Source organism: Leptonychotes weddellii, chromosome 5, assembly GCF_054177405.1.
Source record: "Leptonychotes weddellii isolate Sample4059 chromosome 5, ASM5417740v2, whole genome shotgun sequence".
In the NCBI taxonomy this organism is placed as follows: Eukaryota; Metazoa; Chordata; class Mammalia; order Carnivora; family Phocidae; genus Leptonychotes; species Leptonychotes weddellii.
In genome coordinates, this window is record NC_138373.1 from 3,104,652 (window position 1) to 3,176,740 (window position 72,089).

Below are 72,089 nucleotides of genomic sequence, written 5' to 3' on the forward strand. Positions count from 1 at the left end.
ACGTAAGGAGAAGAACAGCTCGAAAGATCAGACTTCGGTTTCCCGAAAACGACGGAAGAAGTTTCTCCCCATGAGTTACTGGAATGTTGGTTCTTCTCATTGCCTGAATTGTCTGTTCGCGTGATGATTGTTTTTGGTTATTTTTAAAACCACTTTTGCTGAGCTATAACTCCAGTATAGTAAACCACACAAATCCCAAGTGCACGTCGTGGGCACATCGTTACCCATGTTCCCACCTGCGTAACCGTCACCCACGTCAAGATACAGATGACTTCCAGCTTCCAGAAGGTTTCCTCGCGGTCCTCCCCCCTTGTCCTCCAACCCAACCCCCTCCAGGTTACTACTTCTCCAGCACTTAATTACGGACGTGTCTGAACCCCATGCCGGCGTGATCACGCCCTGGTCCTGCTCTGTTGCTGGTACCCATCCGGTCTCCTCGGCTCCGCATCACGTGTGGCCTCAGGTCACTCTGCGAATGTACCCCAGGAACGTGTCCATTCTACTGTCCATGGAGGGTTGGGAGTGTCCCGTTTGGGACTCTCGTAGTTAACGCTGCTACAGACAGTCTCGGACGTGTCTTCTCGGGCACGTAAGCGCCCATCCCCCTTGGGTACCTACTCAGGCAGGGGTTTCTTGGATCATGAGCGGGTGTACGTGTTTAGCTTCAGGAGACACTGCAGAACTGTTTTCCACAGTGTCCGGGACCGCTCCACACTCCCAGCAATGATGTCTGTGTGTCCCAGCTGTTTCTCGTCCCTGCCAACCCTCACTAGCGCCGGGTGTGGGTCGATCGTGCCTTACTTTGCATTTCCCTAAGAGATGACGATGTTCACCACACTCCCGCTCTGTTCCCCTTACAGAAAGTCTCCCCCACTATTCAGGCCCAACTTGTAGCTCACCTTTTCCGCGAAGTCTTTTCTGACGCTGACCCTCACAGTGCATTCCTTCTTCGCCCCTGTATGGAGAAGCAGCTGGCCAGCACCCCACGGACGGGAACTTGGGTGTCCCCCGGCTCTCCCACGCTCACGTCACAGCATCACTCACTGCACCGGGCAGAGTTTTTACACCACGGGTACTCGTGACGGGAGGAGGGTTTCCTTTATGCTCCTCATCTGCCCACTGAGTCAACACAGCTGATACCACCGAACTCTGAGCAAGGGCTCGGGTACCAGCAAGTCGGCTCACTGGTGGGTTACGAGGTTGCCAATACTTTTTTTCCAAGACTTTACTTATTTATTTGACAGCGCAAGCCGGGGGAGGAGCAGAGGGAGAGGGAGAAGCAGACTCCTTGCTGAGCAGGAAGCCCGACGCGGGGCTCGATCCCAGGACCCTGGGATCACGACCCGAGCCGAAGGCAGATGCTTAACCGACTGAGCCACCCAGGTGTCCCCAGATTCTCTTGACACTTTGCTGCCTCTGGTTTAGTTCCTTAAAGTGTGAGTCCTGTTTTCCAGGCCAGGATTTGGGGGGCCTCCAGTCTGGGTGTCATTACCAGCACCTCTTGTGGTGTGGACACAGATCCCATCAGTAATCCGCGTGACACTCGCCACCGTCACCACGGCCACCGTGGAGATCACGTGCTGCTTCTTGAGCCGCCTGCTCCTCCTCAAGGTACAAAGCACTCGTCCCATCCAAATATAGCATGGGAGCCTCTGGTGGTGGCCCCTGGCCTGCTCCCAGGGTGCCTTGGCCTGCTCCCAGGGTGCCTTGCCCTCCTCCCAGCTGCCCTGAGAACACCCGAGACCTGGCCGGCCGCCCCTCCGGGCTGCTGGGAGCATTTAATAAGATCAAGTGTGGGAAAACAATTGGCAAGCCTGAGGGTCACAATCAAGGACTAAAGAAGATGCTCCACATCACTAGAAAAAGTTCTCCACATGTTGCCATGTGGTTTTTCAGGAGCAGCTTAAAGTAGAGCAAAGTCCTAGTATGCACGCCCAGAACGTTTCCGGGGCTCCAAGCGCTCTGCTCGCACACCCACGTGAGCACGCACCACAAGTGTGTGTGTATTTATTTATTTATGAAGCATACCATATACTACTGTGGGAATATATTATGTACGTAATAAAGCATACTCCAAAGTAGGTATTTTTTGAAGGATAAAAGAAAAATAATGCAAAGAGCAGCTTTCAAGGTATTTTCTTTACGGCAAGGATTGTTTTGCATGCCCCCAGATGCAGCATGCCCCGTGTCTCTTTAATGACGAGGCTTATGGGACAGAAAGCGCTTTCCGTCAGCAGCATGTCCCTCTGGAGACCCGGTTACTTAGGAGGCCTTCTCCTCTCGCTGTGCATTCTCGCCCCACCAGCAGCCTCTCTGAGCACAGCTGTGCTGTCCTTCTGGCCAGACCGCCAAACAGAAATGATGCTGGAAGGCGCCACAGGCGGAGGAGGCCGCGGCGCTCAGAGCAGGGACCGGGCCCATACAGGCCCGCGCCTGCATTCAGTCCAGCCCCGGGCAGGCCGACCCTGCGAGCTCTTCGCTTTGTCATCTCCACTCCCCTCGTCCACGAAATGAAGAGAATGAAGCAGATGCTCTGTGCGCGTCCTCAGGGCTGTAAGAGGTGGCGCCTGCAGAGCGCATGGGCGCACCTGACTCTCAGCCACAGTCCTTCACCCTGTGCTCCGTTAGCCTCAGACACGTGTGTCCCTGACGCTGTCCCATCCGGGTTCGCGCAGGTCCCACACGCTCTGGCCCGCTCTGGACTCCGCCCCACACGTAGAGACTCCTGACAGCGCCCTCCCCATCCCTCTAGCGGACACCTGCACCCGGGACGAGCCGGGCATGGACTCTGTGGACATCACTCAGCATCTTAAGGAGAAACGATACCCACCAGGTCCCACCAGATGCCGAGCAGAGGTCATCAGAGGCATCCCAGCCCAGTGGGTCCTGCACACTCAATGTGCACAAGCTCTCAGTGTCCCCCAGAGCTGCCTCAATCTCCAGAACTGAACCCGAATGTTGGTGACCCTGGGAGATTTCGGGTGGCCCAAGCAGCCTGGTCCCGAGGTGACTTCAACCCATCTCTTTGGAGGACACAGTTCAACGCACAACGTTGCCCATTGTTAAATTCCTGTGATGGAATTATACATTAACCCCATTTCAGTCATTTGTGCCTCATTATAAAAGAAGAGACATAGCTTCTACTGATCTCTTATGAGGGCTTATTTTGCCTTCCAACTGACCTTGTTCTGCACATTTCTCTGATGCTGAGATAAATTATGCAGCCTGCCCACACGGTGAGCAGCTCCCTGAACTCGGAACTGGAGATCCCAGACCCTGAGGTTCCACCTACCGCCCCAGGCCGCCCCCACACGGTTCCCTTATGGTACCCATCCACAGCGAGCCTTGCAGAAAGCAGGAGGAGAGCACAGGGAAGCAGGAAGGAGGAGGAGAGAGACAGCCCAAGAACACCATTGATCCACTTCATTAAACTTGCAAACAGAAAAGTGGGCAAAATGTCTGCAAAAATACAAATGAAGTGTTCCTAATTTATAAAGAGCTTGTGTGAATCAATAAGAACAGCAGGCTCCACATGTAGACATTCAAAGGACGTTCACAAAACAAGAAATACAAATGTAAATAAAAGTATAGGAGGACGTTCAACCTCACTAGTAACCAGAAACATAATTTTTTACATGCTGTCTTTTATTACCAAATTGGAACTTTAAAATTATTATTATATATTATAATGTGTATATATGATATAATAACTATTATATAATATGCATATGTTATATAACAATTATGTAATATTTATTATATACATTAAGTACATACATGAAACATGGGAAGAGTCGGAAGCATGAACACCCTCAGTGAAACTGTAAATTGGTACAAACTCCCTAGAAAACAAGAAAAATAATGAAAGAGGTAAAAAGTGTTCAGATTCACTGAAGGAAATTGAGCCCTGCTACTACCAAGAACATAAATCAGGCTGGTGTGCAAGTTTACAGTAGTAAGTAAATATATGGAAAGCAAGCCTAGTCATTAGCAGAACAGAGAGGCAGAGTGAGGGAGAAGTTTTCAAATGATTTCCACCTCTGACCTGATGAGTCCACTTCAAAAGAAAATCTGGAAGTCTCTTCCAATACGGTCATTGGCCATGTGTACCAAAAGAAGGGTTCTCAAGAAAATTTGCTTATTGGCACATTATCTGCAAAACAGAAACAATCAGAAACAAAGCAGGAGTGATCTAATGGCTTTGGTCACGCAGCAAAGTCTCAGCCAGGTGCGCCAACTACACGCCAAAGAATTTGCACGGCATGGAAAAATCCCAAAATGCTAATGCCAGGATGAAAACATCAAAACACAAGATTGTGCAGACAGCATTAGCTTATGTAAACAACGCTCGGAAAAAAAGCCTAGGCAGAAACGCAGAAAAACATGACAGTGTGTATTTTAGGTATTGTCTTATGATTGATTTTTATAACCTTTGTGAATGTTCAAATATACATATATATAAATCTAAACAATAATTCACATAAAAATAAACTCGTACGGGGCGCCTGGGTGGCTCAGTTGGTTAAGCGACTGCCTTCGGCTCGGGTCATGATCCCGGAGTCCTGGGATCGAGTCCCGCATCGGGCTCCCTGCTCAGCAGGGAGTCTGCTTCTCCCTCTGACCTTCCTCCCTCTCATGCTCTCTGTCTCTCATTCTCTCTCTCGCAAATAAATGAAATCTTAAAAAAAAAAAATTTTTTTTTTAAATAAATAAAATAAACTCGTACTTAGTATTTTTGCTGAAGCTGGGCTCTGGAAGGGAGCGGGGGGTGGGGGGTGGGGCGCACGGCTGTAGACAGGTAGCAGACAAGGGCAGGGGTGGCTGGCTTCTGGCTGTGCAGGGTCGGTGCGGGATGTGACTCCCATTCGAGCAGCAAGCTCTCGGCTTTGCCCTCCCCACTTCTCCCCTCTCCGACTCGGACTGATGCCTAGGCCGGCCAGGAACCCAGCACGGCCAACCGACCCCCAGAGGTAGCGTCCCAGAGGCGCCCAGGGGCCCGTCTTCCGGATTGAGAGTTGGCTCGTTCTTTAAATTGGGGTGAAATACACATAACAAAATTTACTGTTTTCACCTTTTCAAGTGTCCCAGTCGGGGGCATTGAGCGCGTTCCCTGCTGTGCAACCACCATCACTGTCCACCGCTACAGCTTTCCATCTGGTAAAACTGAAACTCGGACCCGTTAAACACTCACCAGCCATTCCCCTCCCCAGCCCGGGGGCCTCACCATCCTGCCCTCCGTCTGTGAATTTGATTCCTCTGGGACCTCACAGACGTGGCCTCGCCAGGATTATCTTCCGTGGCTGCCTTATTCTACTCAGCATCATGTCCTCCAGGTTCATCCATGCGGTAGCAGGTGTCAGAATTCCTTCCTCTTTAAGGCTGGGCGATATTCCCGTGTCTATCTGTGTCACGTATTTATGTGTTCATCCACCAGTGGACACTTGGGGTGCTTCCAGCCTTTTTCACGATTGTGAATGATGCTGCCGTGGACACGGGTGAGCAAATAAGACCCTGCTTTCAGTTCTTTGTGGGACTGCTGGGTTCCGTGACCGTGTTTTAAATGTTTTTCATAGCGGCCATATCATTTTATATTCCTGCCAATGGTGCACAAGCGTTCAAATTTCTCCACATCTTTGCCAACGCTTGTTATTGCCTGGGTTGCCTGTGTGTTTGGTTTGGGTTTTTTTTAAAAAAGATTTTATTTATTTGAGAGAGAGAGAGAGCACCAGCAGGGGGAGGCAGAGGGAGAAGCAGACTCCCCGCTGAGCAGAGAGCCCAACACAGGGCTCGATCCCAGGACCTCAGGATCATGGCCTGAGCCAAAGGCAGATGCTTAACCAACTGTGCCACGCAGCTGCTCCTGGTTTTTTTTATAACAGCCATCCTAATGGGTATGAAGTGGTATGTCATTATGGTTTTGATTTGTATTTTGAGGGGCTTGGCTTTTAGGAGCGCTTGTCTCCAGCTCATAAAATCCCATGAGCCTTCGCCAGGGATGGGATAGATGCGGGGGGGCAAAAACGGAGGCAGGGAGGCCAGTGAGGAGACCGAGGTCCAGGTGGGAAAGAACACAGCATTGGAGGTCAAGAAACCGATCGGATTCGAGAGAGATTTGGGAGGTGGGACTGATGAGATTGCCAGTGGGTTGGATAGGGTGTGTTTCTTTTTTTTTTTTTTTAAGATTTTATTTATTTATTTGAGAGAGAGAGAATGAGAGAGAGCACATGAGAGGGGGGAGGGTCAGAGGGAGAAACAGACTCCCTGCCGAGCAGGGAGCCCGATGCGGGACTCGATCCAGGGACTCCAGGATCATGACCTGAGCCGAAGGCAGTCGCTTAACCAACTGAGCCACCCAGGCACCCAAGGATAGGGTGTGTTTCAAAAGGAAGAATCAAGGAAACTGGCTAGGTTTTGTGCCTGAGGCAGTGGGTTGGTGGTTGGACTACTGACAGAAATGGGGGTGGGGAGAACAGTTTGACGGGGACCGAGAATTTTGAGTTAGCCATCCCACGGAGATGGGGAGTGATATCCATACATACAGGGACACAGGCTATTCTGATAAAGGAAAGGTTACACCAACCCTAAAAGCAATCAGTACGCCTCCATCTCGGGCCCAAACCACCCCTAACTCAGTGGGAGAGACTCACACAAACAGGTGAAGACATCGATGAGGTGCGGGGCGGTTCCACCCAATCACCCGCAGCTCACAGCACCTGCTCCATGAGTAGTTACTTAGCCGGTTCTGAGCAGGCAGACAGGCCCTCGTAGAGCTCGGAAAGATAGAATTCCTTGTTAGCGTCAGACTCCGGGCTCTCTCAGTACCCGCTTCACAAATGGCTTTTTCTCTCCGGCAGGCGGGCCCCACCCACGAGGTCCTCCTCCAGATGCAGTATCTGGACATGGCGGGAATGAATCCCTCAGGCTCCACCCCCAGGGGCACGTCTGGAAGGGTCTGGAAGAAAACCCCCGAGGGAATGCTGGTCGTCCCCATCTACCGTCTACACCGTCATCCCACGCCCTGGCTGGAGCCCCCGAGGAGTTCCGTCCTGACAGGTAAGTGACCTGAGTGCTCCGCTTTCCGGTAACCCTCAGGGTTATATCGTCATGGAGCTTTTTTTTATTATGAGGTGACATTTACATGCGGTGAGATGCCCAGGTCGTAAGTGCACGCGTGATAAACCTTGCACTTTGATAAACACATACACCAATGCGATCACCACACCAGCAAGATATGGAATATTTCCATCACCCCAGAAATTTTCCTCATGCCCCTCCCAAGGCGGTCTGCACCCACCATAAGGCCCCAGCGTCCTGGTTTCTGTGACTATGGATTAGTCTTGCTGGCTGCCGAGTTTCATCCAGTGTGTACTTTTTCTGTTGTTTGTTCCTTTTTATTACTGAGCAATAGTCCATGGCCCGGAGGTACCACAGTCTGCTTATCCACTCCCTTGTCTCCAGTTTGGGGCTAAAACCAATAATAGCGCTATCATTCTTGGGAAGGCCTCTCACGGACTGTGTCTTCATCTCCCTTGGGTAAATCTCTAAAGGTGGGAGCATCATGGAATTTCTGAAAGGACCTTAGCGTTGTTGCTTCTCATCCAATCCCAGATGCCCTCCACCCATTCTGGTTGACACCATTGTAAAAAGATAATCCAAATATCCGCCTGGACGAGTCCAACGCACTCTCTCCAGCCAAGGAGTTTTACAACCTCCATGTGCACACTAGGCTCGGAATTTAATTAACTGTGTTGAGGAAAGTGACACCAGGACCAGCTTTTAGTGGCTGTAACACTAAGGGGTTTATGGCCACATATTAAAACCAAAGCCATAGGGAGACTGGCTTGGAGCCAGACAAATCAGCAGCAAGAAGGGTAAAGATGTGTTGAAAATAAAATTTCATTTTCCAGCTGTGGTTATGAGCAAGCCCCATTCCGGCTTCACTGTGGGGTCACAGCCTAACAAATGAGGCAGGCGTGGAGGCATCCAAAGCCCAGGCGGTGGCGGACCGAGGAAGATTTAGCAGCCTCCCGTGTGGGCTGGATGCGGAACGAGCACAGCCTCAAAGAAGGATATTAAGTCGGTGTCCTTTTTTGCATAAATCCTCATGGTCACTATCAGGGGAATCACCTGGAACCTATTTTACTAAATCGCTTTGCACAACAAGTCAGGCACAGCGGGAATTAATTCTGTACTCAGCCTGGAGTGAGAATGTCACAATCCAGGCGGGCCCCTCGCTTGCGGCAGAGCCCGTCCCCAGTCAGAGCGGCCATGTGGCCACACAGGGGGCCGCTGCAAGCCCAGCTGCTGGACTCATCACCCACGCCCCCCCCCCAGGCTCTCTGGCCGGGACATGTCCTTCTTCTGCAGATGTGCCCGCACCCCCCACCGTGGCTTCTCAGCCCCGCTGGCCTTTCCCTCCTCCCTGCCTGCCATGCACCACCATCCTTCCAGGTCTGCCTGATGCCAGTTGCTGGCGGCCCTGTATTAGTGCACACCTCGCCCGCCGTGCCCCCCATCCATCTCCATTCTGCATGAGTTTGCTGGGGCTGCCGTAACCAGGTGCCACCCGCCCAGTGGCCTAACCATCAGAGATACTGTCTCACAGTCTGGAGGCCAGACGTCTGAGACCGAGGTGTTGGCAGGGTCACGCTCCCCTGCAGGCGCTGCGGGCCGATCCCGGTGGCTCCTTGGCTCATGGTGGCATCACTCCAGCCTTCCCGTGACGTTCTCCAGAGTCTGTCTCTTCGCGTGGCGGTCTACATATAAGGACCCCAATTACACTGGATGGGGGATCCACCTGATTCCAGTATGGCCTCATCTTAACTACTGAACTATATCTGAACAACCCTATTTCCAAACACGAACACGTTGTGAGGCACTGGAGATTAAGACTTCACCAGACGAGTCTCGGGTGGGGTGGGACACAACTCAACCCATGAAACCTGAAGCAATTCCTTACACACTGCAGGTGCCCTATAAAGATGTGAGTTAATCGTATGCTGATGGGGCACCCAGGAGGTGCCAGGTATGGGGAGAGCAGGGGACAGTGCGCTCAATGACCTCCTTCAGTCATCTGAATTTGTATGACTGTCCAAGAACAGAGACGTTCCATTCTCTCATGGTCCTCACTGTCTCCTTGCCTGGACCTCGGCTCAGCACAGATGATGGGGAACGTCTGCAGACCTACCCGCCCCTCCCCGCAGCGCTGTGCTGAGTGAGGTGTGCATGCCTCTCGCTGAAGTCATCCCGGGTCATTCCCCTGGAGCCTTGCTGAGAGACCACGGAGGCACAGCGCTCTCTACTTTGAGTCAGGTTTGATTCCGAAGTCCCCGTGGGCTTGGGGTTGTGTCATCGAGAAGTGGGGCTGGTTTGAGAATGTATTCTCAGGGAACAGTCCATCGGGCCGCCCTCACTTTTGATACTAATTGTAAGTTCGGGGGCCCCCAAAACCACCCTTAGGTTCAGCAATCTGCCGAAAGACTCAGAGAACTCATAGAAGGCTGTTCTGCTGATGGTAATGGTTTCGTGCAGTGAAAGGATACCTGTGGAAATCAGCCCAGGCCAGGGTCTGGGAAGGTTCCAAGCGCAGAGCTTCTGGTGCAGAGCATGGCCAGCCAGGGAAGCTCCTCTGAGCCAGGGATTTCACGGGGAGCCACCATATAAGCTTGATGGACTCCCAGCCCCCTGGAGGTCGAGCTGATGTTGAAAGACCCACAGCCCCCACCCTAATTCATATCTACTATTTGGTGTGACCCGAGGCTTCTGGGGAAACAAACACACTTCCATCAGGCATGACATTCCAAGGGCTTTGAGATCACCTCCCAGAGCCAGGGGCAAGGGCCAGACCTCTTATTGGGCAGTTACATTTTTTTAACGACACACCAAGGGGTCCATAGATCCATTCGATAGGGGATTTTAGTGAATTATATCATTTCATTTCTATGGGTGGGGTGGGGGGGGACAGAGGAGCCCGTGAGAATGGGTGGTGGCGGTACCGAGTGAAGCAGCAGTCTGGGAGCACTGGCCATGATCACCACCGAGACATAGGGGTCCTGCCTGCATGGGGAAATATGTCCCAGAGCACTTCTCTCTCAGTCCGCAGGGCATGTACGGGAGGATGCTGCAGGGTTATTGGTGATGCCCGGGAGGTGGAAGCCACCTGAGCCACCACCAGGGTCAGGTGGACGGGAAAACAGTGGAGCACATAGCTTGGCGCAACATGGTCATGAGGAGTTGGCAGGTTAGATGCATAAACAGAAACACAGGTGGATCCGCATTACGTTCATGGTGCCCAGTGGAAAACGTAAAAAAAGAAAATGTGGTAATAGGGCACAGAACAATCACATAAATTAAAAACCCAGGGGCGCCTGGGTGGCTCAGTCGGTTAAGTGTCTGCCTTTGGCTCAGGTCATGATCTCGAGGTCCTGGGATCGAGCCCCGCATGGGGCTCCCTGCTCCACGGGAAGCCTGCCTCTCCCTCTCCCACTCCCCCTGCTTGTGTTCCCTCTCTCGCTGTGTCTTTCTCTGTCAAATAAATAAATAAAATTAAAAAAAAAAAAAAAGAGGGCGCCTGGGTGGCTCAGTCGTTAAGCATCTGCGTTCGGCTCAGGTCATGATCCCAGGATCCTGGGATCGAGTCCCACATTGGACTCCCTGCTTGGCAGGAAGGCTGCTTCTCCCTCTCCCACTCTCCCTGCTTGTGTTCCCTCTCTCGCTGTGTTTCTCTCTATCAAATAAATAAATAAAATCTTTAAAAAAATAAAATAAAAATTTAAAAAAATGGAACCATTATTTTTTAGCAAGAATAAAATAATGTCTGTTGGCTCTTGTACATAAGGTGAGGGGATGGGTGTGCTCTTTCTCCACATTCTGTCACCTACTCCCTGAGATCTGTTGGAATAACTGTGGATTTATTATTAATAATTATTCATTACCCAACTAATACATTTGAACATTTTGATGAAACAAATGACTTCTTAGGTATCGATGAACAACCAAAGTTAACTCAAGAACATTTAGAATACCCCATGCCAAAAAAAGTCGTGCGGACCATTCTGTTGTGTCATGTAAGAGTCTCATTTCATTTCACCATATTATTTTATTTCATTATTTGAAGCACTTACATTACACTATGGGCCAGACACTTGCCGAGTAAAATATTAACTAATTTAGCAGCAGGTTTGCAAGATACAAGACCAACCAAAAAATTCAGTTAAAATTCTATACATGAGCAATGAACAACCCAAAAATAAAGAAAACAATCCCATTTACAATAGCACCAAAAAAGAATTAAAAACATCAGAATAAACGTAATAAAAATGAAAACCATTTACACTTTATACTACGAACCGTTGCTGAAAGAAATTAAAGATCTAAATAAATGGAAAGATACCCCATATTAATGGAACAAAAGACTTAATATTTTTAAGGTAGCAATGCTCCTCAGAGTGATTTACAGACTCAGCCTAATCCTGTCAAAATTCCTCCTGAATCCCTTTCTTTGAAGAAATTGACAAGATGATCTTGAAACGCATGTGGGAATTCAAGGCACACAGAATTGCAAAAACAGTCCTGAAAAAGAGCAAAACTGGAGAACTCACTAGTCCTGATTGAAAAACCTACGACAAAGCCGGGATAATCAGGAAAGCTTGTTGCCAGCATAGCATAGACATCAGGATCAGTGCAGTAGGACTGAGAGTCCAGAAATAAACTCCTACATCTATGGGCAGTTGATTTTCGACAAGGGTGCCAAGACCATTCGATGGGGAAAAAATAGTCTCTTCAACAAATGGTGCTGAGAATATTGGACCCTTACATCACACCAATCACAAAAATCAACCCCAAACGGGGCGCCTGGGTGGCTCAGATGGTTAAGCGTCTGCCTTCGGCTCAGGTCATGATCCCGGGGTCCTGGGATCGAGTCCTGTATCGGGCTCCCTGCTCAGTGCAGAGCCTGCTTCTCCTTCTCCCTCTGCCATTCCCTCTGCCTGTGCTCTTCTATCTCTCTGTCAAATAAATAAATAAAATAAAATAAAATAAAATAAAAATCAACCCTAAACGGATCAGACACCTAAATGCAAGAGCTCAAAGTATAACACTCTTAGAATAAAACATAGTTGTACATTTTCGTGACTTTGTATTAGGATGGATTCTTAGCTATGACACCAAAACAGTAAACAAAAGAACAAATAGATACACTAAGGCATTTTCAAAATTAAAAACTTTTGTGATTCAAAGGACATCATGAAGAAATTGAAAAGAAAATCCACAGAATGGGAGGGGAAAAAATTGCTAATCCTATATTGGGCTGGGTCTGCGCTTGGATATAAATCTAGATCTGATAAGGGACAATATCTAGAACATACAAAGAACTATTACAACTCAATAATAAGCAAATAACCCAATTTAAAATGGGCAAAGGATATGGCTATATATTCTGTATTTTTTTTCCAAAGGAGATCTACAAATGGCCAATAAGCACATGAAAAAATGCTTCATTAGTTATCGGGGAAATGCAAATCAAAACCACAAGGAGGTAACACTTCACATCAGGTAGGGTGGCTGTCATCAAGAAGTCAGACAAAGAGGTGGACGGGATAAGAACCTAAAGTGGTACAGCCACTTTGGGAAGCGGGCTGGCTGTTCCTCGAACAGATATGGAGTTACTGTAGGACCCAGCAATTCCACTCCTAGGTATATGCCCATGAGACCTGAAAGTATATGATGATGCAAAAAGTCATCAGGAATACTCAAGCAGCATGATTCTTAACAGCCAAAAAGTAGAAATGGCTCAAATGTCCATCTGCTTGAGAATGGATAAATAAGATACGGCATACCCATGGAGTTGAGCAGAATTCAGGCACGAACAAGAATCAAGTACGGGCACGTGCAGGGGCCTTGAAAACATGCTAAGTGGCAGAAACTTACCACAAAGGACCACCTGTTGCGTGACTCCATCCATATGAAATAATCCAGAATAGACTTTTTTGGGTAATAAAAACGTTCTAAAATCGATTATGGTATTGGATGCGCAACAATGTGAGTGTATTTAAAAACCACCGAATGATACAGGAGCACCTGGTTGGCTCAGTCACTTCAGCATCCAAATCTTGATTTCAGCTCAGCTCATGATCTCGGGGTCATGAGATAGAGCCCCATGTCAGGCTCTGCACTCAGTGGGATGTCTGCTTGAGATTCTCTCTCCCTCTATCCCTCCCGCTCATGCTCGCTCTCTCTCAAATAAATAAATCGTTTTTTAAAAATACATTAAAAAAAATAAAAACCATTGAATTATACACTTTGAATCAGTGAATTCATAGGTATGTGAATTACATCTCAAAGTAGAACTATTTAAAGATAGTAATTTAATGCTTCAAACAAGCCCACCATTCTCTGCATTTTAAGGATCACACAGAGAGGTTGAGGGGCATGAAGCCCAGCAGCATGGCCCCAGATCCTACGTCATTATTCCCGTATCTGCCAGCACATCTTACACTGCCCACCACTCACGAAATGCAGCAAGATAGGTAATGGATGAATGAAAGTGGTCTGTTTCCTTCCTTGTATCATTTACCAAATAAATGATGGATGGTCTAAAGAGTTCAATATAAAAACCAAGCCAACATCTAGAAAGAAATACAGGGAGTCTCAAGGTAGAAAGGACTTTTCAGGCATAACAACACAAAAGAAATGGCACCAGAGATGAATGGAATTATACCAACATACTGAAATTGGGGGGGGGGAACCCATGAACAAAATTAAAAGTGGAAAGACAAAGTGGGAAGAAGCATTTGCAGTGTGCATGAAAAACCATGGCTTTAAAGCCAGTTCCAAAACTAGAAAAATAACTACCAAACATGTAAAATACTTGATGTACTCATCAAAAATATAAAACAATGCAAAATGAAGTATTAAAAATTGAAATTTCAGGGCACCTGGGTGGCTCAGTCGGTTGGGCATCCAACTCTTGATTTCAGCTCGGGTCATGATCTCAGGGTTGTGAGATCGAGCCCTACGTCGGGCTCTGCGCTCAGCATGGAGTCTACTTGAGATTCTCTCCCTCTACCCTTCCCCCTGCTCATGCTCACACTCTCTCAAATAAATAAATAAATCGTTTTTAAAAATTGAAATTTCGAGGCTCTAAAAAAGGTAGCACCCCATGTGAGTATAAGTGCAATGATGTGGACATTTTCATTCAACTCCTCACAGAATAGAAAGCCCCACAGGATTTCTGGAGCCACACTGAGGCAGAAGCATTCACAACAACTACAGTGTTTACACCTTGGACTAGGAATCTCACTTAGCAATTTATACCCAAGTAGCAAATCAATAACCACACAAAGCTTTAGATACAGACATGAGTTACTCACAACCAGAAATGAGAAATCTCCTAAATATGTAAAAATAAGTAAAGTTAAATAAAAAGTTAAATAAAAAAATTAAAGTTAAATAAACCATGATAAGCTTGCCTGACAATTCTACGTACCAGTTAAAACGCTACCGAATGGCCTTGGGAAACGCAAGCAATAAAACATCACGGGGAAGAAAGCAAGATCCGAATCTGAAATAAGTAAATACAGAGACAAATACGCACAGAGGGGAAAAAAAAAAAATAGCACACGGAGCAGCACTTCATGCACGGCAGGCCCTCGATAATTGCCCGCGATGGTGGAAAATGAGAGCCCAGCAAACACACCAAGATGGGAACGCTGGCTTTTGGGAGGGGTGATTTGGAGCAGTCTTTGTTTTGTCCACAAGTTTGTGCATTTCCTCGAATTTCTGCCATCAACATGAACTGACCTTCTAATCAGAACATCACGTAATTAGATTTTAAAGGTCTGTAGAGATGTCAGGTGAAAAAAAGAGCTGCCCATATTTTCACCAGTCGGTGAGGACGGTCAAATACAAATCCAGACTAAGCAGAAGCAGAACAGTCAGGTGTCGGGACTGGAAACAGGCTGTTGGTCTCTAACGAAGGAGGTCAGGGTTCACGTTCAGTCCTGGGCAGCCGTGCGGACCAAAAACTGAACCAACACCAACAACAAAACATTTCAGTGGGTTTTCTTTCTCGTTTGATCCCCCGTCAATAATCACCATCCCTCCTGTCAGGAAAGGTTGTGGCTCCTGGCTCATGGTAGGTGTTTTGTCAGAAACCAGAGAAGCACCTCAGAGACCACCAGGGCCCCGGGGACACCAGGAGCAGGTGCCGGACCTTCAAGGCCACAGACCTTCAACGGAACACACTCCCGCTCCACGTTTGAATTTGCACGCAGTCCTGGATTATTTTCGTGCATGGTGAAAAGTCCTTAACGATGCACAGAATGACCCAAATGCCTAGTGAGGGAAAATATATAAAATGTCACCCTGAAATCTGAAAACCCTCTCAGCCCGGAGAGCCAAGCTGTGTCATAATCTGTTGACGAGAGTAACTACAACGTTTCTGGAGAGCAATGGGGGCACGGAAAATAAAGAAGATTTAGGATCATGTTTTAGCCAAACAAAATAATATAATTTCATATTAACCAGCTGCATGAGGAGCCCAGTCACTCTGTCCGGTTTATCCCACCACCTACTCCAGATTCTCTTCTTTTTGCTCAGATGTACAGTCATGGTCCTAAAACTATGGTTTCAAAGTCCAGATATTTGGGGAAGCATCAAACAGTGCGCCACTGTAGGGCTCGCCCGAACGGCAACAAGTCGGGGTCATTTGCTAGACCCACCCTGAAGGAGGGGGGGTGAGTAAAAGTGAACCTATGAAGAGATGGTTGATAAGATACATCTCTTCCCTCCCCCAGGGCACCCCCAGTAATCCCCCGCGTGGCTTCCTGCAGGGTGGCATTTTCCTAGGACTCCAGATATTTGTTCCTGGCCCCCAAAGATCAGGACCTCAGACAGAGCTGACATAAATATTGGTGCTGAAGTGGGGGTTCCCTGCTCTGCTTTGCACATGTCCCCCCCCCCCGAGAGTAGCCCCGTGTGACATGTGACACTTTGCAGACTGGCCACCTGAAGGGCAGCAGGCACTGGAGATGAGCCTCAACCACCGTCTCCCCCACACCCCGTCTTCTATCTGATGTGTCCATCGTCTGTCCAGCCCCAAAGACCTTAGCAAGAGACGCCTCAAAGGGACCGGAGCTCCCGCAACAGGAAACGTATTCAGTACGTCTCCTGCTCTCTGTTCTTCTTCCTGAAGGGATGACAAGGACTGCAGGGTGGCAGCAACCTGAGGCTGCAGGAGTCATAAACTTGGGGAGGTTTCCCAAGCATCAATATAGTAGCCGGTCTTGTTTGCTTCACTGTCAAACGGCCACAGGAATATCGAGGGAGAAATAAACATCCCCCCATGGCAATTGTTGGCTTCGAGAATTCACGGAGAGGATGTAAGAACACAGCTTGTGAGCTTCTATTCCCTGCGGTGGTCCAGGTGCAACTGTTCATGCAAGAGGTCACCCCCTCCGCAGATGACAAAGTCACCAGCGCCCCCTGGAGTTGTGCACCAGGACAGCCCTAAGATATGACCTCTGCCTTGCTGCAGGCCTATCCCATGGTCCTCCCAAGAGGTGGGGCTCGGGGTTGCTTGGGGCTTGACAACACGCATCGTAGACCTGCTGGCTCTTGCCCAGGTTAGTGGAGGCTTCCATCGTGATGAATAGGGCCAAAGCCCAGTGCCACTGCACCTGCCAAAATAGGAGCCAACCAGTAAGACCTTAGCTCAGAATATTGTGATATTTTAACACTCACAAACTCTGATGTCAATGGTAAAATGGCCCTAAGAATCAGCCAGAATCGTGTGCTGGTTCTTTAAATATATATGTACGCCAGTGGAGAGAGAGAGAATTCATATGCCATACAGTTTACCAGTTAAAGGGTATAATTCAATGGGTTTTAGTATATTCGGTTTTGCAACCATCCCAAATCGAATTTTAGAACAGTTTCATCACCCCCAATGGAGACCCTGTACCTTGGGATTCACCCCCCACGTCACCTCCATCCTCCTGCCCCAGTAAACACTAATTTACTTTCTCTCTACAGATCCACCTTCTGGGCACTCGAGACAGAGGGCATCATACAATAGGTGGTATTTTGTGACTGTTTCTTTCATTTCACATACTTTCGAAGCTCATGGTAGCATGTTTCAGTAATTTGTTGTACATTATCATTGAAAAGGATTCCACTGCATGGATAGAGCACAGACTACAATTTCATCAGTAGATGGACACTTGGCTTGCTTCCACTTTGGAGGGATGACCAGTAATGCTGCTGTGCACATTTATGTACAGAGTTTCTGTGTTTTCATTTCTGTTGGGTAGAAACCCAGGAGCAAAACTTCTGGGCTAGATGATAACTCTGTGTCTAGCGTTTTGAGGAACTGCCAAAGTGCTTGCCAAAGTGGCTGATCCATCCCACGTTTCTACCAGCAGTGCACGAGGGTTCCAGTTCCTCCCAGTCTTTGCCAATGCTCTGTGTTCTCTGTCTTGGTGACCGCAGCCGTCTTGGAGGGTGGGACATGGTTGCTCATTGAAGTTTTGATTCCCATTTCCCTAATGGTTATGATGTTAGACATCTTTTCGTGTGCTTTTGGCCATTTATATATCTTCTACAGAGAACTATCTGCTCAGATCCTTTGCCCACATTTTTCAAATTGGGTTATTTTTTAAAAATCAATTATTACTGAGTTGTAAGAGGTTTTATGTTCCTTATCAGATATAAATCTGCAAACATTTTGTCCCAGTCTGTGGGTTGTCTTGTCCCTTTCTTGATGTTTTCATTTAAAGCTCCAAAGTTTTTAATTTTGATAAAGTCAGGTTTATCTCTTTTTTTCTGGCTTGTGTTTTGGTGTCATATCTAAGGAACACTTGGCTAATCCAAAGTCATGAAGATTTGCACCTGTATTTTCTTCTAGTTGTGGTTTTAGCTCTCACACTTAGGTTTATAATCCCTTTGAATTAATACCTGTGGATCAAGTGAGGAAGGGGTCCACTTTGTTCCTTTGCCTGTGGGTATTTACTTGTTTCAGCATCATTTACTGAAAAGACTATTGTTTCCCACTGAATTGTCTTGCAGCCTTTTCTAAATCAATCGGCCATAAATATAAGGCTTTATTTCTGGACTCTCAGTTCCATTCCCTTGATCCAAATGTCAATCCTTATGCCAGTACAACATTATCTTGATTACTATAGTTTGTCATAAGTTTTCAAATGAGAAAATGTTAGTACTCACTTTTATTCTTTTTCAAGAGTGTTTTGCTCTTCTGGGTCCCTTGCATGTCCATGTGCATTTTAGGATGAGAATGTCAATTTCTGGGAGGGGGAAAAAGAGTAGCTGGGATTTTGATAGGGATTGCATTGAATATGTAGGCAATATGAGTCTTCTAATCCATGAATATGGGATGTCTTTCCATTTCTTTAGATCTTTTGAACTTTTTTTCAACAATGTTTCATAGTTTAATGTGTATGAGTTTTGAACTTCCTTTATTAAATATACTCCTAATTATTTTACTCTTCTGATGCTATTATAAAGGGAATTGTTTTCTTTATTTTAGGATTGTTCATTGCTAGTGTAGAGAAATACAAGTGATTTCTGTGTGTGGGTCTTTCATCCTGAAACCTTGCTAACCTCATCATTTGTCCTAATAGGTTTTTTTTTAATTGTACTTCTTGAAATTTTCTAAATACAAAATCATATTTCTGCAAATAGAGATGGTTTTATTTCTTCCTTTCAAACCTGGATGTTTTTATATCTTTTTGCTCCTTAACTACCCTGGCTGAAGCTTCCAGCACAACATGGACAAAAGTGGTACAAGCAAGCCTAACAGTCTTTTTACTGATCCTAGTGGGAAATCCTTCAATTTTTCACCAATAACTGTCATAAGTATAGGTTTTTCATAGATGTTCTATCAGGTTGAGGAAGTTCCCTTCTATTCCTAGTTTGTTGAATGTTTGTATTATGAAAGAGGATTGGATTTTGTCAAATGCTTTTCCTGTGTCCATTGAGATGATCATATGGTTTATGTCCTTTATTCTCTTAATATTTTTATTATATTGATTTGTTTTCATATATTAAACCAATCTCACTTTCCATCCCAGTTGGTCATAGTGTATCTTTTTCATATGTTGCTGGACTTCATTTACTAAGATTTTGTTAGGGATTTTTCATCTCTATCCATAAGGGATATTAATGTGTAGTGTTGGAGTATTTTTGTTTTTGTGATATCTTTGTCTGGTTTCAGTATCAGGGTAATTCTGGCCTCACAGAATTAGTAAATGTTCTTCCTCTTATTTTTTGGAAGAGTTTGTTAGGCATTAGTGTTAATTCTTCTCTCAATGTTCGACTGAATTGACCAGTGAAGCCATTTGGTTGTGGGCTTTTCTTCATGGGAAGTTTTATTGCTAATTCAATCTTTTTACTTGCTATAGATCTATTCAGATTTTCAATTTTTTCCGGAGATGGTTTGCAAATTTCTAGGGATTTGTCTCTCTCATTTGTTATCTTGGTTATCTCTATAATTGTTCACAGAATTCCCTTATAATCTTTTTTATTTTTGTGAAGTTACTAAGCACACCTTCTCTTTCAGTCTTGATTTTAGTAATTTGACTCTTCTGGTTTTTTCTCTCGGGCAGTCTACATGAGTTTTGTCAGTTTTGTTGATCTTTTTAAGAACCCGTTTTTGTTCTGTTGATATTCTATATTGATTTTCTATTCTCTATTTTATCATATTTCTTTCTTTAATTTTTAAATCTTTATTTAAATTCCAATTAGTTAACATACAGTGTAATATTAGTTTCAGGTGTACAATTTAGTGATTCAACACTTACATATAACACCTGGTGCTCATCACAAGACGTGTACTCCAGGACTTTTTTTTTTTTTACTATGTTTAGTTAGCCAGCATATAGTACATCATAAGTTTTTGTTGTAGTGCTCAATGATTCATTAGTTGTATATAACACCCAGTGCTCCAGGACCTTTTCGATTAGACAACTGAGAGACTATTTTTAATGTTTGTCCGAGAGAAAAAGAATCCATAGGAATTCTATTTTATTATATTTCTGCTCTGTTCTTTATTATTTCATTCTTTCTACTTGCTTTGCGTTTTGCTTGCTTTTCTTTTTCTTGTTTGTTAATGTGGAAAGGCTGGATTGGTTTGAATCATCCTTCTTCTTTCTTCGTTTTTTACTACTATAAATTTCCCTTAAGCACTCTTCAGCTGCATTCTTTAAGTTCTGGTATGTTGCATTTTCTTCTTATTCATGTTAAAATGCTTTTTGATTCTGTTAGTGATTTCTTCGTTTGTCCTACGTTATTTAGAAATGCTTTTTATTCCATGTCTCTGTGAGTTTCCCAAATTTTCTCCTGTCATCAATCACTCATTGAATTCTACTGTTGTTAGAAAGTGTACTTGGTATGTTTTCAACCTGAAGTGTATTGAGGCATTCCACTTCTCTGGGCCCCCACTTTATGGTCCTCTGGCCAAAGCTTAAGGCTCCAGTCACTGCAGCCTGCTGGCCACCTCTGCAAGCAGGACTGCACGTGGGCCCATGTGGAGGAAGGACAGGAAGAGAAAAGTCTCCAGGGTTGGTGTCCTTTTGAGGGTCATAGTTCCACTGAACATAGAAGGAAGCTCCCCTCTCTGAGTTTGGGCTCCTGCTGGTCCCTTCACCAGCCACCACCTCTGGGATTGTCCGAGAGGCAGGATATGAGAGAATGGGGAAAACAAGAAGGAAGAAAGAAAAGGAAGCCCAGGGCACTGCTGTGCTTTCTGGGGATTAGGAGTCCCTTTCTTCGACTTTGAGCCAGAGCTAGCAGCTTCCCCTGAGCGCTCTCTGCCTGTGCCCCCACAGCTCACATGTGGGTTTCCAGCTACATCCAATCCAGGCTGCGGCACTGGAGGGAAGAATGGCAAACTCACCACCACTGGAGGACCTTTAAATCCTGGTCTTCTTCCCCAATCTGCCCAGGACTATTTTCTTCTGATGGTCCTCCGGTAACTGTTCCATGCATTCTGTCCAGGTTTTATAATTAGACACAGTGGAAAATACAGGTGAAGTGTTACTCCATCTTATCCAGAACTGGAACCTTGAAGTGGATTTTAGAAACCAGAAGTAAAAGAGAAACACAGATTAGTGCAAATCCATTATTTTTACTGGAAAGATATTTGAACCAACTGCTGCTAGTGGGGTAGCCATGTTTCCTCATCTACAAAGGATGGCTTCATTACCGTCATCTAAATTGTATGCCCAGGCATATCTTTATCTAATTCTGCTTGATTTTAAAGAATTATTCATATTCATTGAAATTTCTAGCTGCTTCAAGACTAGGCTGAATGAATAAACCAAGGACTCTCAGGGACGTGCTCACTCTTTAAAGATGTTTCATAACCCGAATACTCCAGGATCCTGCTGACTCTACTGCCGAGGTCCCTCAGGGATTATCTCAAACCCACAGTCTTAGATATTAACTTACATTTTTGACAAGAAAGTTGATGGCAATGCCAACTCCAAAAACATTAATTAAAAGACACTAGATCATATCATTAGATGCACACGTATTGACTCTCCCTATTAATTCTTTAAGAGCTGGCCTAGTAAGACACAAGGAGAAGTCAGAGAACAGAGATGCCACAGTCCCCACTTCACTGAAATGCAGAGTTCTTGCAATGGATCCTGTTGATTCCATCAGCATCAGGAGATTTGGTGCAGGAAGGGAGTCAGGAAGTGCTTGCCAGATAACTTCTTTCCCGACCTGGTTTAGTTTCAAAAGCTTAAGCTCATTGGGAACATAGAGTTTGAAGAGAGAAGTGAGCTCTTGAGGGAAATATGGAGACAGAAAGAGAGTTTCTCTCAGATAAAAAAAGGAACATCTCCTGAGTGTGTGGGGTGGAGGCTACAGGGCAGGCAGGGACGCTCCAAATTGTGCCCTGACCTCAGAGACAGTGGCCATGTGATGTCCCACAGATGTGGATCCCACCCAAACCTAGTTCAGAGGCAACAAGAGAGTTTCAGATCTGAAGAGTCCACAGGAGCTGGCAGGGGGTTTCTCTGTTCTCAGCTGTCTTTGCCCCACCTGGAACTCCAAAGGCAAGACTCAATTTCTAGAAAAAGCCTCTTTTATTCCCACAGCCAAGTGGAGATACAATTAAGTTGATTTAAAGACACTGAAGACATAAAACATTTCTGGCACACCCAAGTTGTGGACCGGGTTTCCCGTCCATCACCTCTCACCGCCGCCACCAGCCAGCCATGCAGGCACAATAATAAATAGTAAACAGAGACATAACCTTTGTGGAAAGGAGGATTTTCAGCAAATATAGGAGGCTGGCAAAGCCAGGGAGTCTTATTCAGCCAAATGATTATAGCTTGGATTTTATTTCTAAGCATCTTTTTAGCATTAGGTTGTCACGTATAATAAGTAGCCTTCTTGCACAAGGGGTAGAAGATCCTAATTGGCCCTGGCGGAGGAATTTTTCATACATTTCAGGAGGGAAAGGATGAGCAGCATATGTAGTTACACTAATGATTTCATTTTTAAGACACTGAGTATTGTTTATGTGCTGTTCTTATTTTATTGCGTGCAGATGAACAATTGTTCATCCCAAGTAGAGGGCTGTGTTGGGGGGGGTGGGGCGTGGAGGGTGCATTTCACTTACTGGCAGCTACGAGCCTCCATGATTGGTTTTTCTCTCCCCTGCTGAGGTCAATAACCAGCTCTGATATGATTTCTGCTGAATCAGTTTGCTGTGATTTGTCTTGTCTTCCTGCCCAGTGTTAATTATATCTCCCAATGAGTGCTGGACTAAAATACAGAGCTTATTTCAATAGAGGAAAATGTATTTCTCCTTATTTGATGACCCTTCATTTTGACTTTCAGCTCCCTCTCCGTCTTTCCAAGATCTGTAATCAATAGTCATGTGGCTCTGGGTCCTTTATCTGGGAGAAATGGGGAGACCTTGGTGGTACTTTTTTTCAGACTTCAGAATCCAGAGTTAATGTAGGGATAAAAAAGGACTTTATTCTCCTTCCCTTTCCAGAGAGATGCACTCTCAACCCCTTATTTTAAAATAATCCTCCCTTCTAGAAATCTGGATTTCTCTTGCTATCTTCTGGGGAATTTATATGGTTCATCTTATGGAAAGATAGTTTTGCCCCCAGGTGACCAAAAGTAAAAGCAAAGTTCAAGCAAATAACTAAAACAACTACAACAACAAAAACAAAAACTTTTCTCCAGGAGCAACTAATTTGTTGTCCAGTTCAGAATGTGAATAGTTGCCTGATGCCCCCACTGAAGGGTTCCACAAACCCACTGTGTGGCGCTTGGGCTTGCAGCCCTACCCACATGGAGACATCCTAGCCTCTAGCCTGGCACAAACTATATTCTCTAGTAACGGTCACTGATACAAAATGAGGGCCGTTAGGTGAGCCTACTGCCCAAAATGCTGATATTGGGACTGAACTATGTGGAATGAAAATTAAGTTATCATCTCTGTTGACCAACACTATGGACAAGAATGGGCAGATGAGGTCTGCACAGGTGGAGATGACTATGTTATCCCCATGGCTTCATGTCGCCTTTTTCTGGGTCCTGATCTCCTCTTACAAGGACACCAGTCAGACTGGATTAGGGCCTGCCTCTCACCTCCGACCACAGAGGAACAGAGCACAATGCTCATGGAACAAAGTCAGACTTCTGCCTTGCAGTCTTGCTCCCAAACTCATCTACCCAAGCAACAACAATTTCATGGGTTGAATTGAGCTCCCCTGCCCCCAAAAGATGTTGAAGCCCTAACCCCCAGTACCTGTGATGTGACCTTATTTGGAAATAGGGTCTTTGCAGGTGATCAAGTGAAGAGGGGGTCATCAGGGCAGGGACTAATCCAATATGACCAGTGTCCTCATTGAAAGGAGAACTTCGGACCCAGACATCACACAAGAAGAGGCCACGTGAAAATGAAGGCAGAGATTGGGGTGATGCCCCTTCAAGCCAAGGAACACCACAGATTGACAGCACCCCATCAGAAGCAGAGGGGGAGAGGCCTGGAGCAGACCCTCCCTCTCAGCCTCAGAAGGAACCCACCCCAGAGACACCCTGACCTCAGACTTGTGGCCTCCAGAAATGGTAGACAGTACACTTCGGTTATTCAAGCCACATCATTTGTGGTGTTTGATTATGGTGGCCCCAGCAAACTAAAACACACAGAGAAACTGTTTTTAATTGGATCCTTTCTGTTCTCTGCTTAAAATTCACCATCACACTTAGGATAAAATCCACTCTCCTGACCAAGGCAGAGAAGCCCTGTGTAGCCTGGCCTTTGATGACATCTACCCCACTCTATGCCTGTTCCTGAAATGCAATGCACTCCAGACTCACTGGACCCCCTTCCAGTCCACAGACATACCAGATCCTCTGCTACCTCAGGGTCTTTGTACCATCTGTTCTTTTCCCAGAGCCTTTTTTATCATTTTGGTTTCAGTGAAAACACCACCCCCTCTGAAAGGCCCCCCTGACAAGCACATTTAAGACAGACACTCCCCAGTTCCCCAGGCCTGTCCCAGCCCCTATCCTGTTTCATTTCTTGCACAGAAACTAAGTACGGTCTGAGATTATCTTGGGGACAAGAGACCTGAAAGGAAACACACCAGAATGTTACCAGTGGTTCTCTCTCGGGTGAAATTACGTGCAGCATGATTTTAACTTGCTGCTTTCCGGAGCTTCCACAATTAACATGTATTATTTTCCAATCAGAAAAGAGACAACGGCTGCTTGAAAACATGGTCTACAATTTCTGGGCATCTCTGCCTTTAACCCAGTGCTGTTGGCCAACAGAACATTTCCCTTCTAGATGGTTCTCCAACATAATCTCCTTCCGGATGATTGTGCTTGGTTATAAAAACACTTGCTTAGAATTCTTTGATTCTGTGTCCCTCCAGCCAGAGCGAGGCTGACCTTAGTGAGTTGTCTGTGACCAACAGGATGAATTGGAAGTGATGCTGTGTGACTCCCAAGGTCAGATCAGGAAAAGCCCTTTCTCTTTGGACGCTTGCTCTGGAGGCTTCTGGAGGAAACCAGGTGCCATGTTAGAAATACAACAGCTCTGAGACCACCATGTTGGAGAGGCCACCTGCAGGTGCTCTGGCTCCCAGCTCCATCGACCGCCAGCCTGAGGAGTGAGGCCGCTGGGTACTCCATCTTGGATGCCCGTCCCCACACAGTCCTTGGACCACTGAACATCAGCCACCATCTGGTGGCAAAAGCATGAGTGACTCAAGTGAGAACTGCCTTGCCAAACCCTCCCCACCTTCTTGTCCCCCAAAAACCACATGCAAAATAAAATGAATTCTGGTTTGCACCCCTCAGTTTTGGGGTAATTTGTTTTTACAGAAACTGAAACTATTTCTGCACAGAAAAACAGTGATTTCCTAGTCAATTCAGAGGGCCTGGTAATGCCCGGTGCTGCAGGAACAGCAAGGAGGCACACCCAGGGGTTCCTGGAGCTATGACAGGAAACACTCCTCTAGGACAAGACCAGCCACCCGGTACGGTAGGTCCTGCTGGATTCCTTACCTCAGTCAAAGTTATATCCCCACCCTCCCACACGCTTCAGACCTCACACATGGGGCAGGCTCGGCCTCAATCCAGAGGACTTGGGGCTGAGTGAGGCCATGGGCAGGAAGGACTTAGGTGGCACTCACCCAGCAAGGTGAGACTCAGCATTGTGCGTGTGGCTCCTTCAGCCTGACCTTGCTGTGTGACATTTTTGCTGTGTTCGATTGGATTCTGAGAACCTGCTGAGGAGTTTTTTGCCAAGCAGCTACCACAGCAGAGTGGAAACCACAAGGACTTTGGGGTCAGACAGCTCTGAAGACAGTCCAACTCTGCTCTGCTACTTTACTGGGTGTGCATTTGGCTGCAGTTAAGAGAAAATGTGAACAATGTGGGTTTTTATAAGAGAGGATTATTTTACTCTCAGAGATCTGGAGTAGGCAGTTGCTGACATTGCTTTAGCTGCTTTAATAATGTCACCAGGGACCCAGGCTGTGTTAAGTCTGAGGCTCATGATTTTCCTTCTTTCTCCCCTTTCCTTCCTTTCTCTCTCCCTTCCTTCCTATCTTCCTTCTTTCCTTCCTTTTATCTCCTCATGGTCACAAGATGGCTGCAGCAGCACCAGATATCACATCTGCTAACAAGGCAATAAGAAGTGTGAGAAGTCATGTGAGCCACATTCCACCCTCCCTTTTTTTTTTTTTTTCCAAAAAGCAAAAGGCTTTTCAGAGCCACATGGAGCAGTGTTTTCATTGGGTTTCATGGGTCAGAACTGGATCACATGGCTCCCTCTAACTGCAGGAGGGACTGAGGAATTGGGAAACAGCTTTGTTATAATTGTCTTAATCATAAGCCATCACTTGGGGTTGGGTGCATTGAGGCCTTAAACTCGAGTTCCTGTCGGCAAGGAAGGAGATGAGGAGTTATAGAGACAGGTAGCAGTATCCACCCAAGCCACTTGACCACTTTCATGTCTTAGTGACTCTAAACAAGACACTTGAGGCCTGTGAGTCTCAGTTATTTACCTGTAAAGTGGAACACCCCGTCCTCAGCATCCGGCAGGGCACCTGGCTTACTGAGCATGTCCTGAATGGAAGCATTCCTGGAAGAAAGCCATGCTGCCTTATCGAAATGTGTCACAAAATGTCTCCAGTTAGCCTGGTGGAGGTTTACATCGTGGAAGCGGAAGTGTTCACAGTTCTGGCCCTGAGACCGGCAGTCTGCTTCAGAAGGAAAACAGGACAAATCTGCATGCTGCAGAGGGAATTTTGTCCTGCAAGCTAGAGTGGGCTGGAGACATCAGATAGGAGCCATTGCAGCCCCGACGATGAGTCTCCCAGACCTCTGCTCTCTGCGTCTCTAGGACCCGTAGCCACTGCGCCCAGCACGGGTCACCAAGGCCCACGGAGATCTCTGCACTTACTCAATGCCACTTACACACATTCCCTTCCTGGACTTTTTTTTTACTTTTTTTGTAGGATCATTGCCTATGATCCTAGGAAAGGTGCACCTGGACTAATTGCCGTGCTGGAAAACCAGCTCACATTTTGCCCAGAGCAATGTTACCAAGGTTGTTCCGCTTTCAGCCCTAACTCAGATGCATTCTCCCCTCCTTGTTGGATCCTGTTGTCATTAATCAAGCCGATTTTCTGCCGCCAGCCTAAATTGCTACTTGCCGCAGTCTCTTCGCCCCACAGAGAAATCCCTTTTACCACCATCTCCCAAGAGGCTAAGTCCTTGACTCCTAACCAGAATAAAGTGACTCGTTAAACTAGTCCATTGCCTTTCAGAATGAACATGGCCGCATAAGACCGTTTTTTTCTGTCTCCTCCTGGAAATTGTGCATAAAGAACAAGCAGAACTTAAAAACCCCATAAACCCCATTTTTGGGGAAACCAGAAAACCAATATAGTCCACAGACTTCAGGGTACGTGTGCAGACTGACAACCAGCCCGGACGGAGCAGAGCTAACCGTGCAGGATGGGGGAGGTGGGGAGTGAGGGGGGCTGATGGCGGCTGGACATCCTAAGATGAAGGGGTTTGCCCCGAAACAGGGCAGACACGGGCACTCTTCTCGTCTGGGCCACAGAAGCACAGGAAGTGGGTCTGTAAAGAATGGAGCTGGTGCTTATGAGAAGTAGCCTAACTCTGGCAGGGGAGAAGGAAAACCCACCCCGATCGATGAATTGATTCCGCCATCCCTCAAGGTCCTCCTGCTGACTGTCCTCCCAAATTCTGCCTTTCCTTTTTCCAAGTTAATGGCGTTTTAGCCAGGCACAGGGCCACCCACGTGGAGACTACGCCTCCCAGACTCCCTTTCAGCTTCATGTGGTCATGTGACTATTAGAGGCCAATCAGAGGGTTGTGAGCCGAAGGGACGCTCCCAGCCTCCCTCTCAGCCCCCCCGTGGTCATGTGACTATTAGGGGGCCAACGGGGAGTGAGGAGAAGGGAAGTGCGCCGCCTTTGGCGTGAGAGCCAACTGCGAATTTCGGCCGTCTGACGTTTTCCAGACTTTTCCAGAGGCCGGGAGGCAGGTGCAGTGCTGATGGCGCTCCCCTTGTGTTCGGTGTGGGCGGGAGTCCAGGGGATGAGGGAGCCGCAGGAGGGAAGGCACCTGGGTCTGGGGTGTAGCAGGGAGCGCCTCCGCCTCTGCCAGGACGGAGAACCGCGGGAGGGTGGTGTGGGAGAGGGGGGCCCGGGTCCTGCGCAAGCTGTAGGTCTCTACGTCCTTAAGCCGCGGGCTCTGTGTAGAAACGTGCGCCCACAAGTGAGGAGTGGCCGGCAGCGAAGCTGAGGTGGCGCGCGTGAGGGGCTCCGTGGGACTCCTCACCCCAGCCCTCTGGGAGTCGGTCCGTCAGTCCCTCCGCGCACGTCCGGCGGGAAGCCCGGTGTCCCCGGTCCACCCCTCCCCTCCCCCACCCCCACCCCTCCCCTCCCCCACCCCCGCCCCTCCCCTCCCCCACCCCAGAATTAGGCGAGTCTCTCTGGAATCCTCCCACCAAACAGTTGCCAGTTTCCTTCCAAAGTTGTTCCTCGTCCAGGATCTCAAGTTCCAGGAGCACGTGCCCACAAAGCCCCGACTGTGCAGGAACGCAGGAGTGTCCCGGCAACAACCCCACAGGGAGCTTATGGCGCGTGCCCCCCGCCTCTGATCTTTTCCTTGTCTTTCACAGCGCTGCACGAGGGCTTCTCAGGCCTCCCGGCTTTCCTCGAGCCCCGCGCCCTCTGACCGCCACCGAGTCCAGCTCACTGTGGACCTGCAGCAGGGGTTCCTGACCGGTGTTGTTTCTCATCTCACCAGTGAGGCCCTGGACCGCTGCAGGTAGGGTCCTGAGGTCTGGGGAACCTTCCGGAGTTGTGCACGCCGGGCAGCCAAATGTGTGTTCACTGACTTCCTAAAAATCTCAAGCTCACACGACTGTGAAAATGGTTTCTATCTGGAGGGTGCGCTCAGTTCAGAGAGCAGGCACTCGTGCGCTTACCTAAGCTGACCAGCCCGTGGTCCCTCAAATGACGTTTAGAGAAGAAAGTCTTTTTTTGGTACACAAACCAGACTTTACGCAAAGTGTCCGTGTATAAAGAGACAAAATCGGGCCTGACTGTGGTGGTTCCGAGGTGGTTCTGAACCCATGTGACCCACTTTCCTCCTTCCTCAGCCAGTCTCGGGGATCATGACCATCCCCGTTCAACTGAAAGTGACGGTGGTCCCAGCTGCCCTACCATCTGCCGGGGCCCGCTTCATCCTGTCCCACGAGCAGAAACCCTAGGCTAACTGCTAACACACAACGGCGTGGATGAATCTCACAAACATTTTGTCCAGTGAAAGAAGCTGGGCACGATGAAAGGACATACTGTTTTATTCCATGGATGTGAAATTCTAGAACAGACAGATCTGTAGTGACAGAAAATCAGTAGTTGTTTCTGGGGCTTGACTGGGGAGGAGACATGAGAGAATGATCTGGGAAATAGAAAAGTCGGTATCTTGGTAGAGGTTTGGCTGACACAGGCGTTTGCACTTGTCAACACTCCTCAGATTGTAACGCTTACAACTGGTGCATTTCGCTGTATGAAAATTTCACCTAAAAAAAAAAAAAAGAAACCAACAAACAGAGAAGGTGGGGTGAGTAAGTGGCCTATTGTAGCCAGGCAGAGGGAGGGTGGGGGGCTCTGCTGAGAGCTAGCCTGGACACACAGGCTGGAGCCGGCCACGGAGCCATGACCAGGCGACCGGACTGTTTTGCCACTAAATGGGATGTACTGAAAGTTTTAGTGTAAGAGTGTGATATGACCAAAACTGTGTTTGAGAGGGTGATTATTTTGTCACTATCTCAGGTGGGCACATCCCAGCTTCTTGCTTTGAACTTTGCTGCTCGTTCTGGCCACCACGCATCTGAGCATCTTTTCTGTGTTTGGGGAATCAGGCAGAGTTGCCTCTAGACCCCCCACCAGACAGGCTGAAAGTGCCAGCTCCCAGCTTTCACACCTCCCAGGAAGCCAGGCGAGGGCTCCTGGCTCCAGGGGCATCAGAGCCAGTAGGCAAAGGAGCAGGGACCTCATGGGAACAGTCTGCCAAGAGTGGCCACCGCAGAGCAGCTGTGTCCAGTGTCCAGAGCCCCCAGTGTTAGGGACCAAAGAGGCCAGTGGGGGAAGCAGACTTGTCAGTGCCCCGGGGTGGGGGCTGCAGCATCTCCCAGCCGGTTTGAACTGGGACACTGTTCACAGCAAAGCAGCCTCTACACCTGACTGTTAGATCTCATGGAGATCTGGGAGCTCCCTAAAATCCTCTTATAAATTCCTTTTCTACTTTAATTAACTAGATTCAGTTTCTGTTGCTTGTAACTAAACCCTAACCAAAAACAGTTCCCTGCTCTGAGTGTTAGTTCCTTGGATCTGCAGGTAGCCATGGCAGAGACGCAACGGGGAGGACAAAAGTCGAGGTCTGAAACCCAGCCCTCTCATTAGTGTTCTGGATAAGTGCAGTGAGATTTTTACTCTTATGTCCTTGGGGCTCCTTGCCTAAGAATGTGAGAGTTACAGCAAATGACCTGAAGACCCCATCTAGCTCTAAAGACATGATGGTATGGTAGCTAACAGGTAATATCTGATAGGACTTGGTGTCTCTACTTGGAGGACTGTCCTGTGTGGAAAGGTGGTGCCATTGTCCCCCTGCCATAGTACCCCTACCCTGGGGGCATGTGAGGCCCCCGGTAGAAGCAGTATCCACCAAGAGTTCCGGCAGTAGACAGGGCAAAGGCTCTCTACCATCAGCTTTCTCCTTTGTCTGTAACATGCCTCTGCTCCAAGACTTTGGCCCGGAGGCGGGAGGTCAGGGTATTCATCTTGCCCTGTTGAGAGCTGAGTCCAGCTTCACTAAGCACTCAGCTTAATTATCAGAACTGGGAACTGGGAATTCTTAGACACATGTGGCTGTAATTCAGTGCAGGACTTCTCACTTGTTTGAGGAACTTCTTCAAAATCAGCTTACCTGAACCATAGATTTCCCAAAAAGATTCTTCCAGCTGGACAATGTGTTTGCTTCAGACAACTGTGTATTTATCAAAACTCCTTCTAGATCCTTGCCTTTTTTTATTTAAGTTCAATTAGTTAACATATAGTGTATTAATAGTTTCAGAGGCAGAGTTCAGTGATTCCTCGGTTGCATATAACACCCAGTGTTCATTACATCAAGTGCCTTCCTTAATGCTATCACCTAGTTACCCTATCCCCCCACCTCCCCTCCAGCAACCCTAGAGTTAAGAGTCTTTTGTGGTTTGTCTCCCTCTCTGATTTCATCTTATTTTATTTACCCCACGCTTTTCCTATGCTCCTCTGTTTTGTTTCTTAAATTCCACATATGAGTGAAATCATATAATTGTCTTTCTCCAGTTGACTTATTTCACTTAGCATAATACCCTCTAGTTCCATCCACATTGTGGCAAATGATAAGATTTCTTTTTTTGATAGATGAGTAATATTCCGTTGTATATATAGACCACATCTTCTTTATCTGTTCATCTGTCAGTGGACATCTGGGCTCTTTCCATAGTTTGGCTATTGTGGACATTGCTGCTATAGACATTGGGGTGCAGGTGCCCCTTCAGATCACTATGTTTGTAAAAAGACAGTCTCTTCAACAAGTGGTGTTGGGAAAATTGGACATCCACATGTAGAAGAATAAAACTGGACCACTTTCTTACACCTTACACACAAACTCAAAACGGATGAAAAATCTCAATGTGAGATAGGAATCCATCAAAATCCTACAGAAGAACACAGGGAGCAACCTCTTTGACTTCAGCTGAAGCAACTTCTTGCTAGACACGTCTCCAAAGGCAAGGGAAACAAAAGCAAAAAATGAACTATTGGGACTTCATCAAGATAAAAAGCTTCTGCACAGCAAAGGAAACAGTCGACAAAACCAAAAGACAACCCACAGAATGGGAGAAAATATTTGCAAATATCTTACCAGATAAAGGGCTAGTATCCAAAATCTATAAAGAACTAATCAGACTCAACACCCCAAAAACAAAAAATCCAGTCAAGAAATGGGCAGAAGCCATGAACAGACATTTCTCCAAAGAAGAACTACAAATGGCCAACCGACACATGAAAAAATGCTCCACATCACTTGGCATCAGGGAAATACAAATCAAAACCACAATGAGATGCCACCTCACAGCGGTCAGAATGGCTAAAATTAACACACCAGGAAACAACAGATGTTGGCGAGGATGTGGAGAAAGGGGAACCCTCCTACACTGTTGGTGGGAATGCAAGCTGGTGCAGCCACTCTGGAAAACAGTATGGAGGTTCCTGAAAAAGTTGAAAATAGAGCTACCCTATGACCCATCAATTGCACTATTAAGTATTTACCCAAAGGATAGGTCCTTGTCTTATTGTGCCCACCAAACCTAAACTATTAATGTCGAGAACTTTGTGCCATCCAGTGTGGTCTCCCCATCGAAAAACCCACCCTAAACCACTGAAGACACATAGTGGGCTAAATGGTGGCCCCCAAAAGATATGTCCACGTGCTAATCCCTCAAATCTGTGAATGTGACCTTATTTAGGAAAAAAAAGGGAGGTCTTTGTTGACGTAATTGAGGGACTTTGAGATGAGGAGAACGTCCTGAATTACCTCAGTGGGCTCTAAATCCAATGCCAAGCACCCTTATAAAAGACACACAGAGAGAAGAGGAGAAAGCATTGTGATCACAGGGGTGGGGACTAGCAGGGTACCATCCCAAGCCCAGAAATACTGATCACCCCAAAGCTGGGAGAGGCCAGGAATAGATTCTCCCTGGGAGCCCCCTGCTGGATTTTGGACTTCTAGTCCTCTGAACTGTGAGAGAAGAAATTTCTGTTGTTTTAAACCACATAGTTCATGGGAATTTGTTACGGCAGCCACAGGGAACCAGTGCAAGGGCTAATAGTCATCTCATGGTTGACGTATCTGAAACTGAGCTCCAGGTTCCTCCCGAGGCCACAGCACTCAGGATCTTACCTGAGTGGGTTGTCTCCTTCCTTCCAGCTGCTCAGCCTGAAACATTGAGACATTCTTGATTTCTCTCTCACACACATTTCATAGTCAAGCCATCAAGAAATCTTGTAGCTTCTACCTTGAAAGTAGGAACCCAGAATCTGAGCTCCCCCCATCACTTCCCCTGCTTCCATATGCTAGATTATTTCAGGGTCCTCCAACTGATCTCTCTCTCTTCTTTTCTGTTTCTCACTCACACATTCTCATACATTCCATTCCAGCCTCATTGTCCCTTTAATACTCCGGGGCCTTTGCATAGAACTGCTTCATCTCCCTAGAGCACACTTCACCTGACAGCTATATGGCTCAGCATCTCTCCACCTTCAAATTTTGCTCAAAGGTCACTTTCTATTAAGTTCTCTCTTGACCACTCATCTAAAGTACCAGCAACTCCCCCAGCATTCCTGATCTTTCTTATCCTACTCTATTTTTCCCCTGTAGTCCTCAACACCTTCTGTCATGCTTTGCCCTCTCTTTATGTACTGTGTGTGTTTATTGTCCTGTCTCCCCACTAGAATGTAAACTGTAGGCTAGCAGGCATTTTACTTCCTTTATTCCCTGATATATCACCCAGCAAAGTGCCAGACTCAGAGTAGGCACTCAATAAATATTTGTTGAATAAATAAGTGAAATAAAGAGTCGGCTATTTCTTTCATAACAGAGTGCATTTGTTGAGATCACAAAATAAATGAAATTGTGTGGTCATCAAAACTTACTGTCTGTGCTGTAGCATTTTGAAATATGAAGATATTCCACTTTATGAAAATGGTTGTCATTTTTTTCATCTTATCAGCTGCATTTTAGAAGCCTCCCCACTTTGTAGATGCAGTTGATGACTTACCGCTGGCAACAGCGGCATTTTTCTCCCTAGTCTGGACCGAGATAATCATTGTCACAGGGCATGCTGAGGACATCCGTAACACTCAGAAAGGCTAGGTGATCCTGTGCAACAAACAAGCCCCGGATCTCAGTGGCTTAGAACAGGAGCAATGCCTTGCTCCCATGAAGTCCCTGGTGGAACTCAGTGATGTCCCCACAGCTGCTCTCCATGTAATGTTTCATTTCTACTCCTCCTTCCTAAGTGTGCTCCCAGGACCGTTTTGGCAGCAGGGGAGAGGACCAGAGCCTCTACTATAAGCATTTAATGCTTCCACCTGCAAGTGACATGTTTCTCTTCTGCTGCATGCCATTGGCCAGAGCCAGTCACAGGACCTCAAAGGCATGGGGTCCAGAAAAGAGGGGATGCAGAACTCCTGACGAGCACCATCATGGATACCCCTGCAGGTAGAGCGGAGTATCTGTTATATATTTTTGAGCTCTTTGTTCTTATCTTTTGTCAGTTTGTAATAAACTGTTGGCAGTTTTTCTTATTAATTTGAAGGAACTCGTCAATGCTTTGCTTCAGATATAAGTTGCCAACACGGTGTTGCAATTTGTCTTTCAACTTTTGATGTTTTTATGGTGGTTTATGCCATGCAGAGTTAGGCATTTTTAAAACCTTTTTATTGTAAAATAAAATTCTATGCATGGGTACAGAAAAGCACACAAAAGAGATGTATAGCTTAATGAGTCATTTTAAGGCAAACACCCTTGTAAACAATACCCAGGACAAGAATAGCCTCCTTAGAAACCATCCCTTTCTATCCTGTTGCCACTTCTCCCTCTTCACAAAGTGACCACTCTTCTGAGCTGTTGGGTCATCACCTCCTTGCATTTCTGAATAAATTGGTCACCCAGTGCATATCCTTAGGACACAATAGTTCAGTCTTGCCCACTTTTTAAAAATCATGTTATGCCTTTTAAGTCTCATTTAATTTCACAATTACCCTTCCATCCTTTTTTTTCTTGCAGTTTACCTGTGGAAAGTTCTGGGGTATTTTTGGCTGATTGCAACCCCACAGTGCAATTCAGCGTGACCTTCTGGTCTCTGTGTTTTCCTGCAAATTGGCAGCTGGACCCAGAGGCTTGATTAAGCCATGTTTCATCCCTTTGGCAAGACTCTAGGTGGTGTCTCTTGTCTACTTGCATAGGTTAGAATCTCCAGTGCAATGTTAAATAATAATAGTAAAAGCAAGCATCATTACCACATTACTGATTTTAGTGAAAGCACTTCTAGGGGGCCGCCATTAGGAATGATGCTGGATTTTGAGCTACGATAAATATGTTTTATTACGTATCCATGGTGGATAAGGTAGGATGTATCTACCCCTGTTTCTTTGAGTACTTTGTTTTAATTGGAATGGATATTGAAATTTTTCAAATGCCTTCTTAGCCTAAAATAAAAATGATCTTTTCATTGCCTTTGAATTATATCATTTTATTAGGTTTCCTCAAATTGAATTGTTCGTATATTCCTCACATAATAACATACTTGGTCATGATGGATTTGAAAATGTTACTAGGTTAGTTCATTAATATATTTTTGTTGAAGTATAATTAACATTACTCAGCCATAAAAAAGAATGAAATCTTGCCATTAATGTATTTTATTTAGAATTTTTGCATCTGTATTCGTGAGTGAGAGTTTATTGTTACCATTACCATGTCTGCTCCCACTGCAGTCCACTAGGTATTAATGTCAAGGTTATGCTCTTTTCGTAAAAAGAATTTGAAACATTTCCTTCTTTTTCTGGCTGCATGCTTCATGGCTGGAGTAGATCCTCTAGGAATTGCCCCAAGAAGGATCATGTTTTCATAGTTCTTTCATGTCAGAGGTATTTCTGTGGGTAGCCTTTCTACTTTATGGACAGTTTAGAGGGATGTAACATCATGACTTACATCCTCTTTCCATGAGAATGTTGTAAGGATTTCTCTGTCCTTTCCTCTCTCTCTCTCTCTCTCTCTCCTTGCTTTAAGTGTTACTATAAAAATACCTGAGATCTGCTTGGATTTCTTTCCTCCACATGTCTTCCTTTTCTCGCATGGCTGCCCAAAGGAGGCTTTTCTTTCTTTTGGAAGTTTAGTGACCAGCCAGGAATGTTCCAGCATGAACTGCTGCAGGTACCGTGGAGTGCTCCTTCATCACATAGGCTCAAGCCTTGTTTGATTTCAAAGGCATTTTCTTGAGTTGTATCTTCAAATATTTCTTCTCTGCCTTTCTGGTTTCCTTCTTCAGGGACTCCAGTTAAAACGTATGTAATTTCTTCTCTCACAGCTTTTGTATCATGCACTCCGTACCCCATTTTAAAACTGTCTTTTCTAGATTTTTTTTCTTTTTGTTTCTGTCCTCTACTTGAGAGGTTGGCTACCACTCTGCTGTTTTGTATTAGTTTTAGCTTTGATAGTATCCCTTTTGTTCCCTCCAACTCCATCTGCTTTCCTGAGATGGTTTTCTTTCTTTCTTCCACCTTTTTCCTGAGCTCTGTCAACTTTCGCTTTACCCTCCTCTCTCACTTGATATTTTCGGCATTTTATTTTCCACCTCCTTTATTTGAGATTATTTCCTTAAGTTTTTAAAAACTCATGGTGAATGTTTGTTTGCAGATAGAGTTTTCATCTGTATGCTGTGGGGCTGTAGACAGGATAATGTCGTTTCCCCCCCTGCCAAGATATCCACATTCTGACTCATGGACCCTGTGAATACACTGTGTTATGTAGCACAGGGGAATAAAGGTCGCAAATGGAATTAAGGCTGCTAATCAGATTACTTTAACATAGGGATATCCGGGTGGGCTTAATGCAATCACAAGCACCCTTCAATGTGGAAGAGAGAAATCCAAGTGATAAAATACAACAAAAACTCAACTGGCCATTGCTGGCTTTATAGCTGGAGGAAGAGGCCATGGGCCAAGAAATGTGCGTTCCTCCAGAAGCTGGAAAGGACAAGAAAACGGTCCTCCCCAGGGCCTCCAGAAGGAACGTGGCCCAGTGACCCCCATCTCAGACATCTGGCCTCCAGAACTGTAAGATAATAAATCTGTGTTGCTTAAAGCCACTGATTTTGTGGCAAATTTTTTTTTTTTTTTTTTTTTTTTTGAGAGCATGAGAGCGGGGAGGGTCAGAGGGAGAAGCAGACTCCCCGCTGAGCTGGGAGCCCGATGTGGGACTCGATCCCAGGACTCCAGGATCATGACCTGAGCCGAAGGCAGTCGCTTAACCAACTCAGCCACCCAGGCGCCCGTGGCAATTTTTTATGGAAGCAATAGGAAATTAATACACATTGCAAAATGTCTTCAGTATTCTTGGTAAATGTTTGCTGCTCTTTTTCTCTTTTTTTCTTTTAGAACATGTACGTAGATGTGTATGTGTAGACGTATATATATACACACACACGTACATACAGCTTATATTTACTTTTATATGTGTGTACATATTATCACTGAATGAGTTAAGGCAGGGAGGCCCCGGCAGCGTTGTAGTCCTGTAGGCTTTCAAGATGCCAGGTCTTGCTCGGAAATTGCCGCTAGAACAGATTGCCTCCTGGAACACACATCTTCATGATTCTTTGTGCAGACGTCTCTAGACCCGAGGGGTTCCAGTGGGGCATGTGCCCATCTCTTTCCGTCCTGCCCACATCAGAGCCGCCAGCAAGAGGATCTGCCAGTCAGGGTGTGTCTCTGGCTCTCCAGAACTGTGTTTCTGCTGATGTTCTCTGAGCTTTGTAGCATCTGGGCTGCCCCCACCCAGATCTGTCCTCAGCGTGTCTCCATTTCCTTCCAGCAACTCTTGTCACAGCACAGTTGCTTTCAGGGGCATCTGCCTTTGTGTTGGAGTTCACCTTCATTGCTGAAAATGAAGTTTGCATTTTTTACTGGTCTTTTTTTTATTATTTTTGGAGCATGGAGGAAATTGAGTTTCACAGATACGTTCATGAGAGAATTCTAATCTGAATTTTTAATAAGTGTCCCAGTTGACCAAAAGAAATCTTGGGGTCACACTTTGAGAAACATCTAGAAAATTTTCACTACTGAATGGAGAGACTTGACCCTGAATCAAAGACAAGCTCAGGGGTCCAGCCAGATGAGCACCTTACATCATGCTCGGCAAATACTAACGGCTCCATAAGCATACTGAGTGTAACAAATGGGATTTTTGCTAGGTCTTCTGCTAAGGAAGATCCTAAAGGCAAAGTATTTTTTGTTTTTCAAAAACTAGCAAAGATGTTAAGTAGGATAGTTTAGCCCCAGCCCCTAGCCAGATGATGCACCATTGGGGACCCTTGGTGAGAAAAGACCCAAGGAAGGTCCACAGGCTCTGTCTGCCTAAAAATATCTGTTAACCAACCTGCACAGCTTGAAAACTCTCACCAGCCGTTGGGCTGAAAAATGAGGTGGGAGGAATTGTCTCCAAAGACATGTGAACCCGGGTGCCCAGTCAAAGAGAATAGGACTGTATCCAGCCCTGCCATCAGACGAGAAACAGTCTTTGTTTATAGTAGCGATGAACCAACCACTGATGAAAAGGTCTTTGATTAATTCTTTAAACATTTGCTCCGTATCTATGTTGTCACATTTAGCAAAATTGTGGAGGCTGCTCTCAAATTTATGGAGATAATAAGTAAACATCTCGTAACTGATAAAAGTGTGTGTCCTGTGAGTAATGGCACGTTTTCTCTACTTTTGATCCAAATATCACACAATATCTAATCCTGCCATTACTACTCTGGAAAGAGTTATATAGATGCTTGCATCCTCTCTGACCTTGTCCGTTGGTTATTCACATAGATGGTGTGATGGGCTGAATTATGTCCCTCCCCCAAATTCAAATGTTGACATCCTAACCTCCAGCACCTCAGAATGTGCTTGCATTTGGAGATAGGGTCTCTTAAGAGGTAATTAAGTTAAAATTAGGTTATTGTAGTGGGACTGGTGTCCTTATAAGAAGGGATGCGGACATAGACATGCACAGAGGGATGACCACATGGGGACACAGGACAAGACGGCCGTCTACACGCCAAGGAGAGAGGCCTCAGGAGACACCAAACCTGCCGGCACCTTGATCTTGCACTTTAAGACCCCAGAACTGCGAAAACCAGTGTCTGTTGTTGAAGCCACCCAGTGTATGGGGCTTTGTTATGATGACCCGTGAAGACTGATACGGGCTGGTGGTTGGACAGAAGCTGGGCTGCATCAGAGAATGTTTGCTAAGTGTTGTTTGACTTTATCCTTGGAAAATCTGTTGCCCTGACAGCAGTCCCCCATGCTTTTCTGTGACTTTCTTGTAACAGACTCTCAGGAAATAATAAATATCTTGAAACTTAAGACAGACGTGAGTCTGCCAAGTTCATGTCAAGATCCCAACAGAGCCCGCCTTTCAGATAGGCTAATGAAGGGGGTACTTCCAGGTTCTAGCTTGGGTTTCTATAAAATTCCCAACTTAAGCACCCATCCTTCCCCTCCCCCAGCACTAGCAGTCTATGGACAAAAAGGTCAGCTCAGCTTATGGGCCAGTTAGCCTAATACAGTCAGTGACTGTGTCTTCCTCCAAACTTATTTCCAACTCAAAAGATGGATAATTATAAGAAATTTATTCTCAGCTAAGAAGGAGGAAAGCAATTATAATGATTTTTTGCATACATTTGGAGAATATTGATGCATTCTCCCCAGGTGTGTGGAAGCAGATTAGCATTTCCATTAATATTAGTTAATGTGGTTAGTATTTATCAAGCACCTTCTCTGCCCGGCCAGGCACTGTGCTTGGTGCTGCAGATACGAGAGCTGGTGCCTGGCTCAGTGGAGCTTAGGGTCTCAGGAGAGAGCCAAGCACTAGTGAAACAAAAACAGAGACACTTCACAGACTGCGACAAGCACAGTGTAGGAAAAGACGCGGGACCCTGAGAGAGGGAGGCGGCGGGGCCAGGCAGAGCAGGGGCCGAGGACGTGGGCAGCGTCGGAGAAGGTGAGAGAACAGGATGGAGTCTAGCCCGGCTGCACTCCGCAGGCTGCCGCAGAGATGCCCAGCCTGATAACTAAAAGCAACGAGGGAACCTTTGATGCTTCCTTTTGAACAGCTCCACTGAGCTACAGTTCGTCCGTTGAAAGGGTACCGTTTCCGTGGCTCTTCGTATGTTCACAGATCTGGCTGTCACCATGGTCAATTTTAAATCATTTTCCTCATGTCAGTAAGTCCCATCCGCCTCAGCCGTCACCCCACCACCCCCACCCCAGTCCTGTCTCCATGGGTTTGCCCACTCTGGACATTCCCGGTAAACGGGATCCCACGGCGCGTGCTCTTTTCTACCACAGATGAGAGGAGCCTAAACGGAAGGACGTGCTGGAGTGCAGAGATGCAGAGAGCCTTTCCCTTACGCCTGAGGCCCGCCTGCGAGGGAAACCACCTTCTCCTGCCCAAACTGTCTGCTTCTGTCTGCCCTTAAAGGTGCCTCAGGCTCACCCCTGCTGGGCCCCCACCCCCAGCAAAACTGAATACCTGCCTCAGGAGTTTCCTGCTCTTTGAAGCTTCCAAGGGAGTTGAGAATTCCCTTCTTCATGTTTTTCCTAAATGGGAAGTATCCTTTGGACTCAGTTTATCACATGATTATTAGTGTTCCTGTTTCCACTCTGGGTAGGGCCCGGGCAGCGCCTTCTCCATGTTTTTCAACCAAGCGTTTGGCAAAGTTGAGTTATTAACTTGGTGTTTTGTCAATAATCCAAGTATTTGCCTTTCATTAATTAATAGAGTGAAAATTTCCCCATGTCCCTGACAACAAACATGAACTCCATAAAGGGTTCATCCTGAGCTCTGGTGTTACGGAAAAGTCACTTGGGCTCTTTCCCTCATTAGTTCTCAGAATAAGTGGTGCCTACTTTTTTTTAAAAAATTTTATTTTTATTGAAATGAAATTCACTAACAAAATTAATCATGTTAAAGTCAACAGGTCTGGCATTTAGCGCGTCCACAACTTAGTACGACCACAACTCTATCCAGTTCTAGAACTTTTTCATCACCCCGAAAGGAGACCCCATCCCAATTAGCAGTTACTCCCCACCCCGCCCACCGCCGGCAACCACCAGTCAGCTTTCTGCCTCCATAGACTTGCCTCCTCTGGACATTTCATATAAACAGAATCCTAGGACATGTCACCTCTGGGTCTGCTCCTTTTCCTGAGCATCTTTTTTCCAAGGTTTATCCACGTCTTAGCGGGTGTCATGTTTCTTTCTTTTTATGGCTGAATAGTATCCACTGGATGGGTTCCATTTTGTTTATTCGTTCATCCACCGGTGGACACCTGGGTTGTTTCCACCTGTTGGCTCTTGCAAATAATGCTGCTGTGAATACGCATGTATGATGCTCTCCTTTTGAATGAACACTGCCCTGCACTCTCTCCCCAAGCACTTCCCCCTGCTCTCCCCAGAGCCCCTCTCCCTCTTCTCTAGCGGCTGCCAAGGTTCTGAAAGGCAGGCTCTCAAAGCCCTCGCTTCATCCTCAACTAACCCCCGACCCCCATCCTTCTCCATCCAGACTCACCACCAAAAGCCCTCACCAATCCCTAAGGAAAAGAGATGGTGGTCATGGTGGCCCTCCCGCTCCCAGTGTTCCCATATCTTTTTTTTTTTTTTAAAGATTTTATTTATTTATTTGACACAGAGATAGTGAGAGCAGGAACACAAGCACAAGGGGGAGTGGGAGGGGAGAAGCAGGCTTCCTGCCAAGCGGGGAGCCCGATTCGGGGCTCGATCCCAGGACCCTGAGATCATGACCCGAGCCAAAGGCAGACGCTTAATGACTGAGCCACCCAGGCACCCCTCCACATCTTTTTCTACGTTTTCCTATTTACATACACAAACATGCAGCTGAGGAAAATGGGGTGTTTGGGTGTGAGAGAGAGCGTAACGTAGATGAAATTATTCTGTACCTTTCATTTGGTAACTTGCTTTTTATTTTTTAATGCTGCATCTAGATGTTCCATCATGTTAGTACACACAGATGCACCTAATTATTTTTAGCTGCTGCAAAATTGTCCATAGCACCAGTCACAGCGGCATAATTAGCTTCTGATCTGTGGACGGACACGTGGGCTTTTCATTTTTCACTATAGCAAGTAATTCTGCCGTGAACATTGTCTAAATGCTTCCTCATCTAAAGCGTTGCTGTTTCTTCTGGGTTGATACTGGAAGGACATCTCCTGTCATTGGATATGTGCGTTTTTAATTTTAATAGAAACTACCGATTGCGCCACCCCACCCCACCCCCACCCCCGCCACATACCCGTTCCAACACTCCTGCTTGGAACAACCTGTTTCCCTGCACTTTTGCCAACATTCTACATTATCCAACTTGACGTGCTTGCAAACCTAGTGGGGCAAATAGTATTTAAGTCTTGTTTTAATTTGCATGTCCCCGATTACCAACCACATAATTGTTTTTAGATTGGACTAGAGCAATGGTTCTCAACCAGAGGCCACTCTGCCCCCGCAAGGAACAACTTGGCAATGTCTGGGGACATTCTTGGTTTGTCACCCTGGGGGAGCAGAGCTCCTGGTGTCAGGTAGGCAGAGACCAGGGCTGCTGCTACACATCCCGCTGGGCACCGGGCGGCCACACAACAAGGAAGGTCAGCAGTGCCCAAGCTGAGCATCCGTTGTTGAGAATGCCCGCCCAAATGATGTGTTTTATAAAACCTAGCGGTGCAGTCGTGCCGTGACAGAGAGAGAGAGTGCCCACAACAGGCCATGTGGTTTTTATAGAAATGATGATAATGAGATAGTTCCCAGCAAAACCTCATCTCCTTCCCCAAGTATTGGAGCATTGCCCTCTAGAATGACGTACACAAGACACACAGGCGGGCAGGACCTCCCGGGCCTGGTAATTGGTGATATGACTACGCATTACTTCTCCTCTCCAGCTTCAGGTGACAGTTTGGAGGTTTTTGAGTCACTCCCTGATGCGATCCCTTCTTTCCCTGCCTGTCCCCCTCTGACTCTGAGGGTGGGGCAAATTTCCCTGTCTGAACAACCCCCAACATCCATCCCTCTATGCACCTTACTTTTATTTCATAGGCAGGTCTTTGAAAACGCCGATTAAATTATTCAACATTTTCTGCAACATAATGAAAATTTATTCCCCCAACTTTCCAAAATCATTTTTGGTGTAAGAATTAACTGTTTAGGAAATAAATATTTATGCATATGATTCCTGACCTCTACCTCTCTACAAATTATGAAGGAAAATTCTGCACCAACTCGACAAAAATGAACCTGAAAAATAAATTTCACTGCATAAAAATCCCTAGGATTGACGTCAATGGGCTGGGAGCTGGAAAGGGCCTATCTCCCTCGTTTTTCTTTAATAGAATTTCACAAATAATCAAAAGAACAAACATTAAGAAAAGAACAATAAAGAGCCAAAATATTTGCTCTTTTGTAAGCTTTTGTTAAGAATGCCGTGCACATGCCAAAACTCATGGTCTAATAAAATAAGATGGTCTCCAAAAATGTAATATGGTTTCAGCCTTTGGCTCCCATTTGATGCATGTGGGAATGTTAGTAGAGGAAACAGGAGGGCTGAACGTGGGCTTACCCAGATGGCACTGGGTTGTGTAGCTTCCCGATGCTGGACAACCTCAGTCAAGGCTGTTGTCAGTTTACGATGCTGAGCCCCGGGGTGTTGAGCCTCCAGGTGAAGTTGAGACCATCATTGCTGCTTTAGAAATGGATGGGGGGTGGGGGTGCTGGGGACACATTGGAAGCAGCTTCCCAAAGTTTGGTCTCCCGTGTGTGTAAACTTGCAATTGCTGAGTTCTATACAACCATGAGAATCTTCCTGAATGTCTTGAATATTCCTTATTTGTTCATGTAACAAATATTTTAAGTGCCCTGGGTTAGACCGAATCACTGGTGTGAATTCTTTACTCACGGGTAGTCGTGTATCCACGTCCTTGCCATGGCTCCACAGCAGGCAGAGGATCTCTCCACAACTGGACACAGGGCTTGGCCACGTCATGGTTTGGCCAACACAGTGAGAAGCAAAGGCTCAAAATAGGCTCATCCAGTCGGACTTGCCCTCCTGCACTTAGGCCAACCCCATGTGAAGAATGTGCCTCAGAGCAGACCTGAACTGAGCGCATACTTGGAACCAAGCAGAGCCAGACCTAGCCTGGATCAAATCCCAGCCAACCAGCAGACAGGTGGGCCAGAAATAAATGCTTGTTATGGAATACCAGTGAGTTTGGGGGCGATTTGTTATGCAACATTGTTGTGGCAGCAGCTGACCAATACACACCAATAGTATTCCCAGACTGGGGCGCAGAGATTTTAAAAGTTTAATAAAAGAAGGTCCCAATGTTTAAGAAGCTCACAGTTGAGTGAAGGAGCAGACTTGTACACAGACGCACAACACAGATAGGTGCTGTTACAAATGCATGAGTCATAGAGACCCTGAGACAGGGTGGAGGGCTCTGCTCCTCCTGGGAGACCAGAGAACCCTTCCCAGCGTGGTGACTCAGACTGAGAGTCAACAGGCAAATCAGGAAGGGAAAGGGCCTTTAAAGCAAAAAGGAAGTGTGTGCGGTGTCCATGAATCTGCCACCATTCAGCCTGACTGGAGCACGGGATGTTAGGGGAAAGAATACTGAGGAATGGAGTTAAAATTGCCGGGGGGGTCCCACCACTCTGCACCCCATTGCAACCAGAGCATCATCCGCCCCCAGAATCCCTGCAGAAAAACCTGATGTAAAAACCTGAAAATGGTTAGAGACTTTGAAGCAGTGGAAGAAAAATTTGACCTGAAATCCGTATAACAAGAAATGGAATCACAACCTTAAAAAATGCTAGAACCTCCACATGAGGCCTGCTCGTTAGGCTCTGCCTGCTGGAGACCAAGGACCTTAGAAACAGTATTACCGAGACTGACAGGATCTGAAAGTCAGCAAAGAATTGGAAAGAAAAAATACCCAGAAGGATAAAGATCTAAGTGGGCTGAGGTCTCCCAAGCAGGAAAAAAAGAAATGACAAGATGTCAGTTGACCAAAATGTAGGTTTCTGCCCTCGGGGCAAGATTCCCACTGGCCCTGTCTCCTGCGCAAGGGCAGCAGATCCTGAAGAGCTCCCCGGTCGGGTGCCAGGACTGAGAGGCAAGGGCTTCCAGCGTATTCTGCATCACAGGAACCACCCTGGGAATTTTAACCATTTCACGTTTTACTCTTAGTGGATCTGTTAGGGTTCAGCCAGGGGAACAGAGCCGCCATGAGTGTGATGGGTTAGGGGTTTATGGACATTGGACCTTACATACATGTGGGTAAGCTGGGGATGGAGGGCGAAGGTGGGAGATCAAAGAAAAGTCGCTCGCTGGTCCCCCCGAAGCACAGAGCGGGCAAATGGCTCCTTGGGGGAAATTCAGGAAGTCACGTACAAATGGCAGCGTTAGTGGGCTGCACTGGGCAGGCTGTGGAAAGGACTGGGACCTCGAGCCCTGTGTGGCAGCTGTTACTCCGGACCTGCGGCCAGGAGCTGCGGGGGGGGGGGGGGGGTGCGTCACATGGGGCCCTGGGCAGTGACCACAAGGATGAATAGAGGCTCATGCCTCAGTCGCTGGGGAAGCTTTTGGTGCAGCGGCCAGGCAGCTCAAGTCAAACTGGCTTCTTACAAAAATCCAGGGGTAGAACTCATCCCAGGCTAGGGGTTTAACGATGTCCTCAGGCCCGGCCCAGTCCCATTGCTAAGCTCTGCTGTCACCACGCTGTCTTCTCCATTGGTTGGGAATATCCTGGCAAACAACCAGAAATATGACCGACCGCGGCCGCACATGGCAGGAAAAGCCATAAAGGACACTTCTGGCAAAAGGGGCCCCTGGCTTGGTTGCAGCTTTGGAATCGAGACCAGCCCAGGAGACAGAAATTCCCCAGGAAGAGCAGGGCGAATGCGGAGGACCGCAGAGGAGGTGGGGCGAAACGGGAGTTAGAGTAGAAGGGAGACCTGCCCTTGTGTGAAACCACAGGCAAAGGGAAAGAAACAATATATAAAAAATGATTTAGCATCTACAAAACCACAACTAACTAGAATTCATAACAGAAGGACTAACTCTCTGAAAGAGCAGTAGCAGTGACGACAAAGCAGAGCGTAGCTTTGCTGGACCTCAGCTCAGAACGTGGAAGTGGACAGACTCCCGGTTTCTCCCTGATCTGTCAGCGTCTGCAAATGCACACGGATGCACCATGAGCACTCACGTGGGGGTTACAGATAGATTTTAGCAGGAAGGCAAATTCCCAAAGACAGGATCTGCAAACGATGAGAGCAGCCGAGCGAACAAGCGATGTCACGAAGTCGGTATTTTGGGGGATCATGAGCAGTACCACTCACCCCTCCCAGTCACCCTGGAAATCCCAGCCATCGATCTGAGGTTGCCGGTTATGGGGGCAGATGTGTCCGTGTAAATCCGTGATCCTTGCCGGGAAACAACGGTGGGGGGTGTTCGTGTGGCTGGAGGTCAGGTTGTCATGGCGTCAGTGCTCAGCGCTGTGGCCGCCAGGGGTCCATGACCAGGCATCTGTCCACGTGGCGTCGCTGCGTAGCAGGGAGCCTTCACACCCCTGGGGTTCAGGTTGTCTTATAGCTTCAGTTGGGCTCTGGCGCCCTAAAATATGTTCAGCACTTCAAACGAAGTAAATGTTTGTGGAAGGAATTTAAACTATAACGGAGTTTGAGAAATAATAGACCCCACAGACCACGAACAGAGCTGGGCTCTTGATGAGAAATTCTCTCCTTCAGGTCCCGTTTGACCCACTCACGCCTCTGAGATCCTGGCCTGTTTTCTGCGAGGGCCTGTGATTCAGTCAGAGCCTGGGTGCCTGATTGAGGCAGCACGGAACGTTCCGGGCACTGGACTCAGGGGCAGTCCAGCTGACCCTCACTGTTCGTGGACTCGGCATTCAGGGATCTGCATGCTCACTAAGATCGAGTGCTCGCCCAGGAACCCGCACAGGCCAGCAACACAATGGGGTACCTGTCATTCCGCTGGGGTCACCATGACCAAGCATCACCCACGGGCACTTACAGAACAGACATTTGTTGTCTCGCAACCTCGAGGCTGCAGATCTAAGATCAAGGTGTCACAGGGCTGGCCTCTCCTTGGCTTGCAGACCCACCTTCCCGCCAGTCCTTGCGCGGCCTTTCCTCTGCCCACGAGTGCTGGCTCTGTGCGTCCCAGTCTCCCCTGAGGACACCAGTCAGATTGGATGAGGGCCCATCCCAGCGACCTCAGTTTAGCTCAGTCGCCTCTGTAAAGGCCTGTCTCCCATACAGTCACTCCCGGGGGTGCTCAGGGTTAGGACGTTGGTGCGTGAACTTGCAGAGGGGACACAGCCTGGCCCTCACGGTCACGCGGCGCCATGTTTCCTGCTGAGGTGGAACAAGGCCACGCTCTGCCTGCTCGTGGCAGCTCTCACGCTGTAAACAAGTGTCCTCTTCACGGTCTGTTTAGTGCACCTGATTCACATTGTCGTGCTTTCTGTTGGGAATTTTGCTATTAAAACGGTCCTCAGACACAGCGCTGAGGTGCTGGCTCATGTTTCCAAGCTGAGGAGGCTGCCATGCGCCTTATGGACGAAATGTGTGTGGGAGGTGAGCATCGTTCAGGCCTGCGTTATGATGCCATCGTCCTGAGGTCAGAGTTAACGAATCACCAGTCTGCACTAACTAAGGTGTCCGTAAACATAAGCACACGTAACACAAAGTAACTATTGACCGACTGACAAAAACGGGACCAGAGGCTCATGGGAACGTGACCCTGTGCTTCCCCAGGAAAAAGTCCAGAATTTGCTAATTCGGGACTCACAATAACTTCATGGGACCCAATTCTGAGTAACTTAGAACCCACTAAAGCTTGATGCCCATCTAGGCTGAAGGAGATGCTTTGAACTGCCTTTCGGCTTAACTTACTTCATTTGTTGCCCACCCTCCCCCACCCCAAATCAAACTCACAACTCGTGGCCTGAATGTCCAGATGTTTTCATAAACTCCTTCATGGAGGTTGCAAAGCCTTCCCTAAAATCGGTATGGTACAGTTTGTTTCTTTAAAAGAGGGAGCACCAAGCAAAGAAAGACTTTGATTATAGGTATCTGGGAAACTGTTCCGTGAGCTCTATTTATGCATCAACTTGTCATTCAAATTCGAACCATCTGTGTTTATTGTTTCTTCCACGTAAAAGAAAAGGAAAGTACATGATATAATTGAGAAGAAGAAAGAAAGGGAGGGAGGAAGCAAGGGAGGGAGGGGGAGGAAGGGACTCCACGCGAAGTAAGTCATCCACAGCAAGCCCCGCTGTGGCTGAAGCAACCCTGAACGAGCACCTTTGCCTGCAAGCACTCCTGGCCAGTCTCCTTGAAAGAAAGAGAACTAACCCTTACCCTCGATATCTCAGTTGATCAGGACAACGACGCAGAGAGCAGGTTATTGTCCCTGTCTTATGTTGGATTGTACATACAGCAAAGAAAAGACTTGGGTGTATCTGAGAGTGCCCCAGGGAGCATAGCCAGGGAGTGGGGAAGCGAGACAGAGGAGGAAGATGGATAACTGGGTGTGTGAATGTGAAGGTTCTTGCCGTGAGAACTCTCGCAGAGGCTGTGCACAATGTCCAGAAGTGCCCTCCCCCAGCAGTGAGGTAGCTGGGGTGTTCATCCACCACCCCCTTTCTGCACTGGCCGAGTCTCTCTCCTGGGGTGTTAACGTGCATCACCCTCCTGTGGCATGAGAGTGGACTTAGGTGGGGGACACGGAGCTGCTAGTGAGTATAAGACCTACCCATGGGGACCCCTGGTAGGGCCAAGGGGATGTGGGTGGGGCACTGAGTCGAAGTCTCCGTTTTACGGGTGAAAAATGGGAGGCAGCGTGTTCAAGGTTACCCGTGGTAACCGAGAGAGAGGGTGTAGTAGTTATCGCTTGCCGTGTAATAAATTAAAGAAGACGTCTCCCAAGTTGGAAGGAGGGCATGCATCCCCCTCTATGCTCAGATCCCAGAACTTTCCAGATTCTCTCTCCTTCTTGTCCACCTGGTGGAGGATGTGGGCTGCAGAAATCTCCCCAGCATCTAAACTTCTGCTCTCTTTCCAACTGCCTGCCTGCCCCCATTCAGGTATTTATTTCCTCCAGAGTGACATGAAGTCTGGGGATGTTGACTCCACAATGTTTATACCAAATTTCTCTACCTTTTATCTAGGCTTTAATTTTTAAAACTTGAAATTCCATGATTTGATTTGACATTCCATTTTCCCTCGGGCTAGGAGCCACCAAGGAGGTCGTTGGGTTATAAGTGACAAGTTTCGGAGACTAACAGAGAAGAGGAACATGGTGAGTTCTCCACACAGTCATCCCTAAACACAAGTGACCTCATTTACCCCTTACCAGCTACCATCCTTACTCTACAGATAAAGGAACAAATTCGGGGAGAGGTAGAGTGACTGGCCCAAAGTCACAGGTAGGGTAGTGTCAGAGTCCAAAATCTGTGACTTTCCACGTGGTGGCCCTTGGATAGTTCTTGAAAAGACCGAAGGATCATTCGCCCGGGTAACTGGGCTGCTTCCTGCAGCCCGGGGCTCAAATTACAACACAGAATCTGACAAAAAAGATGAGCGTTTGAAAGCTGGACTGTCATGGGAAATCTGGGCGTGTGCGTGCCACGCAGATCTTTATCAATCCCAACACAGTAGCAGGTCTTGAAGCATCCATGTTATTAAATTCGTGTTTCCATCGCTTTCTATGTGTTTTTCGGCATCCTGTAATTCTGCTCTTGTTGGCGGTGACTGCTCTTAGCAGGAATTGACTCTGTCCTGGGCAAAGCAGCAATAATTCTAATAATAGTAGGCCACGAATCTTCCGTGATGCACATTTTGAATGTGTATTTTCTTCCCACTTAATGTTTTATTTTTTTTTTAAAGATTTTATTTATTTATTTGACAGAGAGAGACACAGCGAGAGCAGGAGCACAAGCAGGGGGAGTGGGAAAGGGATAAGCAGGCTTCCCGCGGAGCAGGGAGCCCAATGAGGGGCTCGATCCAGGACCCTGGGATCATGACCTGAGCCGAAGGCAGATGCTTAATGACTGAGCCACCCAGGCGCCCCTGATTGTTTTATTTAAGTGTTCTCCACTTTATATGCTATTAACTACCAAGGGTCTTGGTAAAATGTTATGTAAACAAACAAAAAAATACATCCAGTAAACATCTAACAAATGGACAGATGGATTAATTCATCAGTTTTCTGGACCAAGATGCCTCAGAGAGAATGCAGTGTATCCCAGAGCAAGACTCCTTACGTGAAGGGGCGTTCTCAAGGCGGTTTTCTCTCTATCATGTAGATCTTCACACTCATATGGGTTTTTTCTGTGCAGGTTCTTGGGAGCCCCTGTAACTCGGTGGTGAAGACAAAGCGCTTAAGATAAGGGAACAGAGTGATTGCCCCCGCACAGGGGCCGCCCACGCAGAGCTGACGTTACGACCCCCGGTGCGTGGCTGTCACCCTTCCTCAGCAGGCGGCTGTGCCCCAGATGAGGGCTCAAGGGTCGACACAGGTGGGGCCTTGATGTTGAGGCTTGTATTCGTTTCCTGTAGCTACTCTAACAAATCGCCAACACTGGGTGGCTTTAAAAGAAAACAGATTTCTTCTGCCAGAGTTCTGGAGGCCTGAAGTCCAAAATTAAATGTCAGTAGGACCACACTCCTGCCAGGCGCTCTAGAGGAGAACCCGTGCTTGGTCCCCTGGCTGCCCCTGGCTGCTGGCGATCCTGGGCCTGGGGCCACCCCACTCCAGTCTCTGCCTCCGCGGCCGCAGCGCTTCCTCCCCTCCTGTCTGTGTGTTTCTTGTAAGGACACTGGTCACTGGACTCCGGCGCCACCAAGAAAACCGGATGATCCCCTCATCTCAAGATCCTTAATTACATCTGCAAAGACCCTTTTCCCAAATAAGGCCACAATCACAGATGGCAGGGATTAGGACATGGACGTGTCTTTGGGGGGCCGCCATCCAGCCCACTGTGCATCTTCACTGGTTAGGGTGGGTCTTTCAATGGGATGGTGCAAAGTTCTTGACATAATAGCTGAGGTTTGGCAGGCACAGTAAGGCAAGGATCGAAAAGGAGTTCTGATAAATACAGTTGTTTGATAAACAAATGTTTTGCCCTGTTGAGCTCTCTGTCTTAGAAAATGTATGTTTGGGAAATCTGTGGTTCAGAGGAGTTGGTTTTGGAGAAGTTCCTGATGCAAGTGATAGCAAAGTGAAAAGCTACTGGACTCCCAACATGGGATGGGGGTCTCAGCACCAACCCCACCAAGGAGCGACCCTGCTGGGAATGGTACTGGCCAGGCTTCCTGGAATCATGGCGAGAAAACAGACCATAGATGATCCTAGCTAGGAATCAGCTTCAGATACCAGCTGAATCCTGGGAGTGGGGCAGGGAGCACAGCTTCCCATTGGACACCAGCCAGAGAATGCACACAGGGCAAAGCAATCCCTCTTATTGGAGACCAGCAGGCATGAGGCCAGGGGCGCTCCCTGACCCAGTGCCCTGGGTGGGGGTGCTCCTTTACCCACAGATGCCTCCTTGGGAGAGCAGGAATGCTGGAAGATTGAATAGTCCCCCCAAAAGATGGTATTTAGGGTGGCAGAGGCTGGTTGGACAAATGTAAAGTCTCCCTCCCACCCTTGATTCCAGCCGGGTGGGGCCCTGCTAAGGAAAATCAGGCCCGGGGTAGGAAACAAAGAAACTGTGTTTTATGGGCACGTCTGCGTGGGTGAACATTTGAGACGCTGCAGTAGGAATGTGAGCGAGGTGGAAAGAAGGGATTTGGGAGTCCCGGGGGAAGGGAGAGTTGGCACTGTCAGAATGATGAACAGGACGCTGGCAGGTCATCGAAGTAAGGTCGCTGCAGAGATTGCTCGAATCCTGCCTCGGAGGGTGTGGTGCTCCTTGTGCAGGCTGGGATGGCCAGAGAAACCTGCTGTGTAACCTGCGTCCCCCTACACCTACTTCACCTCGGGGGTTTCTTTTTCTTTTTTGGTGGGGTGCCCGCTGGGAACTACACACCTAGAGCAGGAAGAAGAGAGACCCAGGCCCAGGCCCCGGGAACACCAGCACTCAGCTGAGGGATACACCAGGGAGGAGGAGCCAGGGAAGTCACGAGGGGGGAAAATGGAGGCACGGTGGAAGAGGCACCACGAAAATGATGTTGAGAAGCCCACAGACAAGCTTCAGGGCTGCCGGAAGGTGCCATAGAGCATCACCCATCTGCTTGGCCAACAGTGGCCATGGCGTATGGAGTAGGGTGCTCTCACTCCGCAGGGGCTCTGGAAAATCCCTGGCCCGGCCCATGCCGCTGGCCCAACATCTGCCCTCTCTCTACTGTCCTCGAGAGTCTTGGACAATAAAGATCCAGCCCCAGGTGCCCTTGGTCTTGGGAGCATTAGAGCTTCTCTGGCCTTTACAAGTGCATTGTCTCCAGCTTACCAGCGAGGGATTTCTTTCTGGAAACAGAACAGCATCACCACTGCCCACTTAGGTTTCTCTTGAGAAACGGGTCACGGTGTCACCCTGAGTGCTACTGAGGCCCAGAGGTGCAAAAGAGCAGGGTTGGTGACGTCCCTTCATCCCCTGTCTGTGGCTGGGGTGGGCCTGTGCTGGACATGTGGCTAGGAAGACTGTGCTGAGACATGAGGCCACTGCCCTGCCCCTGAATCACAACGGCATACTTTATGTCTACCCAAAAACAGCATCCCGAAGGAAAAGAAGCAGTATCTGACTGGCCGCTCACCTGTGTGGCTGAGAAATGCAAAATCATTACAGTCCACCAAAGCACTATTTCCGGTTACAGCGTATAAAATTCCCTGAGTGGAGGGATCGGAAAGGAATCAGCAGTTTTGGGGCCCCGGAGGTTCCGGATTCCACCACAACTTCATTCATCATCTCTGGTTACTTTGATCTGTGACGGTCTGTGGCGGTCCTTGCGGTTCCTTGCCGGATTTGCTGACAGGTGTACTGAATCATGTCTCCCCGAGTTACTCACTCCCGGCAAACGGGCTTCCCCTTCTGACAGGTGGAGGGGGGCAGATCACTTGGATTCTGCACCTCTAGGCATCCCAACACCTGCAAGAGAAATCGGGGACCAATACGCCTCATTTTACCTGAGGCAACTGTGGCTTTCCACTTAGATTCACGCCTCCTGAAGTTACCAGTCTCCCAACAGTGATTACCTTACCACCACGCGGCTTTGCTCGCGGGAATGAATTTTCCCCAAAGAGGGCATCCAAAGGAGCAATGCTGTGATCTCCAAACATCCCATTTGGTCAGGATTTGAAGAATATTTATCTTGTTCGTCAGGGGCTGGGTGGTCTCTAATGTAAGCTTATGTTTTAAATGTACCACTTGCTCCGGAGCCTAAATATTCACAGCAGCACTGTTCACAATAGACAAAAGGTGGAAACGACCCAAGTGCCCAGGGACAGAGGAATGGATAACCGAAATGTGCTCCATACATTCTCTATATGGTGTTTTATAAATAGCATATTCCATTTATACATGTATTTACACATAAATGGAATATTATTCAGCCTTAAAAAGCAGGGAAGTTCTGGCACCTGCTACAATAGGGATGGACCTTGACGTTATGCTCCATGAAATAAGCCAGTCACAAAACAGGAATCCTATATGTTTGCACTTCTGTAAGGTCCCAGGAGTTGTTGATTCACAGAGACAGAAAGTAGAATGGTAGTTTCGGGAGGCTGGGGAGGCAGTGGGGGTCAGTGTAATCAGGACAGAGTCTCAGTGTGAGGAGACAAACGGTGGCAAAGGATGGACAACAGTGTGAGCATGCTCAATGCCACAGACCCCTGTGAGGGTAAATTTTATGTGTATCTTGCCATAATAAAAACATTATGAGTGGTTATCTGTGAGGAATAGGACTTGGGACAAAGGAAAACTGGGTTTTGTTATAAGCCTTGTGATAGTATTTGATTTTTAATTACATATATGTAATACTTGTATAGATATTAATTTAAAAAATCAAACACAGGGCTCCTGGGTGGTTCAGTCAGTTAAGCATCTGACTCTTGGTTTTGGCTCAGGTCATGATCTCAGGGTCATGGAGTCGAGTCCCGCGTTGGGCTGTGCACAGAGTCTGCTTGTCTCTCTCCCTCTGCCGCCCCACTCCCCTCCTCTCTCAATCTATCTATAAAATAGATAAATAATCTTCTTTAAAAATCAAACATAGGGCGCCTGGGTGGCTCAGTTGGTAAAGCGACTGCCTTCGGCTCAGGTCATGATCCTGGAGTCCCGGGATCGAGTCCCGCATCGGGCTCCCTGCTCGGCAGGGAGTCTGCTTCTCCCTCTGACCCTCCTCCCTCTCATGCTCTCTGTCTCTCATTCTCTCTCTCAAAATAAAAAAAAAAAAAAAATCAAACATAGTAAGTGTATCTTTTAGTTGGAGGAAGAGGAAACACATATAAGAATATAGAAAAACAGCCATCTCTATCCCATGTGTCTTATCTCTCCAGAATGAGAAATACCATATTTTTCTTCCCTAATACAACTGACAGAGGGGCACCTGGGGGGCTCAGTCGGTGAAGCGTCTGCGTTTAGCTCAGGTCATGATCCCAGGGTCCTGGCATCGAGTTCCGCATCCCTGCTCAGCGGGGAGTCTGCTTCTTCCTCTGCCCTTTCCCCCTGCTCATGATCTTTATCTTTCATGCTCTCTCTCTCAAATAAGTAAATAAAATCTTTAAAAAAAAAAACTGGCAGAGATGTGGATGCAGTTTGGAATGACTGAGCTCTTACATCAGACATCCTTCTCTTAGGAAAAGGGAAGGCTTTTTGTTCACATTTTTCAAAGCACGCTCATAAACATCTGATTCGATGTCACACCTTCATATTATGAGGAAGTGCATCTTCATTTTTAAAATAAGGGACCTAAAACTCGGGTTAATGATAAATTTCCTGGCGTAGAAGCCTCAGTGCCTGCTGCAACCACACGTATCACGGAAGAGCGAATGCGCCAGATACCCGTGGTCATCGGGGGCACCATTGTCTCCAGAAGCCATTGACAGTTAACAAAACTGTCTGTCATCTATTTACCCATCATCTGTCTTCTGTCTGTGTCCTCTGTCCTCTGCGTTCAGTCTGGGTACTATCTGTGTATTTACCTGTGCCCTGAAACAGCACCCGCTCACATCCTCGGCCCAGGTGGGCATTCGCCCAGGACTCCTCACGTCTAACACAGTGCTATGGCCGCTGCATTCGAAGACGCCCACTCTGAAAGCACACCATGTGTCCTCGAAGCTGTCGTCCCGCCACGTGTAAGACATGCGTGCAGCGCCCGGAGTGATCATCCGCGCGTTGCTTCCCAGGCGTTTCCAGCACAAACGGGTATGTCTCTTCCAAGGACAGCATGTGGGGGACTCACTGGTGAAATGAAGCAGGCCTGCCGATGAAATGGAGTGAGCTCGGACAGGAGAGGCTAAACACCACTAACTCCTTCCAGTTTGGGGGTGGGGGGAAGAATTCAGCATAGCTGTCTGTGCTTCGGCTGCAGAAGGTATTAACTGCCAGGCCCCCATTTGGCGAGGCCAGCGAGAAACGCAGAGATGCAGGAGAAATCTGCGAGGGAAATAGTGGGCGGCCCTGCCTTCAGGAGGTGTTAGAATAACCTGAACGTTCCTGCTCTATCATCCTGGACATCTGGTGCGCGGAGTAAATCTACAACTAGTTATATATCGTCTTGTTCGGTAATGCTTTTTTTATTTAGCGGCAAACTCTTAAAGTAGTAATAAACTGAAAAAAAAAATGCATGTTTGATACAAGTTAAGGACTGGGTTTCCATTTCTCTGGATGCGATGACAAAGACATAATTGACACACCATGCTTGTGGACACTGAGCATCCACCACGGGGGCCCTGGGATCACCCCCCACACACACACGTGCAAACCAGGAAAGGGCAAACTGCTGGAGAAGCTCAGCATCTGCTTCAGAAGTTCACTGCCATTGAACTCTGCTCAGAGATACATTATAACAACATACGCAGGTGCATTTACATAGTGATCTCTGAAGCATGACTTTCCCCTTAGATCAAATGATCCTTCTTGTAAATTCATGTTGCTCATTTCCTCACACTTACACGAAAGGGGAGCAAAAGCTAATGTGCTCTCGCTTCTTCTGCCAGACGTTTTCACCAGCAGCCACGTGACGCCAGTCAGGGCCAAGAGATGTGTCCAACAGAACATCAGTTCATTCCAGCTGGAGTTACATTTTTTTTTTCCATCCCCTTTGAAAATGCATACCGTTGAAGATAAAATACTTAAAACTGTGATGAATGCCATGGGAAAGTCAGAAAGTTCAGCGCTGGAGATCAATACTGGGGGGCTGTGATAACACGATACACTTGATGGAGAACGCTAGCAAGGTAAAAACAACATTCGTACTAAATTGTAAGATTCTGTGGGGCAAAAACATATCTGGAACTTGGTTGTGCTGCAGACATAATTATTTCCAAATACACAGCAGTATTTCGCCAACGCAAACAGACACTGTGCCTGCCAGAATTTACAATATGTTATTTATGCACAGAGTAACTGAACTACAAAAACACTGAAGTAAAACTGATGACAAACTTTTTTTTAAAAATTCAGCACTTTCTCTCCTCGTTTCTCATAGATGCATTTTTAGAACTGTTAGAACCTGGGCGCCTGGGTGGCTCAGTTGTTAAGCGTCTGCCTTTGGCTCAGGTCATGATCCTGGGGTCCTGGGATCGAGTCCCGCATCGGGCTCCCTGCTCGGCAGGAAGCCTGCCTCTCCCTCTCCCACTCCCCCTGCTTGTGTTCCTACTCTAGCTATCTCTCTCTCTGTCAAATAAATAAATAAAATCTTTAAAAAAAAAAAAAAAAGAACTGTTAGAACCTCTAGAGAAAACTTTTTTAAAGATTTTATTTATTTCTTAGAGAGAGGACAAGTGGGGGGAGAAGCAGAGGGAGAGGGAGAAGCAGACTCCCCTCTAAGCAGGGAGACTGATGTGGGATTCGATCCAGGGAGTCTGGAATCATGACCTGAGCCAAAGGAAGACACATTTTAACTGACTGAGCCACCCAGGCGCCCCTAGAGAAAACTATTTCAGTATCCTGCAATGGTAAGTGACTTGTTGTAAATATATGAATCCTCTGAGTTTTGGGTGCATTTATAAAAAAGGAATCAGTTGGAAATATTTGATTAAAGTTATCAAGGAGTTCCAAAAGATCTTAAGCACTTGAAGATCTTAGCAAAATGCAATTATTGAAAATAAACTCAGCAATCAGGAAGGTATTGAATGTGTTCCCACAAAAGCAAGCATGGAAGTAAACAACTGAAATCATATGAGTTCAAACCATGACAAGATTGCATTTTAAAATTCTAAAATTGGGGCGCCTGGGTGGCTCAGTTGTTTAAGCGACTGCTTTCGGCTCAGGTCACGATCCTGGAGTCCCAGGATCGAGTCCCGCATCGGGCTCCCTGCTCAGCGGGGAGTCTGCTTCTCCCTCTGACTCTCCCCCTCTCATGCTTTCTCTCTATCACTATCTCTCTTAATAAATAAATAAAAATCTTTAAAAAATATATTAAAAAAATAAAATAAAGTTTAAAAAAAAATTCTAAAATTGTGTCTGGGAATACCTAGGCCTGCAGGAAGACTCTTTTGATGAAGCTCCTATTTTTAATTGGATATATAGATACTTAGTACGTATAATTTCCCCACATCTTTGATCAGCAAAAGGCTCAAAAGAATCCTAGAGTAAAGTCACTTCATGAATTTGGATTCATAAAAATACTTGTCAGCAGAAGATACTCTGAATGGAAACAAAAAGATGGGATCAGTAAAAATTTGGACTGAAATGTTTACACATTTTAACACAAAAGTCATAGAATTGACCATGACCTCCATTCACCGGCATTGTCCTGCACTCACCAGACACCTCCACACCTGCACAGGAGAGTCAGCTCTTGCAACCGAAAGTATTACAAATAACGGAGAAGAACTGACTGGAGGTGTCGAGGATTTCAAATTCATGAACCGTAGAAACCACTTTGAAGAAGTCTGCAGGCAATCTGATGAAAAATAAAATAGAACGACATTGAAAAACTTTGTTTTTCAGAAAAATATCGGTGATGTCACATTAGGAAAAGATCTGGCTAAAAACAGAGAAATACGTGAATAGCTGCCAGGAACAATTATTCTTCCCACGTGATTACCCAGTGTTCAGATAAACATGACCTTAAATATATTATATTGTAGATATGTCCTTAAATATAAAGGATTTAACATTGTTTTTCCTTTAATACACATAGATTTAATTATTTTTTTAATATTTATGTTTTGGAAATAGTTTTTGAAAAGAACTATGTTATAATCCCATCAAGATAATGAAACTAATTGGCCAGCCAAAAAAATAAATACTGTTAAAATTATTTATATTTTAGTATCGCTCTTTCATTTCAGAATTTTCCCAGTTGAGACAAAAAAAAAATTGCGTGGTTCACCCATCTTAAAATCCTTCCTCTTCCAGAAGAGATTGATGCAACATAAAAAGACATGAACCATCCCGGCTCTCAGCTTCACCCAGTCAGTCATATGTTGGGGGCTCAATCGTTAACTGAAATCATTCAGAGTATGTGCAGTCCTTTTCAGGCATTGTCCTGTGTTTATTAAAATGACCAGTTTTAGGGCACTTGGGTCGTTCAGTTGGTTGAGCGTCTGCCTTCAGCTCAGGTCATGATCTCGGGGTCCTGGGATCAAGCCCCACATCGGGCTCCCTGCTCAGCGGGGAGTCTGCTCCCTCTGCCTCTGCCCTTCCCCCTGCTTGTGAGTGCTCTCTCTCTCTCTCAAATAAATAAAACCTTTTTAAAAATAAATAAAATGACCAGTTTCAAGCTAGAATGACATCAGCTTCATTAGCTGCTACTGTAAATAAAATTAGGATCACTAAATAGTTTTTATTTCATCCTTAATAATTTATCTGACTTGTCCTTACTACCAAGAAGCAAATTACAGATAAGGTGTTGAGGACACGATCTTCAGGGGCCATTGTGTAGGTACTTGCATACACGTTTAATTTGAAAATCAGTCCCCCTGGCAGGGACACCCCTCCCCAGTCTGTGGGGTAGAGGACTCTAGAATATGAGGATGAGGGGACACAAGTGAACAACAAGATTCTTTATCAGAATGTTTGGGTAGAACCACGTGCTTTAGTTTGGATACAAGTCCAGCTTGTACTGAGGTATCTGAACATCCAAGAATGGAAAAGAGATTTTTGCAGTAAGAGCTGTAGAGATTGCAGAGAGGCATTTTAGGGAGAGAAACGTCTCTTCGGCATGTAGTTAGCAAGTTAGCTGAGCTGACGACCACAGGGGCTCCTGTCTGGAGACAGATCGGGGTGCATCTGGGAGGTCAGAGCCCTCCTCTCCTGGCCAAGGGCTACAGAGAAGAGGGGACGGGGGTCAGCCGAGAGAGCCGAGTGAGGTAGAGATAATTAATGCTTCTTGCTCACAGTGGAGCCTGAGGGACATGTGCAAACGATTGCTGGAATGTTCCGAGAGACAGCTTGTTGCCAGCCAGGTCTTAGCCTGTGTTTCCCCCAAAGGCCAACCCCGAGACAAGGATGAGGGGCTCGGTCATTTATCTGGAGGGAAATAAAAATACTAGTAATAAATGGTAACTATTAACTATCGAGTCCCGCATCGGGCTCCCTGCTCGGCAGGAAGCCTGCCTCTCCCTCTCCCACTCCCCCTGCTTGTGTTCCTGCTCTAGCTATCTCTCTCTCTGTCAAATAAATAAATAAAATCTTTAAAAAAAAAAAAAAAAAAGAACTGTTAGAACCTCCCCTCCCCCGCCCCAACTCTTTGGATAACCTCCAAATAAACAAGGGAAAGGAACGGCTTGGCACAGACGCGGGGGCTCCACCCCTCGGGGGGCTCTCAGAGGTGCACAGGACAGGCCAGCGAGTTCAGTAGCTGCCAGCTTCCACAGCCCTTGTGGGAGGATGGCTCTCGGGGGCTGCTAACACCCCGAACTTCTAGCCTCGCTGTATGAGGGCAGGTTGGGTGGGGCCCCATCACAGGTGCCTGCCACTGGAAGCAGGGTCCACACCCACAGATGCCACATGTGGTATCCATCATGTGGCCAGCACAGCACATTGGCCCCCCCGTCTCCTGGTGACAGGCACTAAGGTTCTCCCCGTCATTTTGCCTTTGTAGACACTGCCGCTGTGCGTGTTCTCAGACGGGTCCCTGCAGGCATGTGCCGGGCCCTGGAGTGGCTCTCCAGCTCCCCGGTGGGGTGTGGGCGACCCCCAGCATGGGATATCATCGGCAGATCCCCTGCAAGGTCATCGGCAGTTCATGAATATTCCTACTGATTCACGTCCTCACCGGGGCTTCCTACTCAGTCTCTCCAAGTGTTGCCAGCCGGTAAGTGAGACTCTCATTTGCACTTCCGTCATCTTTAGTGAGGACATGCTTATTGTCTACTGAATGCTTTAAAAAAAAAAAAAAAGAGTCTGGTATTGAGTGCTTAGTTCCTTAAGCCCATGTGTGTGGCATGGGAAGGGGGGGTTATGTGTGTGTATGTGTGTGGATTCTTTGTTCACCTTGAGGACTTCCTCAAGCAAAATTCTTTAAGCCACCTAGGGAAAATACTTGTGGCGATTATTAAAAGTGTCTTTTACAGAGATCGTAATAATGACTTGAACCACTAGAACACTAAAGGTATAAACAATAACATCCTGATAAAAATAGAGTCTTGTTCCCCAATACCACATCACAGTCCCTCCACTTCGGTCTCTCCCTTGTAGTACTGCCTGTGTTTGTATTCGTTAAAGCAGGCAAGTACCCGGGAAGGCTAAACCCTACCAGTTCTGCGTGGTTTCATGAGATTCTGAATAGCTCCCTTCTATTCTGACCACAACCCAAGCTTTTCTGGTTCTGTTTAGCTAGCATTCCCTTTTTTAGGGATGTGCCTATCGACATATCAGGAAGAGCGTCACCACCTGCCAAAAAAAATCCTTTCTTAGTTTCTTAATTAGATTCAAGAGCAAGATAAGAGAAGCAGCTGAGCAGGAGGGAATCCCTGTCAGGTCACTCTTCATCTGTCATCTCAGCCCTGGGACAGACTTCAAGTCAAGGGCGTGGACAGCTCAGGAGCAGCCTAGACCACAGTGCAAATGGCTGGGGACCACTGGTGCAAGGGGGCTGGTGCAGGAAAGGGACAAGCAGCAGATCCGGGTCATCCAAACCCTGCACACTGAAGGTTTGCCCTTGACCGGCTCCTGCAAGGTCACTGCTAAAGCTCTTAGAACGTCCTGCCTGATAAGAGTGTCTTTGTTTCCGGCCGGGGGCGGTTGGGGGGCGGGGAGGGAGGGGGCGACCTTCCAGATAGGCTGCACTCACAACGTGATCTGCGGGCCACACAGTATCAGCTTGGTCTCTGGACAGGCTGCAGACCACGTTCAGCCACGTGGGTGGTCAGCCATGCCTTGGTGAGGGCCCACCAGCGAGAGCTCTGGAGGCGTGCTGTCAGACGTCGGTGCTGTCCGCGTGGTTTCACTGCCAGGGGACGACAGGAAGCTCTGCCGCACGCCCCGGCCCTTTGCGGATCTCAGCCGGCGCCTTCCCCTGCAGCAAACCCTGCGCGTGACTGCAGCCTCTTCTCTGGCCCCTGAGCCTCCTTGTGAGCCACTGGACACGAGGCCCCCGCTCTGCAGCACTGCACAGGGCACACCTAGAATGCTGGAGCGCGGGACCCCTGCCCCAGCCCTCTGGGCACCAGCATCCGACTCGGTCCAGGCTGCCAGGCTGGCCGCGGAAACCACAAACATTTATTTCTCGCTGTTCTGGAGGCCAGCAGTCTGAGAGTGCGATCCCTGTGGAGTTGGGTTCCTGATGAGGGTCCTCTTCCTGGTTTGCAGATGGGTGCCTTCCCGCTGTATCCTCTGTGCGGCGGAGAGAGATGGAGGAAACAGGCCACCTCCTGTTCGTCTCAGGGCTCTAATCCCCTCAGGAGGGCCCACCTTCCTGACCTAGTCACCTCCCAAAGGGCCCTCCTAAAACCCTCACATTCAGGATTTCACCATAGGAATCTGGAGGAGACACAAGGAGTCCATAGCGATCACCAGTCCTCTCACCCTCACCCTGAAATGCTAGGGCCTTAACCCCACGGAGCCAGCCAGAATTTCCTCAATTTTAACAAAGAGATCCTGGAGAGAACAGTTACTACAAACAGACTGCCCTCTTGCTTCCATCGGCTAAATTCAATACTCCTGGTTCTCATCTGGAAGACTTGTTTTAGAACTGACCCAGCCATGCAGACGCAGACGGCATCCTTTAGAGACACATACTGTCAATTCCTTTTCTTGCTGAACCTATTTAAATCCTCCAGTTAATAACGTCTTTTCAGGTAACATGTTTGTATCCTGTGACCCTTACCCACAAGGCCATATCTTGAAATATTTCAACCAGCAAGTAAGCATAAAAAGCATTGATTATTCATCCTGTTCTCCAAGACTCAGGTTAGAAAGTTCGTTTGATTGCAAAGAAAATTGCATGGGAAGTAGAATATATTTTTAAGTGAGAGAAACAGATCACAGCATTACATAGTAGTGTAATCCTGCTGTTGTAAACACCGCACACACATTTGCATGGAAATAAGCAGAGAAGAGAAAACCTTCAGACACTAACAGTGGGCTCCGGCGGTGGGGACAGAATTCTGGCAACTTTCCTTCTTTATCTCTCTGTTGAGTTTATTTACTGTCTGACTTTTCTGCCACAAACACGGACTCATCAAGAAAGAAAGGAGGAAATAGTGATAAACAAGTGCGTTATCTCGATGGTCCTGGTTTGTTTTCCTAGCTGGCCTTCTCTGCAATGGAAGTAGATCGCAGCACTCATGATGGTGACTTTCATGCCAGTGAGGGCCCGCTGTGCTGTGTCGTGAGAGCATGGGGGAGACTCCAGAGTGGCTGAGAGACAGCGCTCCCGCGGGCAGGGCATGGTCTCTGCCTCCCCAGGACCCGGACCAGCCTCTGTGTGTGGAATTGACTGGGATTCCCCCCATGTCCTTTACTAAACCTTTACCAAACTAGAATGGGGGACGGAGGGAGCAGAGGAAGAAGAAGGGGAGAGGAATTACCTTTTGTTCTATTCGGGAACCTCAAGGGATGGAGTGAGACTCACCCACACTGGGGAGGGCCGTCTGCTTTCCCGAGTTCACGGGCTCGAATGCTCATCTCATCCAGAAACACCCTCATGGACGCACCGAGGAACAATTTTCAATCTGGGTGCCCCATGGCCAGTCACGTTAACATAAAATTAACCACCGTGGTATTTCGGTAGATACAGATATAAATATTCAAAACTCCTTCTCTGTTTGATATCTTCTTAACCAAGCCTATAAACAGAATGTGCATGAAACACAGAGACTTTTTGTTACCCCTGTTCACACACACACTATGCTTCGCACCCCCACCCCCGAGCTTCGCCCCGTATTCTAGATGACCATAAAAGAAAGAAGTAGAAATACAGCCACTCTCCCTTGGGCCGGTCGCTCAGCCAGCTTCAGTTGTCCTGTGACTCATCTCTCTGGACATGGCAGAGAGTGTGGTCCAAGGGCTACACACCACTGTATTCAGATACCCCCATTTCCATGTCTGGACACCTCACGGGTGGGAGGAAACTCACAGAGAAAAATAGGTACCAAAGACGTAGTAATAATAGATCTAAACTTTGTCTCCTATACTTTAAATGTTACTCCAAATCAACAGCGTTGTGTACTCCACTCTGTACTCTCTTTACTGATTTTTACTCCAAATAACAGATTTTCTGATAGCCAGGATGCATCGTAGAGAAAAAAAAAATATTCAAACACATTCACTTTTACTGCCCCAAAAAACACCTTGGTCATAGCAACTGCCTTCCTATTTATAAAATATATGTGATTTTTATTATACCCAAGGTGAAATTTTTATATATATATATATATATATAGTGTGTGTGTGTGTGTATGTGCGCACGAAAGTCACCAAAAAAGAATCACTGGTAACCTCTTTAGTGGCAAACGGGAATAAAATGGAGCAGAGACAAACCAATTTGTCCACAGGACGACCCCTCTTCGGTGACCCAGCCGCTGATGATTCGCAGAGAGGCTCCAAGGCTGTAGCCAAAACAAGGCGGAATGCAAACTTTCCCGAAAACCGGCATCCAAGAACAGGACGTTTCACACAGGAGCATCCGTAACCCTGGCCAAGTGATTCTTGTCTCTTCCAGCTCCTGTCCATATGTGCCGGGCTGCCGGGACAGAGTGCCCGTCCTGGGGCACTGCCCATGCACATCCAGCTGTGCTAATCCCAGCACGCCCTTCCATGGGGTTCCAGCAAGCCACCCCAAAATGTAGAGGCAGGAAGCGACCATTTTATTATGCTCCCAGGTTCCGTGGGTCAGGAATCTAGACACAGGTCTCCTGGGACAGCTTGTCTCCTGTCTCTGCTCCTCCACCTGGTCTGAGGCCTGAGCTGGGCAAATGTGAAAGCTGGGTGTTCAATGGCCTTGGAGCATTTTTTGAAACAGGGCTGGTGCAGCTGAGGAGCTGAATTTTAAGCTTTATTAATTTTAGGTGTTAAGTCTAAATGGCCACGTGTGGCTGATGGCTACCACATGGACAGCACAGATAGTCAGCTTCACTCCTGTGTCTGGCAGCTGGTGCTGGCCATCGTTAGCACCCCTGCTAGGCTGGTGGCTGGTGGCTGGGATGCCTACCTGTGACCTCTCCGTGCTGTGTCTCAGCAGGGCCTAGTTGGGCTTCCTTGTCCCATGGCAGCTGGTTCCAGGAATGAGCCCCCCAGAGAACCAGGGGAGGCAAGCTCACTTGGGAAAAAGCTCCTCCACATATGTTCTAGACCGTGCACACCCAACCCACTAGGCTGGCACTACCGTCATCAGTTATGTCCAGTGGGTGCAGAGTCCACGGGAAATTGGAATCGATCAGAACACAGATTTGAGGCCAAGTTCTGGTGGCCCAGTCCTCACTAGGTGAACCTAAACAAGTTAGTAAACTCTTCTGTGCCTCAGTGTCCTCAGTGGTGGCTGCCCTTAGCTTAAAAGAGTTGTCAAAGATCCAAGATCACTCCATTCTTTTGCTTGTTCATCTCTAAGAAGTGAGTTTTTTGATCTCATGCTTGTTGCCTAATGGTCACAAGGTGGCTGCTACTGCTCCAGGCATCATGACCTCAGAAGCAGGAAACCGTGAGGGCAGTGGCAAGAGGTCATTTCCTGTAATGGTTCTCTCTTATTATCACCATGGGAAAGACTTTTGTTGAAGCCTATTGGCGTGTTCCCTTAGGATTATGATATATGACAATCCCTTGTGGCAAAAAAAAAAAAATATTTTATATTTTGCAATGAGTATTTTCCATTCTTGAAAGTGGAAGGTAAACTAAAGAGAAGGCAGCTGGAAATGGTTGCTGTCTGGCAGACAACATCTCTTTTTAATCTGGGCCCATCCTAGGGCTTCACCTCCTCCTAATCCTGGAAAAGTAGGTTGTTCTCGTAGCCTGAACCACCTAAAATCAAATTTAGTCAACAAGTTCATATTGAGCATCTATTAAATGCCAAGCCATACACAAGACAGAGAAGGTTTTTAAGGTTCCTCGTGGGACTTACATTTTAGGGAGGATATGTAGGCAAGAAACACATAGACATTAAGGAAATGTGATCGTTTTAAATTGTGATATACGCCTTCCAGGAAATAAAAGGGCATGATGGGGTGGCGATGCCAGAAACATGAATAATTCAGGCCAAAATATAAAAATAATATTTGTGAAAAACGATACTGAACACCAAGCCTATTTTTCGAAACTCCAGCTGCCTTCTAATTGAAAGTGACGGAGTCACTCTGCCTCCCTCCTGAGACGGCTCTCCACTGCTCCCAGAAATCGTCCTCCTGCTGAAACAAAGTTTGCTTGGCCCTTTGTGCTTCGCCTGTGAGCACCCCACGCGGCACCATCTGAGAATGAGTTTCATTCTCATTATTCATTTAAGAACATTTGTTTCCTCTCCTCTGGGAGGCCCTGCTTACTGTGCAGCTTTCTTTCTGATGCTTTCCTTTCAATTTTGCTTATTGATCCTATGAAGAATTCTGGTCCTTCTTTGGGGAGTTGGATTACATTCAACAGTTTAAGAAGAGCCGGGAATGTAAATACAATTGTAGGAAGAAAAAGAACACGCGGCGGAAACAGAGGCTTCCTGCAAGAGCATCTGTCTGCCTTGATGTTATCACCAGGACGGGATGTGCTCGCTCCCGAGGATTGTGTGGCCACGGCAGGTGACTTTCACAGAGCCCACGACAGAATGAACGATAGAGTCTTAGAGCTGTAAGTGACCTTATAAAGCACCTCATGCCGCCTTCCAGGGGCTGCAGAAATCCTGCTACGAGGTTCCTGATCAGTGTACGCATCGGTTTCCACTGGACCAGGTCCAGCACAGGGAGGTCCCTGTTGAGGAGGGTCAACATGGGCAACCCTAGTGGGCGTCCGCTTTCTTCCAAACGTCACCCACCGGTGAGGATCCCACTTCCTTCCCTCCCATTCCAGCAGGCTTCCCCACCCTCGTGTGCCCGAGCACTCCGTGTGCTCCCGGCTCAGGGAGTACAGCTCCGTCCTTCTGTGGCTCAGCAGCAAGGATTCAGCAGCAGCCTCGAGGCCCCTTCAGACTGGCCCCTTCTTCATCACTTCCACCGCTGGACCCAGCCCGAGTCCCCTTTCTGCTGGTTTAGCCTCGTCTTCCAGCCTCCACACTGACCACATCCTCCGAGGTCCCAGCTCAGCATGCAGGTCAGTGTTTCACAAGGAGCTCCTTGACCCAGGCGGCCGCATCCCTCCTCCTCCCTCTGTCCCCACTTACTCCGCTGCTGTGGGTCAGGCCCACTGTGTCTCAGGGCCTTTGCTCTAGCTGTCCCTCTGCTTGGCGTGCTCATCCTACATCACCCATGCGGCACCCTTGTTCACCTCTTGGAGGCCCATTCCAATGTCACGTCATGAATAAGGTCCTTCCTGACCCTTTCATTTAAAATTGCAACCTCATCCCACCCCCACAGGCCCTATCCCACTTCCCTATGATCTAGCATGCTGCTCAGTGAATTGTTTTACTTTCTTTTGTGTACCCCCCCTCCCCCAGAGTGCCAGTTACCTGATGGTGGGTATCATGTCCATTTGGTTCTTGCTGTATCCTGGCATCCAGAGCAGAGCTGAGCATACAGTAGGTGTTTCCTGGACATTTGTTGAATAAACCCTCCTCTACCAAATTACTTCCTGTGGGCACTTTAGCCTTTACTAAACAAATATCTCGAGTTCCTTCATCCCTTTCCCATATGACGTGCTTTCCAGACCCCCCCCACCCCCGCACATACATCACCATTCTCTTTAATTTGTCAGTGTCTCTTTGAAATGTGAAGGAGAAATGGAACTCCACTCCAGATGCATTCTGGAAAACGGACATTTTACTGGTGGTATCAGTTCCTGTGATTAGGGACCGATTTATGCATTTACAGCAATGAGTATTGCTGCTTGAGCGTTACATAGCACTTTGCCTCAGATTAAGCTTGTGATTAACAGAAACTCACGGATCTTCTCCACAAAAAGTGTTGCCAAGTGGCATCTGTCTCTCCTAACCTGCATAGCTGCCTACTTTAAAGTTCCTGAAAGGGATCAACATCAGACATGGGCCTTCGCTAGCTTACCATGAGAGCCTGCATCTCCCTCCAAGCGCCAGGTGAGCAGAGGGCTCAGGGCTCAGCCCCGCGCTCCCCTCTCTCTCAATCAGAGGTATTAGGAATACGGTCACGGATACGAAGTTGTCGGTGTGGCTCCTGACACATGCCCTGGGACCCGCTGACCTGTAAATATCAGTCTCCCCCCTTCTCTGCAGCAGCAAGCCAGTGATAGAGTCCCGTTTCTAAGAATGATAACTAGTACACAAATGAGGTTTTCGTCCAATGCTTGGATCATTCAAGAGATCGATACTCACCCCCGGTCACACGCTGGTCATTGTGTCTGTAGGCGCCGCAGGCTCTGGTGATGGCAACGCAAAACCACCAGGTTCCCTCCCTCTGAGCCCCCAGACAGCTCCACCCCATGGACCGAGAATCCTGATCTAAATTCATGATCAAGGGGGGTTGTTCCGTGCCATACTTCAGACTTGAGTGCAGACGTGAGTGCATATCAACTATATTGGTCGGAAGTTTCTCATTTCCATACCAGCGACAGTTCCAGAAGATTTATGGACCTGGAACTTACTGAATAGGGGAAATAGAATCAGTCCCATGTAGCCTACAGCTGGGCCAGGACTCTCGCGCTGCTGTCAACGACATAGGGCTCACCTGGGCACAACCTGTTCCATCCTAGCTCCTCAGCTTCCTCCCCCCGCCACTGGATGTTCTTGCAGCAGCGCCTCCCGCGGAGCGCTCTCCAGGGTGAGACCGGGGGCAGGGCGCCGAGCTCCACGCACTTGGGCCCGCTGCGTCTTGGCACGGACAACTGCTGGACGGAACGCTGTGCTCCCCTCGAGAAGAGGCTTCACAAGATCAGCGTCAGCGGTGGACATCTGGCCCCCAGTGGCTGCGGGTCCCTCCTGGCAGCCAGCGCCTGGTGGCCGCCAGCACACACCCATCTTGTGCCGAAACAGGAGGGCCCTGTCCCCTCACCCCAGGAGGACCGATGCAGCAGTGGGGCTGGCCAGGTGCCTATAACGCATGTATGACACACGTGTGATGCACTCAGAGCAGAGGGCAGGCGCCGGGTCTGCAGGAGGGGACGTACTCCACACAAGGCCATCTGCAGGCACGGGCGGAGCTCTCTGGCCCTGGTGAGGACGTGCCCCCGACCCGAGTCCGTGCTCATGAGGCAGAGCCGGGGTGGGAATGCCACCCACAGGGACTGCCCTTCCCAACGGAAACATCTAGAAGACACTATTCTCTTCAAGACTGTGGAGAAACAGGATATTTTCTAAAGTGCCTCCTGATAATAAAACACTTCTTGTTACATCAGTGTAGTTGAAGTTCATCTCCCAAGGAGGTTAAATTAAGAGTGGAGAAACCAAAGATGCTTAGATTTCAGGTAGGCTGTGCTCACAAGTGCATTCTTATAATTTCTAATTTTCAAAAAAGAAAATTGTTTTTTACCCCGCTAGTGTGTGTAGTGAGGACACAGAAACTCCTCTCAATGTTCACCATCAGTGATAAGCTAGAAGAAGCCGGCCCCCATGGGCTAAAGCTCTGGGAAGTAAGAATAAGACTCAGTTTAAACTCTTCCAGTTAATGAGCTTTTTTCAAAACTGGGATGTTCGCTTTACCATCATGTAGGAAACATAGATTCCCGTCACATGATGAGGGGTGACTGAAGGGGTGGCTGGAGGAAGTACGCACCTGCTCCCATTCCTGAGTCTGGATTAGGGCCCATAGCATTGGTAATGTGCCCCTTACTTCCAGACACACAAATCCTGTATGTGGCTGGGAGTCGGCTCTGCCTTCCCAGGCGTCCATAACATTTACAGATGTCCTGTAGCGTTTCTCCCATGTCCCCTTGTATACTAGTTATTTGCGGGCATGCCTTATCTTCCCTAGGAACATACCGAGCCCTTGAAGACAGAGAATGTCTTCCATCTATGTTCAACCTCCACAGTGCGGCATTCATAATTAGGCCCTGCAAGTATTTCCTAAAGAAATAAGTAGGATTCCTACTAATTGGAACTCGGTTGTGAATATCAAAACCGATGGGTCACTTGGGAAGGGCACTGCTCGTTCTGTCATGAGCCCTAATGGGAAGAGGCTGGACCCACAATGAGTACCATGGGGTGAAGACCATCACAGAGTCCATGGAGAGAGACATGTGTAGCCATGTAGCCCCATATTGACTCAGAAGTCAGTGTGGGGGGTCGGGCACCTGGGTGGCTCAGTTGGTTGGGTATCTGACTCTTGATTTCAGAGCAGGTCTTGATCTCAGGGTCATGAGTTCAAACCCCGCACTGGGCTCCATGCTAAGCACGGAGCCTACTTTAAAAAAAAAAAAAAAGTGTAGAGTTCTCAAATCCCATTTTCTAAATTGTTCCCTATGACTCTTTCTCTGCTAGGACAGGGGCGTTTCTTGGTGGATAAACAATGAGTAAACATGAGCAATTTTTTTTTTAAGATTTTATTTATTTATTTGTCAGAGAAAGAGCACAGGCCGGGAGAGTGGCAGGCAGAGGGAAAAGCAGACTCCCCTCAGAGCAGGGAGCCTGATGCGGGACTTGATCCCAGGACGCTGGTATCATGACCTGAGCCGAAGGCAGACGCTTCAATGACTGAGCCACCCAGGTGCCGCAACATGAGCAGTTCTTAAGCAAAATGTGATGTCAGTTTTTCCAGTAGGTTCCAGATTACTCCATATCCAGTAAGGAAACCAAAAACTCCCAGACTATATTTTTATACTTCTCCTTTTTAAACGAGTCTACACATTTTGTAAAAAAATCAAAGGCAAAGTTAAATTCTATTTTTTCCTATCTGTCTATTGGTTCTTAAACATTAGAAGCTGCTTGCACCATTAAATACGCTTAGGAAACTAAAGCCATCATATTCATATTTTTAGAATACACTCAATTTTTCCAGATTGAATCAAAAGTTGAAAGTAGACAGGAGCGATTGTTTCTAATATTTAAATGCAGACCCAGTGAGAACTGGTGGGTTTTCTCAAAAGCAGAAAGCTGAACAGGTGGTGACCTAGCTCTCAAGCAAACCATCCAGAAAACAATCTAATTGGGGAAAACAGCCGCGAGGGCCTGCCACCCCTAACACGAAGCTCCCCAACAGCTGAGCCCCTCTCCTTGCTGCTCCCCAGCCCGGCGAGGGATGAAGGTGTAGCTGGCGGCACGGAGGGTAAAAAGGCAAACAGCAAGCATTCCTCCGGGTGGTTTGAGCCTCATCCTGCAGGAAACACCATTGGTGAAGGTGAAACCTGTCACAGGTGAGGCAGGCCAGGCTGGGGGCTGGTGTGATCGGGGAAACCCTGGATTCCGGACACACAAAGCAGAGCAGGTCGGCGCTCGAAGGGGCCATGGATGCCTCTTCTTGTCACTCTGGTGTTCTCTGTATTCTTCTGCTTGTTCTCTGGTGCTTCAGAAATTGTGATGGGGAAATTCTGGAAGTTCTAATGGTGTGTCTCTCGCGAGAAAGGTATTGATCTGAACCTCAGATGTGGTGCTCCTTAAAAATCTGAGCACCTTCTGAAGTAGTGTTCAGAGCACATTCGAGATGAGCTGCTTGTAGCCACGAACCTGGGCTATCTGAATGGCAGGGAGACGTGCCCGCCTGATGCTCTGAGCAGGGAAGCAGATCAGGAAAGGGAGAAAACCATTCTTGAGGGCTTGGTTTCAATGATCCTGAAAGACAGGAGATACCCCCTGTGGTGGACACTGGGCTGTAGCACGGGACCCCCCGCTTGGGGAGCCTCAGCTGCAGAGTCCGTGCCTTCCTGGGGCCTCTACCTCTGGTGATGGAGCTCCGGGCGGCCACCAGGGCCACCTCAGCCCGGAGAGGGGGTGCTCCAATAGACGCGCTCATGCCAGGGCCCCCAGGCTTGTATGGCGGCCAGACTCTCCCTACTTCCTCCCGTTCCCCTCCCAGGTGCTGGGCTCCAGTGGCCATCCCATCCACAACTTCATCTCTGTGTCTGCTTCTGGAGACCTCAGGCCATTTCCCTGGCCACTGGGTTGGGACTTTTGTCCTTTTCAGCTCAAATGGCTCATGGGGCCAAAAGATCTACCTTTTCTAGGTCAAAGACCTTGTCAAGTGACAAAAGTAAAACAGTTGAGTAGCAAGTTTGATATTCTTCATTCCAGGGAAAGCAGTCCATGGGGTGGGGGAGTGCAGTGCCTCACAAACAGAACACGGCTCCCAGGGGTTTCGGGCAAGAGCGCGTTTTATAGAGTTTTATAGAGCGTTAGCACGATGAGGAAACAGGGCCTGATTGACTAAGAGGTCAGGGATTTCCTTATAAGGCTAGCAGGTCAACCCGGGGAATAAGGAACGAGCTTGTGGCTTAACGCTGATTGGCTGGG

General features: G+C 47.5%; 2 long non-coding RNA genes across 2 annotated transcripts in view; both read left to right on the forward strand.

The window, feature by feature from the left end:
• The first annotated feature begins 27,951 nt into the window (after window positions 1-27,951).
• LOC145721391 (uncharacterized) lies at window positions 27,952-55,447 on the forward strand. Its single transcript, XR_014145064.1, has 4 exons — window positions 27,952-28,072; window positions 28,712-28,860; window positions 49,233-49,299; window positions 55,154-55,447. It is a non-coding gene; the product is annotated as an uncharacterized LOC145721391 (long non-coding RNA).
• A 4,526-nt stretch (window positions 55,448-59,973) lies between these two features.
• Window positions 59,974-72,089, forward strand: part of LOC145721481 (uncharacterized) — a 28,969-nt gene continuing 16,853 nt past the window's right edge. Inside the window, exon 1 of the long non-coding RNA XR_014145176.1 lies at window positions 59,974-60,422. This is a non-coding gene — a long non-coding RNA (uncharacterized LOC145721481). The remainder of the gene's footprint in view (window positions 60,423-72,089) is intronic.